The sequence below is a fragment of the Strix uralensis genome, chromosome 1 (assembly GCF_047716275.1).
Source record: "Strix uralensis isolate ZFMK-TIS-50842 chromosome 1, bStrUra1, whole genome shotgun sequence".
NCBI classification, from domain to species: Eukaryota; Metazoa; Chordata; class Aves; order Strigiformes; family Strigidae; genus Strix; species Strix uralensis.
The window spans coordinates 8082485-8152174 of NC_133972.1; positions in this window are offsets into that span (position 1 = coordinate 8082485).

Below are 69690 nucleotides of genomic sequence, written 5' to 3' on the forward strand. Positions count from 1 at the left end.
TCTGCACAAAAGCGATTCTGCGAAGCAATGTGAACACTTGTGCTTCCCAGGCACAGAGAAGGTGCTAGCAGGGAATTCTCTGCCTGCCTTTCCCCAGTGCTCTGCAAGCTCTCCAGGACAACAGCAAATCTGGGGCTCTGTGCTTTCTTTCGTTCTGAACAAGTGTTACTGTTTTCTGCACAAAAGCGATTCTGCGAAGCAATGTGAACACTTGTGCTTCCCAGGCACAGAGAAGGTGCTAGCAGGGAATTCTCTGCCTGCCTTTCCCCAGTGCTCTGCAAGCTCTCCAGAACAACATAAAATCTGGGGCTCTGTGCTTTCTTTCGTTCTGAACAAGTGTTACTGTTTTCTGCACAAAAGCGATTCTGCGAAGCAATGTGAACACTTGTGCTTCCCAGGCACTGCGAAGGTGCTAACAGGGAATTCTCTGCCTGCCTTTCCCCAGTGCTCTGCAAGCTCTCCAGGACAACATAAAATCTGGGGCTCTGTGCTTTCTTTCGTTCTGAACAAGTGTTACTGTTTTCTGCACAAAAGCGATTCTGCGAGGAAAAGTGAACAGGCACAGAGAAGGTGCTAGAAGGGAATTCTCTGCCTGCCTTTCCCCAGTGCTCTGCAAGCTCTCCAGGACAACATAAAATCTGGGGTTCTGTGCTTTCTTTCGTTCTGAACAAGTGTTACTGTTTTCTGCACAAAAGCGATTCTGCGAAGCAATGTGAACACTTGTGCTTCCCAGGCACAGAGAAGGTGCTAGCAGGGAATTCTCTGCCTGCCTTTCCCCAGTGCTCTGCAAGCTCTCCAGGACAACATAAAATCTGGGGCTCTGTGCTTTCTTTCGTTCTGAACAAGTGTTACTGTTTTCTGCACAAAAGCGATTCTGCGAAGCAATGTGAACACTTCTGCTTCCCAGGCACAGAGAAGGTGCTAGCAGGGAATTCTCTGCCTGCCTTTCCCCAGTGCTCTGCAAGCTCTCCAGGACAACATAAAATCTGGGGCTCTGTGCTTTCTTTCGTTCTGAACAAGTGTTACTGTTTTCTGCACAAAAGCGATTCTGCAAAGCAATGTGAACACTTCTGCTTCCCAGGCACAGAGAAGGTGCTAGCAGGGAATTCTCTGCCTGCCTTTCCCCAGTGCTCTGCAAGCTCTCCAGGACAACATAAAATCTGGGGCTCTGTGCTTTCTTTCGTTCTGAACAAGTGTTACTGTTTTCTGCACAAAAGCGATTCTGCAAAGCAATGTGAACAGGCACAGAGAAGGTGCTAGCAGGGAATTCTCTGCCTGCGTTTCCTCAGTGCTCTGCAATCTCTCCAGGACAACATAAAATCTGGGGTTCTGTGCTTTCTTTCATTCTGAACAAGTGTTACTGTTTTCTGCAGAAAAGCGATTCTGCGAAGCAATATGAACACTTGTGCTTCCCAGGCACAGAGAAGGTGCTAGCAGGGAATTCTCTGCCTGCCTTTCCCCAGTGCTCTGCAAGCTCTCCAGGACAACATAAAATCTGGGGCTCTGTGCTTTCTTTCGTTCTGAACAAGTGTTACTGTTTTCTGCACAAAAGCGATTCTGCGAAGCAATGTGAACACTTGTGCTTCCCAGGCACAGAGAAGGTGCTAGCAGGGAATTCTCTGCCTGCCTTTCCCCAGTGCTCTGCAAGCTCTCCAGGACAACAGCAAATCTGGGGCTCTGTGCTTTCTTTCGTTCTGAACAAGTGTTACTGTTTTCTGCACAAAAGCGATTCTGCGAAGCAATGTGAACACTTGTGCTTCCCAGGCACAGAGAAGGTGCTAGCAGGGAATTCTCTGCCTGCCTTTCCCCAGTGCTCTGCAAGCTCTCCAGGACAACAGCAAATCTGGGGCTCTGTGCTTTCTTTCGTTCTGAACAAGTGTTACTGTTTTCTGCACAAAAGCGATTCTGCGAAGCAATGTGAACACTTGTGCTTCCCAGGCACAGAGAAGGTGCTAGCAGGGAATTCTCTGCCTGCCTTTCCCCAGTGCTCTGCAAGCTCTCCAGAACAACATAAAATCTGGGGCTCTGTGCTTTCTTTCGTTCTGAACAAGTGTTACTGTTTTCTGCACAAAAGCGATTCTGCGAAGCAATGTGAACACTTGTGCTTCCCAGGCACTGCGAAGGTGCTAACAGGGAATTCTCTGCCTGCCTTTCCCCAGTGCTCTGCAAGCTCTCCAGGACAACATAAAATCTGGGGCTCTGTGCTTTCTTTCGTTCTGAACAAGTGTTACTGTTTTCTGCACAAAAGCGATTCTGCGAGGAAAAGTGAACAGGCACAGAGAAGGTGCTAGAAGGGAATTCTCTGCCTGCCTTTCCCCAGTGCTCTGCAAGCTCTCCAGGACAACATAAAATCTGGGGTTCTGTGCTTTCTTTCGTTCTGAACAAGTGTTACTGTTTTCTGCACAAAAGCGATTCTGCGAAGCAATGTGAACACTTGTGCTTCCCAGGCACAGAGAAGGTGCTAGCAGGGAATTCTCTGCCTGCCTTTCCCCAGTGCTCTGCAAGCTCTCCAGGACAACATAAAATCTGGGGCTCTGTGCTTTCTTTCGTTCTGAACAAGTGTTACTGTTTTCTGCACAAAAGCGATTCTGCGAAGCAATGTGAACAGGCACAGAGAAGGTGCTAGCAGGGAATTCTCTGCCTGCCTTTCCCCAGTGCTCTGCAAGCTCTCCAGGACAACATAAAATCTGGGGCTCTGTGCTTTCTTTCGTTCTGAACAAGTGTTACTGTTTTCTGCACAAAAGCGATTCTGCGAAGCAATGTGAACACTTGTGCTTCCCAGGCACAGAGAAGGTGCTAGCAGGGAATTCTCTGCCTGCGTTTCCTCAGTGCTCTGCAATCTCTCCAGGACAACATAAAATCTGGGGTTCTGTGCTTTCTTTCATTCTGAACAAGTGTTACTGTTTTCTGCAGAAAAGCGATTCTGCGAAGCAATATGAACACTTGTGCTTCCCAGGCACAGAGAAGGTGCTAGCAGGGAATTCTCTGCCTGCCTTTCCCCAGTGCTCTGCAAGCTCTCCAGGACAACATAAAATCTGGGGCTCTGTGCTTTCTTTCGTTCTGAACAAGTGTTACTGTTTTCTGCACAAAAGCGATTCTGCGAAGCAATGTGAACAGGCACAGAGAAGGTGCTATCAGGGAATTCTCTGCCTGCCTTTCCTTAGTGCTCTGCAAGCTCTCCAGGACAACATAAAATCTGGGGTTCTGTGCTTTCTTTCATTCTGAACAAGTGTTACTGTTTTCTGCACAAAAGCGATTCTGCGAAGCAATGTGAACACTTGTGCTTCCCAGGCACAGAGAAGGTGCTAGCAGGGAATTCTCTGCCTGCCTTTCCCCAGTGCTCTGCAAGCTCTCCAGGACAACAGCAAATCTGGGGCTCTGTGCTTTCTTTCGTTCTGAACAAGTGTTACTGTTTTCTGCACAAAAGCGATTCTGCAAAGCAATGTGAACAGGCACAGAGAAGGTGCTAGCAGGGAATTCTCTGCCTGCCTTTCCTCAGTGCTCTGCAAGCTCTCCAGGACAACATAAAATCTGGGGCTCTGTGCTTTCTTTCGTTCTGAACAAGTGTTACTGTTTTCTGCACAAAAGCGATTCTGCGAAGCAATGTGAACACTTCTGCTTCCCAGGCACAGAGAAGGTGCTAGCAGGGAATTCTCTGCCTGCCTTTCCCCAGTGCTCTGCAAGCTCTCCAGGACAACATAAAATCTGGGGCTCTGTGCTTTCTTTCGTTCTGAACAAGTGTTACTGTTTTCTGCACAAAAGCGATTCTGCGAAGCAATGTGAACACTTCTGCTTCCCAGGCACAGAGAAGGTGCTAGCAGGGAATTCTCTGCCTGCCTTTCCCCAGTGCTCTGCAAGCTCTCCAGGACAACATAAAATCTGGGGCTCTGTGCTTTCTTTCGTTCTGAACAAGTGTTACTGTTTTCTGCACAAAAGCGATTCTGCGAAGCAATGTGAACACTTCTGCTTCCCAGGCACAGAGAAGGTGCTAGCAGGGAATTCTCTGCCTGCCTTTCCCCAGTGCTCTGCAAGCTCTCCAGGACAACATAAAATCTGGGGCTCTGTGCTTTCTTTCGTTCTGAACAAGTGTTACTGTTTTCTGCACAAAAGCGATTCTGCAAAGCAATGTGAACACTTCTGCTTCCCAGGCACAGAGAAGGTGCTAGCAGGGAATTCTCTGCCTGCCTTTCCCCAGTGCTCTGCAAGCTCTCCAGGACAACATAAAATCTGGGGCTCTGTGCTTTCTTTCGTTCTGAACAAGTGTTACTGTTTTCTGCACAAAAGCGATTCTGCAAAGCAATGTGAACAGGCACAGAGAAGGTGCTAGCAGGGAATTCTCTGCCTGCGTTTCCTCAGTGCTCTGCAATCTCTCCAGGACAACATAAAATCTGGGGTTCTGTGCTTTCTTTCATTCTGAACAAGTGTTACTGTTTTCTGCAGAAAAGCGATTCTGCGAAGCAATATGAACACTTGTGCTTCCCAGGCACAGAGAAGGTGCTAGCAGGGAATTCTCTGCCTGCCTTTCCCCAGTGCTCTGCAAGCTCTCCAGGACAACATAAAATCTGGGGCTCTGTGCTTTCTTTCGTTCTGAACAAGTGTTACTGTTTTCTGCACAAAAGCGATTCTGCGAAGCAATGTGAACACTTGTGCTTCCCAGGCACAGAGAAGGTGCTAGCAGGGAATTCTCTGCCTGCCTTTCCCCAGTGCTCTGCAAGCTCTCCAGGACAACAGCAAATCTGGGGCTCTGTGCTTTCTTTCGTTCTGAACAAGTGTTACTGTTTTCTGCACAAAAGCGATTCTGCGAAGCAATGTGAACACTTGTGCTTCCCAGGCACAGAGAAGGTGCTAGCAGGGAATTCTCTGCCTGCCTTTCCCCAGTGCTCTGCAAGCTCTCCAGGACAACAGCAAATCTGGGGCTCTGTGCTTTCTTTCGTTCTGAACAAGTGTTACTGTTTTCTGCACAAAAGCGATTCTGCGAAGCAATGTGAACACTTGTGCTTCCCAGGCACAGAGAAGGTGCTAGCAGGGAATTCTCTGCCTGCCTTTCCCCAGTGCTCTGCAAGCTCTCCAGAACAACATAAAATCTGGGGCTCTGTGCTTTCTTTCGTTCTGAACAAGTGTTACTGTTTTCTGCACAAAAGCGATTCTGCGAAGCAATGTGAACACTTGTGCTTCCCAGGCACTGCGAAGGTGCTAACAGGGAATTCTCTGCCTGCCTTTCCCCAGTGCTCTGCAAGCTCTCCAGGACAACATAAAATCTGGGGCTCTGTGCTTTCTTTCGTTCTGAACAAGTGTTACTGTTTTCTGCACAAAAGCGATTCTGCGAGGAAAAGTGAACAGGCACAGAGAAGGTGCTAGAAGGGAATTCTCTGCCTGCCTTTCCCCAGTGCTCTGCAAGCTCTCCAGGACAACATAAAATCTGGGGTTCTGTGCTTTCTTTCGTTCTGAACAAGTGTTACTGTTTTCTGCACAAAAGCGATTCTGCGAAGCAATGTGAACACTTGTGCTTCCCAGGCACAGAGAAGGTGCTAGCAGGGAATTCTCTGCCTGCCTTTCCCCAGTGCTCTGCAAGCTCTCCAGGACAACATAAAATCTGGGGCTCTGTGCTTTCTTTCGTTCTGAACAAGTGTTACTGTTTTCTGCACAAAAGCGATTCTGCGAAGCAATGTGAACAGGCACAGAGAAGGTGCTAGCAGGGAATTCTCTGCCTGCCTTTCCCCAGTGCTCTGCAAGCTCTCCAGGACAACATAAAATCTGGGGCTCTGTGCTTTCTTTCGTTCTGAACAAGTGTTACTGTTTTCTGCACAAAAGCGATTCTGCGAAGCAATGTGAACACTTGTGCTTCCCAGGCACAGAGAAGGTGCTAGCAGGGAATTCTCTGCCTGCCTTTCCCCAGTGCTCTGCAAGCTCTCCAGGACAACAGCAAATCTGGGGCTCTGTGCTTTCTTTCGTTCTGAACAAGTGTTACTGTTTTCTGCACAAAAGCGATTCTGCAAAGCAATGTGAACAGGCACAGAGAAGGTGCTAGCAGGGAATTCTCTGCCTGCCTTTCCTCAGTGCTCTGCAAGCTCTCCAGGACAACATAAAATCTGGGGTTCTGTGCTTTCTTTCATTCTGAACAAGTGTTACTGTTTTCTGCACAAAAGCGATTCTGCGAAGCAATGTGAACACTTGTGCTTCCCAGGCACAGAGAAGGTGCTAGCAGGGAATTCTCTGCCTGCCTTTCCCCAGTGCTCTGCAAGCTCTCCAGGACAACATAAAATCTGGGGCTCTGTGCTTTCTTTCGTTCTGAACAAGTGTTACTGTTTTCTGCACAAAAGCGATTCTGCGAAGCAATGTGAACACTTGTGCTTCCCAGGCACAGAGAAGGTGCTAGCAGGGAATTCTCTGCCTGCCTTTCCCCAGTGCTCTGCAAGCTCTCCAGGACAACATAAAATCTGGGGCTCTGTGCTTTCTTTCATTCTGAACAAGTGTTACTGTTTTCTGCACAAAAGCGATTCTGCGAAGCAATGTGAACACTTCTGCTTCCCAGGCACAGAGAAGGTGCTAGCAGGGAATTCTCTGCCTGCCTTTCCCCAGTGCTCTGCAAGCTCTCCAGGACAACATAAAATCTGGGGCTCTGTGCTTTCTTTCGTTCTGAACAAGTGTTACTGTTTTCTGCACAAAAGCGATTCTGCGAAGCAATGTGAACACTTGTGCTTCCCAGGCACTGCGAAGGTGCTAGCAGGGAATTCTCTGCCTGCCTTTCCTCAGTGCTCTGCAATCTCTCCAGGACAACATAAAATCTGGGGTTCTGTGCTTTCTTTCATTCTGAACAAGTGTTACTGTTTTCTGCAGAAAAGCGATTCTGCGAAGCAATATGAACACTTGTGCTTCCCAGGCACAGAGAAGGTGCTAGCAGGGAATTCTCTGCCTGCCTTTCCCCAGTGCTCTGCAAGCTCTCCAGGACAACATAAAATCTGGGGCTCTGTGCTTTCTTTCGTTCTGAACAAGTGTTACTGTTTTCTGCTCAAAAGCGATTCTGCGAAGCAAGGTGAACACTTCTGCTTCCCAGGCACAGAGAAGGTGCTAGCAGGGAATTCTCTGCCTGCCTTTCCCCAGTGCTCTGCAAGCTCTCCAGGACAACATAAATCTGGGGCTCTGTGCTTTCTTTCGTTCTGAACAAGTGTTACTGTTTTCTGCACAAAAGCGATTCTGCGAAGCAATGTGAACACTTCTGCTTCCCAGGCACAGAGAAGGTGCTAGCAGGGAATTCTCTGCCTGCCTTTCCCCAGTGCTCTGCAAGCTCTCCAGGACAACATAAAATCTGGGGCTCTGTGCTTTCTTTCGTTCTGAACAAGTGTTACTGTTTTCTGCACAAAAGCGATTCTGCAAAGCAATGTGAACAGGCACAGAGAAGGTGCTAGCAGGGAATTCTCTGCCTGCCTTTCATCAGTGCTCTGCAAGCTCTCCAGGACAACATAAAATCTGGGGTTCTGTGCTTTCTTTCATTCTGAACAAGTGTTACTGTTTTCTGCACAAAAGCGATTCTGCGAAGCAATGTGAACACTTGTGCTTCCCAGGCACAGAGAAGGTGCTAGCAGGGAATTCTCTGCCTGCCTTTCCCCAGTGCTCTGCAAGCTCTCCAGGACAACATAAAATCTGGGGCTCTGTGCTTTCTTTCGTTCTGAACAAGTGTTACTGTTTTCTGCACAAAAGCGATTCTGCGAAGCAATGTGAACACTTCTGCTTCCCAGGCACAGAGAAGGTGCTAGCAGGGAATTCTCTGCCTGCCTTTCCCCAGTGCTCTGCAAGCTCTCCAGGACAACATAAAATCTGGGGCTCTGTGCTTTCTTTCGTTCTGAACAAGTGTTACTGTTTTCTGCACAAAAGCGATTCTGCAAAGCAATGTGAACACTTCTGCTTCCCAGGCACAGAGAAGGTGCTAGCAGGGAATTCTCTGCCTGCCTTTCCCCAGTGCTCTGCAAGCTCTCCAGGACAACAGCAAATCTGGGGCTCTGTGCTTTCTTTCGTTCTGAACAAGTGTTACTGTTTTCTGCACAAAAGCGATTCTGCGAAGCAATGTGAACACTTCTGCTTCCCAGGCACAGAGAAGGTGCTAGCAGGGAATTCTCTGCCTGCCTTTCCCCAGTGCTCTGCAAGCTCTCCAGGACAACATAAAATCTGGGGTTCTGTGCTTTCTTTCGTTCTGAACAAGTGTTACTGTTTTCTGCACAAAAGCGATTCTGCGAAGCAATGTGAACACTTGTGCTTCCCAGGCACAGAGAAGGTGCTAGCAGGGAATTCTCTGCCTGCCTTTCCCCAGTGCTCTGCAAGCTCTCCAGGACAACATAAAATCTGGGGCTCTGTGCTTTCTTTCGTTCTGAACAAGTGTTACTGTTTTCTGCACAAAAGCGATTCTGCGAAGCAATGTGAACACTTCTGCTTCCCAGGCACAGAGAAGGTGCTAGCAGGGAATTCTCTGCCTGCCTTTCCCCAGTGCTCTGCAAGCTCTCCAGGACAACAGCAAATCTGGGGCTCTGTGCTTTCTTTCGTTCTGAACAAGTGTTACTGTTTTCTGCACAAAAGCGATTCTGCAAAGCAATGTGAACACTTGTGCTTCCCAGGCACAGAGAAGGTGCTAGCAGGGAATTCTCTGCCTGCCTTTCCCCAGTGCTCTGCAAGCTCTCCAGGACAACATAAAATCTGGGGCTCTGTGCTTTCTTTCGTTCTGAACAAGTGTTACTGTTTTCTGCACAAAAGCGATTCTGCGAAGCAATGTGAACACTTGTGCTTCCCAGGCACAGAGAAGGTGCTAGCAGGGAATTCTCTGCCTGCCTTTCCCCAGTGCTCTGCAAGCTCTCCAGGACAACATAAAATCTGGGGCTCTGTGCTTTCTTTCGTTCTGAACAAGTGTTACTGTTTTCTGCACAAAAGCGATTCTGCGAAGCAATGTGAACACTTCTGCTTCCCAGGCACAGAGAAGGTGCTAGCAGGGAATTCTCTGCCTGCCTTTCCCCAGTGCTCTGCAAGCTCTCCAGGACAACATAAAATCTGGGGCTCTGTGCTTTCTTTCGTTCTGAACAAGTGTTACTGTTTTCTGCACAAAAGCGATTCTGCGAAGCAATGTGAACACTTCTGCTTCCCAGGCACAGAGAAGGTGCTAGCAGGGAATTCTCTGCCTGCCTTTCCCCAGTGCTCTGCAAGCTCTCCAGGACAACAGCAAATCTGGGGCTCTGTGCTTTCTTTCGTTCTGAACAAGTGTTACTGTTTTCTGCACAAAAGCGATTCTGCGAAGCAATGTGAACACTTGTGCTTCCCAGGCACAGAGAAGGTGCTAGCAGGGAATTCTCTGCCTGCCTTTCCCCAGTGCTCTGCAAGCTCTCCAGGACAACATAAAATCTGGGGCTCTGTGCTTTCTTTCGTTCTGAACAAGTGTTAATGTTTTCTGCACAAAAGCGATTCTGCAAAGCAATGTGAACACTTGTGCTTCCCAGGCACAGAGAAGGTGCTAGCAGGGAATTCTCTGCCTGCCTTTCCCCAGTGCTCTGCAAGCTCTCCAGGACAACATAAAATCTGGGGCTCTGTGCTTTCTTTCGTTCTGAACAAGTGTTACTGTTTTCTGCAGAAAAGCGATTCTGCGAAGCAATGTGAACACTTGTGCTTCCCAGGCACAGAGAAGGTGCTAGCAGGGAATTCTCTGCCTGCCTTTCCCCAGTGCTCTGCAAGCTCTCCAGGACAACAGCAAATCTGGGGCTCTGTGCTTTCTTTCGTTCTGAACAAGTGTTACTGTTTTCTGCACAAAAGCGATTCTGCGAAGCAGTGTGAACACTTCTGCTTCCCAGGCACAGAGAAGGTGCTAGCAGGGAATTCTCTGCCTGCCTTTCCCCAGTGCTCTGCAAGCTCTCCAGGACAACATAAAATCTGGGGCTCTGTGCTTTCTTTCGTTCTGAACAAGTGTTACTGTTTTCTGCACAAAAGCGATTCTGCAAAGCAATGTGAACACTTCTGCTTCCCAGGCACAGAGAAGGTGCTAGCAGGGAATTCTCTGCCTGCCTTTCCCCAGTGCTCTGCAAGCTCTCCAGGACAACATAAAATCTGGGGCTCTGTGCTTTCTTTCGTTCTGAACAAGTGTTACTGTTTTCTGCACAAAAGCGATTCTGCAAAGCAATGTGAACACTTCTGCTTCCCAGGCACAGAGAAGGTGCTAGCAGGGAATTCTCTGCCTGCCTTTCCCCAGTGCTCTGCAAGCTCTCCAGGACAACATAAAATCTGGGGCTCTGTGCTTTCTTTCGTTCTGAACAAGTGTTACTGTTTTCTGCACAAAAGCGATTCTGCAAAGCAATGTGAACAGGCACAGAGAAGGTGCTAGCAGGGAATTCTCTGCCTGCGTTTCCTCAGTGCTCTGCAATCTCTCCAGGACAACATAAAATCTGGGGCTCTGTGCTTTCTTTCGTTCTGAACAAGTGTTACTGTTTTCTGCACAAAAGCGATTCTGCGAAGCAATGTGAACAGGCACAGAGAAGGCGCTATCAGGGAATTCTCTGCCTGCCTTTCCTTAGTGCTCTGCAAGCTCTCCAGGACAACATAAAATCTGGGGTTCTGTGCTTTCTTTCATTCTGAACAAGTGTTACTGTTTTCTGCACAAAAGCGATTCTGCGAAGCAATGTGAACACTTCTGCTTCCCAGGCACAGAGAAGGTGCTAGCAGGGAATTCTCTGCCTGCCTTTCCCCAGTGCTCTGCAAGCTCTCCAGGACAACAGCAAATCTGGGGCTCTGTGCTTTCTTTCGTTCTGAACAAGTGTTACTGTTTTCTGCACAAAAGCGATTCTGCGAAGCAATATGAACACTTGTGCTTCCCAGGCACAGAGAAGGTGCTAGCAGGGAATTCTCTGCCTGCCTTTCCCCAGTGCTCTGCAAGCTCTCCAGGACAACATAAAATCTGGGGCTCTGTGCTTTCTTTCGTTCTGAACAAGTGTTACTGTTTTCTGCACAAAAGCGATTCTGCGAAGCAATGTGAACACTTCTGCTTCCCAGGCACAGAGAAGGTGCTAGCAGGGAATTCTCTGCCTGCCTTTCCCCAGTGCTCTGCAAGCTCTCCAGGACAACATAAAATCTGGGGCTCTGTGCTTTCTTTCGTTCTGAACAAGTGTTACTGTTTTCTGCACAAAAGCGATTCTGCAAAGCAATGTGAACACTTCTGCTTCCCAGGCACAGAGAAGGTGCTAGCAGGGAATTCTCTGCCTGCCTTTCCCCAGTGCTCTGCAAGCTCTCCAGGACAACAGCAAATCTGGGGCTCTGTGCTTTCTTTCGTTCTGAACAAGTGTTACTGTTTTCTGCACAAAAGCGATTCTGCAAAGCAATGTGAACACTTCTGCTTCCCAGGCACAGAGAAGGTGCTAGCAGGGAATTCTCTGCCTGCCTTTCCCCAGTGCTCTGCAAGCTCTCCAGGACAACATAAAATCTGGGGTTCTGTGCTTTCTTTCGTTCTGAACAAGTGTTACTGTTTTCTGCACAAAAGCGATTCTGCGAAGCAATGTGAACACTTGTGCTTCCCAGGCACAGAGAAGGTGCTAGCAGGGAATTCTCTGCCTGCCTTTCCCCAGTGCTCTGCAAGCTCTCCAGGACAACATAAAATCTGGGGCTCTGTGCTTTCTTTCGTTCTGAACAAGTGTTACTGTTTTCTGCACAAAAGCGATTCTGCGAAGCAATGTGAACACTTCTGCTTCCCAGGCACAGAGAAGGTGCTAGCAGGGAATTCTCTGCCTGCCTTTCCCCAGTGCTCTGCAAGCTCTCCAGGACAACAGCAAATCTGGGGCTCTGTGCTTTCTTTCGTTCTGAACAAGTGTTACTGTTTTCTGCACAAAAGCGATTCTGCGAAGCAATGTGAACACTTGTGCTTCCCAGGCACAGAGAAGGTGCTAGCAGGGAATTCTCTGCCTGCCTTTCCCCAGTGCTCTGCAAGCTCTCCAGGACAACATAAAATCTGGGGCTCTGTGCTTTCTTTCGTTCTGAACAAGTGTTACTGTTTTCTGCACAAAAGCGATTCTGCGAAGCAATGTGAACACTTGTGCTTCCCAGGCACAGAGAAGGTGCTAGCAGGGAATTCTCTGCCTGCCTTTCCCCAGTGCTCTGCAAGCTCTCCAGGACAACATAAAATCTGGGGCTCTGTGCTTTCTTTCGTTCTGAACAAGTGTTACTGTTTTCTGCACAAAAGCGATTCTGCGAAGCAATGTGAACACTTCTGCTTCCCAGGCACAGAGAAGGTGCTAGCAGGGAATTCTCTGCCTGCCTTTCCCCAGTGCTCTGCAAGCTCTCCAGGACAACATAAAATCTGGGGCTCTGTGCTTTCTTTCGTTCTGAACAAGTGTTACTGTTTTCTGCACAAAAGCGATTCTGCGAAGCAATATGAACACTTGTGCTTCCCAGGCACAGAGAAGGTGCTAGCAGGGAATTCTCTGCCTGCCTTTCCCCAGTGCTCTGCAAGCTCTCCAGGACAACATAAAATCTGGGGCTCTGTGCTTTCTTTCGTTCTGAACAAGTGTTACTGTTTTCTGCACAAAAGCGATTCTGCGAAGCAATGTGAACACTTCTGCTTCCCAGGCACAGAGAAGGTGCTAGCAGGGAATTCTCTGCCTGCCTTTCCCCAGTGCTCTGCAAGCTCTCCAGGACAACATAAAATCTGGGGCTCTGTGCTTTCTTTCGTTCTGAACAAGTGTTACTGTTTTCTGCACAAAAGCGATTCTGCGAAGCAATGTGAACACTTGTGCTTCCCAGGCACAGAGAAGGTGCTAGCAGGGAATTCTCTGCCTGCCTTTCCCCAGTGCTCTGCAAGCTCTCCAGGACAACATAAAATCTGGGGCTCTGTGCTTTCTTTCGTTCTGAACAAGTGTTAATGTTTTCTGCACAAAAGCGATTCTGCAAAGCAATGTGAACACTTGTGCTTCCCAGGCACAGAGAAGGTGCTAGCAGGGAATTCTCTGCCTGCCTTTCCCCAGTGCTCTGCAATCTCTCCAGGACAACATAAAATCTGGGGCTCTGTGCTTTCTTTCGTTCTGAACAAGTGTTACTGTTTTCTGCAGAAAAGCGATTCTGCGAAGCAATGTGAACACTTGTGCTTCCCAGGCACAGAGAAGGTGCTAGCAGGGAATTCTCTGCCTGCCTTTCCCCAGTGCTCTGCAAGCTCTCCAGGACAACATAAAATCTGGGGCTCTGTGCTTTCTTTCGTTCTGAACAAGTGTTACTGTTTTCTGCACAAAAGCGATTCTGCGAAGCAATGTGAACACTTGTGCTTCCCAGGCACAGAGAAGGTGCTAGCAGGGAATTCTCTGCCTGCCTTTCCCCAGTGCTCTGCAAGCTCTCCAGGACAACATAAAATCTGGGGCTCTGTGCTTTCTTTCGTTCTGAACAAGTGTTACTATTTTCTGCACAAAAGCGATTCTGCAAAGCAATGTGAACACTTCTGCTTCCCAGGCACAGAGAAGGTGCTAGCAGGGAATTCTCTGCCTGCCTTTCCCCAGTGCTCTGCAAGCTCTCCAGGACAACATAAAATCTGGGGCTCTGTGCTTTCTTTCGTTCTGAACAAGTGTTACTGTTTTCTGCACAAAAGCGATTCTGCAAAGCAATGTGAACAGGCACAGAGAAGGTGCTAGCAGGGAATTCTCTGCCTGCGTTTCCTCAGTGCTCTGCAATCTCTCCAGGACAACATAAAATCTGGGGTTCTGTGCTTTCTTTCATTCTGAACAAGTGTTACTGTTTTCTGCAGAAAAAGCGATTCTGCGAAGCAATATGAACACTTGTGCTTCCCAGGCACAGAGAAGGTGCTAGCAGGGAATTCTCTGCCTGCCTTTCCCCAGTGCTCTGCAAGCTCTCCAGGACAACATAAAATCTGGGGCTCTGTGCTTTCTTTCGTTCTGAACAAGTGTTACTGTTTTCTGCACAAAAGCGATTCTGCGAAGCAATGTGAACAGGCACAGAGAAGGTGCTATCAGGGAATTCTCTGCCTGCCTTTCCTTAGTGCTCTGCAAGCTCTCCAGGACAACATAAAATCTGGGGTTCTGTGCTTTCTTTCATTCTGAACAAGTGTTACTGTTTTCTGCACAAAAGCGATTCTGCGAAGCAATGTGAACACTTGTGCTTCCCAGGCACAGAGAAGGTGCTAGCAGGGAATTCTCTGCCTGCCTTTCCCCAGTGCTCTGCAAGCTCTCCAGGACAACATAAAATCTGGGGCTCTGTGCTTTCTTTCGTTCTGAACAAGTGTTACTGTTTTCTGCACAAAAGCGATTCTGCGAAGCAATATGAACACTTGTGCTTCCCAGGCACAGAGAAGGTGCTAGCAGGGAATTCTCTGCCTGCCTTTCCCCAGTGCTCTGCAAGCTCTCCAGGACAACATAAAATCTGGGGCTCTGTGCTTTCTTTCGTTCTGAACAAGTGTTACTGTTTTCTGCACAAAAGCGATTCTGCGAAGCAATATGAACACTTGTGCTTCCCAGGCACAGAGAAGGTGCTAGCAGGGAATTCTCTGCCTGCCTTTCCCCAGTGCTCTGCAAGCTCTCCAGGACAACATAAAATCTGGGGCTCTGTGCTTTCTTTCGTTCTGAACAAGTGTTACTGTTTTCTGCACAAAAGCGATTCTGCGAAGCAATGTGAACACTTCTGCTTCCCAGGCACAGAGAAGGTGCTAGCAGGGAATTCTCTGCCTGCCTTTCCCCAGTGCTCTGCAAGCTCTCCAGGACAACATAAAATCTGGGGCTCTGTGCTTTCTTTCGTTCTGAACAAGTGTTAATGTTTTCTGCACAAAAGCGATTCTGCAAAGCAATGTGAACACTTGTGCTTCCCAGGCACAGAGAAGGTGCTAGCAGGGAATTCTCTGCCTGCCTTTCCCCAGTGCTCTGCAATCTCTCCAGGACAACATAAAATCTGGGGCTCTGTGCTTTCTTTCGTTCTGAACAAGTGTTACTGTTTTCTGCAGAAAAGCGATTCTGCGAAGCAATGTGAACACTTGTGCTTCCCAGGCACAGAGAAGGTGCTAGCAGGGAATTCTCTGCCTGCCTTTCCCCAGTGCTCTGCAAGCTCTCCAGGACAACATAAAATCTGGGGCTCTGTGCTTTCTTTCGTTCTGAACAAGTGTTACTGTTTTCTGCACAAAAGCGATTCTGCGAAGCAATGTGAACACTTGTGCTTCCCAGGCACAGAGAAGGTGCTAGCAGGGAATTCTCTGCCTGCCTTTCCCCAGTGCTCTGCAAGCTCTCCAGGACAACATAAAATCTGGGGCTCTGTGCTTTCTTTCGTTCTGAACAAGTGTTACTATTTTCTGCACAAAAGCGATTCTGCAAAGCAATGTGAACACTTGTGCTTCCCAGGCACAGAGAAGGTGCTAGCAGGGAATTCTCTGCCTGCCTTTCCCCAGTGCTCTGCAAGCTCTCCAGGACAACATAAAATCTGGGGCTCTGTGCTTTCTTTCGTTCTGAACAAGTGTTACTGTTTTCTGCACAAAAGCGATTCTGCAAAGCAATGTGAACAGGCACAGAGAAGGTGCTATCAGGGAATTCTCTGCCTGCCTTTCCTCAGTGCTCTGCAATCTCTCCAGGACAACATAAAATCTGGGGTTCTGTGCTTTCTTTCATTCTGAACAAGTGTTACTGTTTTCTGCAGAAAAAGCGATTCTGCGAAGCAATATGAACACTTGTGCTTCCCAGGCACAGAGAAGGTGCTAGCAGGGAATTCTCTGCCTGCCTTTCCCCAGTGCTCTGCAAGCTCTCCAGGACAACATAAAATCTGGGGCTCTGTGCTTTCTTTCGTTCTGAACAAGTGTTACTGTTTTCTGCACAAAAGCGATTCTGCGAAGCAATGTGAACAGGCACAGAGAAGGTGCTATCAGGGAATTCTCTGCCTGCCTTTCCTTAGTGCTCTGCAAGCTCTCCAGGACAACATAAAATCTGGGGTTCTGTGCTTTCTTTCATTCTGAACAAGTGTTACTGTTTTCTGCACAAAAGCGATTCTGCGAAGCAATGTGAACACTTGTGCTTCCCAGGCACAGAGAAGGTGCTAGCAGGGAATTCTCTGCCTGCCTTTCCCCAGTGCTCTGCAAGCTCTCCAGGACAACATAAAATCTGGGGCTCTGTGCTTTCTTTCGTTCTGAACAAGTGTTACTGTTTTCTGCACAAAAGCGATTCTGCGAAGCAATATGAACACTTGTGCTTCCCAGGCACAGAGAAGGTGCTAGCAGGGAATTCTCTGCCTGCCTTTCCCCAGTGCTCTGCAAGCTCTCCAGGACAACATAAAATCTGGGGCTCTGTGCTTTCTTTCGTTCTGAACAAGTGTTACTGTTTTCTGCACAAAAGCGATTCTGCGAAGCAATATGAACACTTGTGCTTCCCAGGCACAGAGAAGGTGCTAGCAGGGAATTCTCTGCCTGCCTTTCCCCAGTGCTCTGCAAGCTCTCCAGGACAACATAAAATCTGGGGCTCTGTGCTTTCTTTCGTTCTGAACAAGTGTTACTGTTTTCTGCACAAAAGCGATTCTGCGAAGCAATGTGAACACTTCTGCTTCCCAGGCACAGAGAAGGTGCTAGCAGGGAATTCTCTGCCTGCCTTTCCCCAGTGCTCTGCAAGCTCTCCAGGACAACATAAAATCTGGGGCTCTGTGCTTTCTTTCATTCTGAACAAGTGTTACTGTTTTCTGCACAAAAGCGATTCTGCAAAGCAATGTGAACACTTCTGCTTCCCAGGCACAGAGAAGGTGCTAGCAGGGAATTCTCTGCCTGCCTTTCCCCAGTGCTCTGCAAGCTCTCCAGGACAACAGCAAATCTGGGGCTCTGTGCTTTCTTTCGTTCTGAACAAGTGTTACTGTTTTCTGCAGAAAAGCGATTCTGCGAAGCAATGTGAACACTTCTGCTTCCCAGGCACAGAGAAGGTGCTAGCAGGGAATTCTCTGCCTGCCTTTCCCCAGTGCTGTGCAAGCTCTCCAGGACAACATAAAATCTGGGGCTCTGTGCTTTCTTTCGTTCTGAACAAGTGTTACTGTTTTCTGCACAAAAGCGATTCTGCGAAGCAATGTGAACAGGCACAGAGAAGGTGCTAGCAGGGAATTCTCTGCCTGCCTTCCTCAGTGCTCTGCAAGCTCTCCAAGACAACATAAAATCTGGGGTTCTGTGCTTTCTTTCGTTCTGAACAAGTGTTACTGTTTTCTGCACAAAAGCGATTCTGCGAAGCAATGTGAACACTTGTGCTTCCCAGGCACAGAGAAGGTGCTAGCAGGGAATTCTCTGCCTGCCTTTCCCCAGTGCTCTGCAAGCTCTCCAGGACAACATAAAATCTGGGGCTCTGTGCTTTCTTTCGTTCTGAACAAGTGTTACTGTTTTCTGCAGAAAAGCGATTCTGCGAAGCAATGTGAACACTTGTGCTTCCCAGGCACAGAGAAGGTGCTAGCAGGGAATTCTCTGCCTGCCTTTCCCCAGTGCTCTGCAAGCTCTCCAGGACAACAGCAAATCTGGGGCTCTGTGCTTTCTTTCGTTCTGAACAAGTGTTACTGTTTTCTGCACAAAAGCGATTCTGCGAAGCAATGTGAACACTTCTGCTTCCCAGGCACAGAGAAGGTGCTAGCAGGGAATTCTCTGCCTGCCTTTCCCCAGTGCTCTGCAAGCTCTCCAGGACAACATAAAATCTGGGGCTCTGTGCTTTCTTTCGTTCTGAACAAGTGTTACTGTTTTCTGCACAAAAGCGATTCTGCGAAGCAATGTGAACACTTGTGCTTCCCAGGCACTGCGAAGGTGCTAGCAGGGAATTCTCTGCCTGCCTTTCCCCAGTGCTCTGCAAGCTCTCCAGGACAACATAAAATCTGGGGCTCTGTGCTTTCTTTCGTTCTGAACAAGTGTTACTGTTTTCTGCAGAAAAGCGATTCTGCGAAGCAATGTGAACACTTCTGTTTCCCAGGCACAGAGAAGGTGCTAGCAGGGAATTCTCTGCCTGCCTTTCCCCAGTGCTCTGCAAGCTCTCCAGGACAACATAAAATCTGGGGCTCTGTGCTTTCTTTCGTTCTGAACAAGTGTTACTGTTTTCTGCACAAAAGCGATTCTGCAAAGCAATGTGAACAGGCACAGAGAAGGTGCTAGCAGGGAATTCTCTGCCTGCCTTTCCTCAGTGCTCTGCAAGCTCTCCAGGACAACATAAAATCTGGGGTTCTGTGCTTTCTTTCATTCTGAACAAGTGTTACTGTTTTCTGCACAAAAGCGATTCTGCGAAGCAATGTGAACACTTGTGCTTCCCAGGCACAGAGAAGGTGCTAGCAGGGAATTCTCTGCCTGCCTTTCCCCAGTGCTCTGCAAGCTCTCCAGGACAACATAAAATCTGGGGCTCTGTGCTTTCTTTCGTTCTGAACAAGTGTTACTGTTTTCTGCACAAAAGCGATTCTGCGAAGCAATGTGAACACTTCTGCTTCCCAGGCACAGAGAAGGTGCTAGCAGGGAATTCTCTGCCTGCCTTTCCCCAGTGCTCTGCAAGCTCTCCAGGACAACAGCAAATCTGGGGCTCTGTGCTTTCTTTCGTTCTGAACAAGTGTTAATGTTTTCTGCACAAAAGCGATTCTGCAAAGCAATGTGAACACTTGTGTTTCCCAGGCACAGAGAAGGTGCTAGCAGGGAATTCTCTGCCTGCCTTTCCCCAGTGCTCTGCAAGCTCTCCAGGACAACATAAAATCTGGGGCTCTGTGCTTTCTTTCGTTCTGAACAAGTGTTACTGTTTTCTGCACAAAAGCGATTCTGCGAAGCAATGTGAACACTTCTGCTTCCCAGGCACAGAGAAGGTGCTAGCAGGGAATTCTCTGCCTGCCTTTCCCCAGTGCTCTGCAAGCTCTCCAGGACAACATAAAATCTGGGGCTCTGTGCTTTCTTTCGTTCTGAACAAGTGTTACTGTTTTCTGCACAAAAGCGATTCTGCGAAGCAATGTGAACACTTGTGCTTCCCAGGCACAGAGAAGGTGCTAGCAGGGAATTCTCTGCCTGCCTTTCCCCAGTGCTCTGCAAGCTCTCCAGGACAACATAAAATCTGGGGCTCTGTGCTTTCTTTCATTCTGAACAAGTGTTACTGTTTTCTGCACAAAAGCGATTCTGCGAAGCAATGTGAACAGGCACAGAGAAGGTGCTAGCAGGGAATTCTCTGCCTGCCTTTCCCCAGTGCTCTGCAAGCTCTCCAGGACAACATAAATCTGGGGCTCTGTGCTTTCTTTCGTTCTGAACAAGTGTTACTGTTTTCTGCAGAAAAGCGATTCTGCGAAGCAATGTGAACACTTCTGCTTCCCAGGCACAGAGAAGGTGCTAGCAGGGAATTCTCTGCCTGCCTTTCCCCAGTGCTCTGCAAGCTCTCCAGGACAACAGCAAATCTGGGGCTCTGTGCTTTCTTTCGTTCTGAACAAGTGTTACTGTTTTCTGCAGAAAAGCGATTCTGCGAAGCACTGTGAACACTTCTGCTTCCCAGGCACAGAGAAGGTGCTAGCAGGGAATTCTCTGCCTGCCTTTCCCCAGTGCTCTGCAAGCTCTCCAGGACAACATAAAATCTGGGGCTCTGTGCTTTCTTTCGTTCTGAACAAGTGTTACTGTTTTCTGCACAAAAGCGATTCTGCAAAGCAATGTGAACAGGCACAGAGAAGGTGCTAGCAGGGAATTCTCTGCCTGCCTTTCCTCAGTGCTCTGCAAGCTCTCCAGGACAACATAAAATCTGGGGCTCTGTGCTTTCTTTCGTTCTGAACAAGTGTTACTGTTTTCTGCACAAAAGCGATTCTGCGAAGCAATGTGAACACTTCTGCTTCCCAGGCACAGAGAAGGTGCTAGCAGGGAATTCTCTGCCTGCCTTTCCCCAGTGCTCTGCAAGCTCTCCAGGACAACATAAAATCTGGGGCTCTGTGCTTTCTTTCGTTCTGAACAAGTGTTACTGTTTTCTGCACAAAAGCGATTCTGCGAAGCAATGTGAACACTTCTGCTTCCCAGGCACAGAGAAGGTGCTAGCAGGGAATTCTCTGCCTGCCTTTCCCCAGTGCTCTGCAAGCTCTCCAGGACAACATAAAATCTGGGGCTCTGTGCTTTCTTTCGTTCTGAACAAGTGTTACTGTTTTCTGCACAAAAGCGATTCTGCGAAGCAATGTGAACACTTGTGCTTCCCAGGCACAGAGAAGGTGCTAGCAGGGAATTCTCTGCCTGCCTTTCCCCAGTGCTCTGCAAGCTCTCCAGGACAACAGCAAATCTGGGGCTCTGTGCTTTCTTTCGTTCTGAACAAGTGTTACTGTTTTCTGCAGAAAAGCGATTCTGCGAAGCAATGTGAACACTTGTGCTTCCCAGGCACAGAGAAGGTGCTAGCAGGGAATTCTCTGCCTGCCTTTCCCCAGTGCTCTGCAAGCTCTCCAGGACAACATAAAATCTGGGGCTCTGTGCTTTCTTTCGTTCTGAACAAGTGTTACTGTTTTCTGCACAAAAGCGATTCTGCGAAGCAATGTGAACACTTGTGCTTCCCAGGCACAGAGAAGGTGCTAGCAGGGAATTCTCTGCCTGCCTTTCCCCAGTGCTCTGCAAGCTCTCCAGGACAACATAAAATCTGGGGCTCTGTGCTTTCTTTCGTTCTGAACAAGTGTTACTGTTTTCTGCACAAAAGCGATTCTGCGAAGCAATGTGAACACTTCTGCTTCCCAGGCACAGAGAAGGTGCTAGCAGGGAATTCTCTGCCTGCCTTTCCCCAGTGCTCTGCAAGCTCTCCAGGACAACATAAAATCTGGGGCTCTGTGCTTTCTTTCGTTCTGAACAAGTGTTACTGTTTTCTGCACAAAAGCGATTCTGCAAAGCAATGTGAACAGGCACAGAGAAGGTGCTAGCAGGGAATTCTCTGCCTGCGTTTCCTCAGTGCTCTGCAATCTCTCCAGGACAACATAAAATCTGGGGTTCTGTGCTTTCTTTCATTCTGAACAAGTGTTACTGTTTTCTGCAGAAAAAGCGATTCTGCGAAGCAATATGAACACTTGTGCTTCCCAGGCACAGAGAAGGTGCTAGCAGGGAATTCTCTGCCTGCCTTTCCCCAGTGCTCTGCAAGCTCTCCAGGACAACATAAAATCTGGGGCTCTGTGCTTTCTTTCGTTCTGAACAAGTGTTACTGTTTTCTGCACAAAAGCGATTCTGCGAAGCAATGTGAACAGGCACAGAGAAGGTGCTATCAGGGAATTCTCTGCCTGCCTTTCCTTAGTGCTCTGCAAGCTCTCCAGGACAACATAAAATCTGGGGTTCTGTGCTTTCTTTCATTCTGAACAAGTGTTACTGTTTTCTGCACAAAAGCGATTCTGCGAAGCAATGTGAACACTTGTGCTTCCCAGGCACAGAGAAGGTGCTAGCAGGGAATTCTCTGCCTGCCTTTCCCCAGTGCTCTGCAAGCTCTCCAGGACAACAGCAAATCTGGGGCTCTGTGCTTTCTTTCGTTCTGAACAAGTGTTACTGTTTTCTGCACAAAAGCGATTCTGCAAAGCAATGTGAACAGGCACAGAGAAGGTGCTAGCAGGGAATTCTCTGCCTGCCTTTCCCCAGTGCTCTGCAAGCTCTCCAGGACAACATAAAATCTGGGGCTCTGTGCTTTCTTTCGTTCTGAACAAGTGTTACTGTTTTCTGCACAAAAGCGATTCTGCGAAGCAATATGAACACTTGTGCTTCCCAGGCACAGAGAAGGTGCTAGCAGGGAATTCTCTGCCTGCCTTTCCCCAGTGCTCTGCAAGCTCTCCAGGACAACATAAAATCTGGGGCTCTGTGCTTTCTTTCGTTCTGAACAAGTGTTACTGTTTTCTGCACAAAAGCGATTCTGCGAAGCAATATGAACACTTCTGCTTCCCAGGCACAGAGAAGGTGCTAGCAGGGAATTCTCTGCCTGCCTTTCCCCAGTGCTCTGCAAGCTCTCCAGGACAACATAAAATCTGGGGCTCTGTGCTTTCTTTCATTCTGAACAAGTGTTACTGTTTTCTGCACAAAAGCGATTCTGCAAAGCAATGTGAACACTTCTGCTTCCCAGGCACAGAGAAGGTGCTAGCAGGGAATTCTCTGCCTGCCTTTCCCCAGTGCTCTGCAAGCTCTCCAGGACAACAGCAAATCTGGGGCTCTGTGCTTTCTTTCGTTCTGAACAAGTGTTACTGTTTTCTGCAGAAAAGCGATTCTGCGAAGCAATGTGAACACTTGTGCTTCCCAGGCACAGAGAAGGTGCTAGCAGGGAATTCTCTGCCTGCCTTTCCCCAGTGCTGTGCAAGCTCTCCAGGACAACATAAAATCTGGGGCTCTGTGCTTTCTTTCGTTCTGAACAAGTGTTACTGTTTTCTGCACAAAAGCGATTCTGCGAAGCAATGTGAACAGGCACAGAGAAGGTGCTAGCAGGGAATTCTCTGCCTGCCTTCCTCAGTGCTCTGCAAGCTCTCCAAGACAACATAAAATCTGGGGTTCTGTGCTTTCTTTCGTTCTGAACAAGTGTTACTGTTTTCTGCACAAAAGCGATTCTGCGAAGCAATGTGAACACTTGTGCTTCCCAGGCACAGAGAAGGTGCTAGCAGGGAATTCTCTGCCTGCCTTTCCCCAGTGCTCTGCAAGCTCTCCAGGACAACATAAAATCTGGGGCTCTGTGCTTTCTTTCGTTCTGAACAAGTGTTACTGTTTTCTGCACAAAAGCGATTCTGCGAAGCAATGTGAACAGGCACAGAGAAGGTGCTAGCAGGGAATTCTCTGCCTGCCTTTCCCCAGTGCTCTGCAAGCTCTCCAGGACAACATAAATCTGGGGCTCTGTGCTTTCTTTCGTTCTGAACAAGTGTTACTGTTTTCTGCACAAAAGCGATTCTGCGAAGCAATGTGAACACTTCTGCTTCCCAGGCACAGAGAAGGTGCTAGCAGGGAATTCTCTGCCTGCCTTTCCCCAGTGCTCTGCAAGCTCTCCAGGACAACATAAAATCTGGGGCTCTGTGCTTTCTTTCGTTCTGAACAAGTGTTACTGTTTTCTGCAGAAAAGCGATTCTGCGAAGCACTGTGAACACTTCTGCTTCCCAGGCACAGAGAAGGTGCTAGCAGGGAATTCTCTGCCTGCCTTTCCCCAGTGCTCTGCAAGCTCTCAAGGACAACATAAAATCTGGGGCTCTGTGCTTTCTTTCGTTCTGAACAAGTGTTACTGTTTTCTGCACAAAAGCGATTCTGCAAAGCAATGTGAACAGGCACAGAGAAGGTGCTAGCAGGGAATTCTCTGCCTGCCTTTCCCCAGTGCTCTGCAAGCTCTCCAGGACAACATAAAATCTGGGGCTCTGTGCTTTCTTTCGTTCTGAACAAGTGTTACTGTTTTCTGCACAAAAGCGATTCTGCGAAGCAATGTGAACACTTCTGCTTCCCAGGCACAGAGAAGGTGCTAGCAGGGAATTCTCTGCCTGCCTTTCCCCAGTGCTCTGCAAGCTCTCCAGGACAACATAAAATCTGGGGCTCTGTGCTTTCTTTCGTTCTGAACAAGTGTTACTGTTTTCTGCACAAAAGCGATTCTGCGAAGCAATGTGAACACTTCTGCTTCCCAGGCACAGAGAAGGTGCTAGCAGGGAATTCTCTGCCTGCCTTTCCCCAGTGCTCTGCAAGCTCTCCAGGACAACATAAAATCTGGGGCTCTGTGCTTTCTTTCGTTCTGAACAAGTGTTACTGTTTTCTGCACAAAAGCGATTCTGCGAAGCAATGTGAACACTTGTGCTTCCCAGGCACAGAGAAGGTGCTAGCAGGGAATTCTCTGCCTGCCTTTCCCCAGTGCTCTGCAAGCTCTCCAGGACAACAGCAAATCTGGGGCTCTGTGCTTTCTTTCGTTCTGAACAAGTGTTACTGTTTTCTGCACAAAAGCGATTCTGCGAAGCAATGTGAACACTTCTGCTTCCCAGGCACAGAGAAGGTGCTAGCAGGGAATTCTCTGCCTGCCTTTCCCCAGTGCTCTGCAAGCTCTCCAGGACAACATAAAATCTGGGGCTCTGTGCTTTCTTTCGTTCTGAACAAGTGTTAATGTTTTCTGCACAAAAGCGATTCTGCAAAGCAATGTGAACACTTGTGTTTCCCAGGCACAGAGAAGGTGCTAGCAGGGAATTCTCTGCCTGCCTTTCCCCAGTGCTCTGCAAGCTCTCCAGGACAACATAAAATCTGGGGCTCTGTGCTTTCTTTCGTTCTGAACAAGTGTTACTGTTTTCTGCACAAAAGCGATTCTGCGAAGCAATGTGAACACTTCTGCTTCCCAGGCACAGAGAAGGTGCTAGCAGGGAATTCTCTGCCTGCCTTTCCCCAGTGCTGTGCAAGCTCTCCAGGACAACATAAAATCTGGGGCTCTGTGCTTTCTTTCGTTCTGAACAAGTGTTACTGTTTTCTGCACAAAAGCGATTCTGCGAAGCAATGTGAACAGGCACAGAGAAGGTGCTAGCAGGGAATTCTCTGCCTGCCTTCCTCAGTGCTCTGCAAGCTCTCCAAGACAACATAAAATCTGGGGTTCTGTGCTTTCTTTCGTTCTGAACAAGTGTTACTGTTTTCTGCACAAAAGCGATTCTGCGAAGCAATGTGAACACTTGTGCTTCCCAGGCACAGAGAAGGTGCTAGCAGGGAATTCTCTGCCTGCCTTTCCCCAGTGCTCTGCAAGCTCTCCAGGACAACATAAAATCTGGGGCTCTGTGCTTTCTTTCGTTCTGAACAAGTGTTACTGTTTTCTGCACAAAAGCGATTCTGCGAAGCAATGTGAACACTTCTGCTTCCCAGGCACAGAGAAGGTGCTAGCAGGGAATTCTCTGCCTGCCTTTCCCCAGTGCTCTGCAAGCTCTCCAGGACAACATAAAATCTGGGGCTCTGTGCTTTCTTTCGTTCTGAACAAGTGTTACTGTTTTCTGCACAAAAGCGATTCTGCGAAGCAATGTGAACACTTGTGCTTCCCAGGCACAGAGAAGGTGCTAGCAGGGAATTCTCTGCCTGCCTTTCCCCAGTGCTCTGCAAGCTCTCCAGGACAACAGCAAATCTGGGGCTCTGTGCTTTCTTTCGTTCTGAACAAGTGTTACTGTTTTCTGCACAAAAGCGATTCTGCGAAGCAATGTGAACACTTCTGCTTCCCAGGCACAGAGAAGGTGCTAGCAGGGAATTCTCTGCCTGCCTTTCCCCAGTGCTCTGCAAGCTCTCCAGGACAACATAAAATCTGGGGCTCTGTGCTTTCTTTCGTTCTGAACAAGTGTTAATGTTTTCTGCACAAAAGCGATTCTGCAAAGCAATGTGAACACTTGTGTTTCCCAGGCACAGAGAAGGTGCTAGCAGGGAATTCTCTGCCTGCCTTTCCCCAGTGCTCTGCAAGCTCTCCAGGACAACATAAAATCTGGGGCTCTGTGCTTTCTTTCGTTCTGAACAAGTGTTACTGTTTTCTGCACAAAAGCGATTCTGCGAAGCAATGTGAACACTTCTGCTTCCCAGGCACAGAGAAGGTGCTAGCAGGGAATTCTCTGCCTGCCTTTCCCCAGTGCTCTGCAAGCTCTCCAGGACAACATAAAATCTGGGGCTCTGTGCTTTCTTTCGTTCTGAACAAGTGTTACTGTTTTCTGCACAAAAGCGATTCTGCGAAGCAATGTGAACACTTGTGCTTCCCAGGCACAGAGAAGGTGCTAGCAGGGAATTCTCTGCCTGCCTTTCCCCAGTGCTCTGCAAGCTCTCCAGGACAACATAAAATCTGGGGCTCTGTGCTTTCTTTCATTCTGAACAAGTGTTACTGTTTTCTGCACAAAAGCGATTCTGCGAAGCAATGTGAACAGGCACAGAGAAGGTGCTAGCAGGGAATTCTCTGCCTGCCTTTCCCCAGTGCTCTGCAAGCTCTCCAGGACAACATAAATCTGGGGCTCTGTGCTTTCTTTCGTTCTGAACAAGTGTTACTGTTTTCTGCAGAAAAGCGATTCTGCGAAGCAATGTGAACACTTGTGCTTCCCAGGCACAGAGAAGGTGCTAGCAGGGAATTCTCTGCCTGCCTTTCCCCAGTGCTCTGCAAGCTCTCCAGGACAACAGCAAATCTGGGGCTCTGTGCTTTCTTTCGTTCTGAACAAGTGTTACTGTTTTCTGCAGAAAAGCGATTCTGCGAAGCACTGTGAACACTTCTGCTTCCCAGGCACAGAGAAGGTGCTAGCAGGGAATTCTCTGCCTGCCTTTCCCCAGTGCTCTGCAAGCTCTCCAGGACAACATAAAATCTGGGGCTCTGTGCTTTCTTTCGTTCTGAACAAGTGTTACTGTTTTCTGCACAAAAGCGATTCTGCAAAGCAATGTGAACAGGCACAGAGAAGGTGCTAGCAGGGAATTCTCTGCCTGCCTTTCCTCAGTGCTCTGCAAGCTCTCCAGGACAACATAAAATCTGGGGCTCTGTGCTTTCTTTCGTTCTGAACAAGTGTTACTGTTTTCTGCACAAAAGCGATTCTGCGAAGCAATGTGAACACTTCTGCTTCCCAGGCACAGAGAAGGTGCTAGCAGGGAATTCTCTGCCTGCCTTTCCCCAGTGCTCTGCAAGCTCTCCAGGACAACATAAAATCTGGGGCTCTGTGCTTTCTTTCGTTCTGAACAAGTGTTACTGTTTTCTGCACAAAAGCGATTCTGCGAAGCAATGTGAACACTTCTGCTTCCCAGGCACAGAGAAGGTGCTAGCAGGGAATTCTCTGCCTGCCTTTCCCCAGTGCTCTGCAAGCTCTCCAGGACAACATAAAATCTGGGGCTCTGTGCTTTCTTTCGTTCTGAACAAGTGTTACTGTTTTCTGCACAAAAGCGATTCTGCGAAGCAATGTGAACACTTGTGCTTCCCAGGCACAGAGAAGGTGCTAGCAGGGAATTCTCTGCCTGCCTTTCCCCAGTGCTCTGCAAGCTCTCCAGGACAACAGCAAATCTGGGGCTCTGTGCTTTCTTTCGTTCTGAACAAGTGTTACTGTTTTCTGCAGAAAAGCGATTCTGCGAAGCAATGTGAACACTTGTGCTTCCCAGGCACAGAGAAGGTGCTAGCAGGGAATTCTCTGCCTGCCTTTCCCCAGTGCTCTGCAAGCTCTCCAGGACAACATAAAATCTGGGGCTCTGTGCTTTCTTTCGTTCTGAACAAGTGTTACTGTTTTCTGCACAAAAGCGATTCTGCGAAGCAATGTGAACACTTGTGCTTCCCAGGCACAGAGAAGGTGCTAGCAGGGAATTCTCTGCCTGCCTTTCCCCAGTGCTCTGCAAGCTCTCCAGGACAACATAAAATCTGGGGCTCTGTGCTTTCTTTCGTTCTGAACAAGTGTTACTGTTTTCTGCACAAAAGCGATTCTGCGAAGCAATGTGAACACTTCTGCTTCCCAGGCACAGAGAAGGTGCTAGCAGGGAATTCTCTGCCTGCCTTTCCCCAGTGCTCTGCAAGCTCTCCAGGACAACATAAAATCTGGGGCTCTGTGCTTTCTTTCGTTCTGAACAAGTGTTACTGTTTTCTGCACAAAAGCGATTCTGCAAAGCAATGTGAACAGGCACAGAGAAGGTGCTAGCAGGGAATTCTCTGCCTGCGTTTCCTCAGTGCTCTGCAATCTCTCCAGGACAACATAAAATCTGGGGTTCTGTGCTTTCTTTCATTCTGAACAAGTGTTACTGTTTTCTGCAGAAAAAGCGATTCTGCGAAGCAATATGAACACTTGTGCTTCCCAGGCACAGAGAAGGTGCTAGCAGGGAATTCTCTGCCTGCCTTTCCCCAGTGCTCTGCAAGCTCTCCAGGACAACATAAAATCTGGGGCTCTGTGCTTTCTTTCGTTCTGAACAAGTGTTACTGTTTTCTGCACAAAAGCGATTCTGCGAAGCAATGTGAACAGGCACAGAGAAGGTGCTATCAGGGAATTCTCTGCCTGCCTTTCCTTAGTGCTCTGCAAGCTCTCCAGGACAACATAAAATCTGGGGTTCTGTGCTTTCTTTCATTCTGAACAAGTGTTACTGTTTTCTGCACAAAAGCGATTCTGCGAAGCAATGTGAACACTTGTGCTTCCCAGGCACAGAGAAGGTGCTAGCAGGGAATTCTCTGCCTGCCTTTCCCCAGTGCTCTGCAAGCTCTCCAGGACAACAGCAAATCTGGGGCTCTGTGCTTTCTTTCGTTCTGAACAAGTGTTACTGTTTTCTGCACAAAAGCGATTCTGCAAAGCAATGTGAACAGGCACAGAGAAGGTGCTAGCAGGGAATTCTCTGCCTGCCTTTCCCCAGTGCTCTGCAAGCTCTCCAGGACAACATAAAATCTGGGGCTCTGTGCTTTCTTTCGTTCTGAACAAGTGTTACTGTTTTCTGCACAAAAGCGATTCTGCGAAGCAATATGAACACTTGTGCTTCCCAGGCACAGAGAAGGTGCTAGCAGGGAATTCTCTGCCTGCCTTTCCCCAGTGCTCTGCAAGCTCTCCAGGACAACATAAAATCTGGGGCTCTGTGCTTTCTTTCGTTCTGAACAAGTGTTACTGTTTTCTGCACAAAAGCGATTCTGCGAAGCAATATGAACACTTGTGCTTCCCAGGCACAGAGAAGGTGCTAGCAGGGAATTCTCTGCCTGCCTTTCCCCAGTGCTCTGCAAGCTCTCCAGGACAACATAAAATCTGGGGCTCTGTGCTTTCTTTCGTTCTGAACAAGTGTTACTGTTTTCTGCACAAAAGCGATTCTGCGAAGCAATGTGAACACTTCTGCTTCCCAGGCACAGAGAAGGTGCTAGCAGGGAATTCTCTGCCTGCCTTTCCCCAGTGCTCTGCAAGCTCTCCAGGACAACATAAAATCTGGGGCTCTGTGCTTTCTTTCATTCTGAACAAGTGTTACTGTTTTCTGCACAAAAGCGATTCTGCAAAGCAATGTGAACACTTCTGCTTCCCAGGCACAGAGAAGGTGCTAGCAGGGAATTCTCTGCCTGCCTTTCCCCAGTGCTCTGCAAGCTCTCCAGGACAACAGCAAATCTGGGGCTCTGTGCTTTCTTTCGTTCTGAACAAGTGTTACTGTTTTCTGCAGAAAAGCGATTCTGCGAAGCAATGTGAACACTTGTGCTTCCCAGGCACAGAGAAGGTGCTAGCAGGGAATTCTCTGCCTGCCTTTCCCCAGTGCTGTGCAAGCTCTCCAGGACAACATAAAATCTGGGGCTCTGTGCTTTCTTTCGTTCTGAACAAGTGTTACTGTTTTCTGCACAAAAGCGATTCTGCGAAGCAATGTGAACAGGCACAGAGAAGGTGCTAGCAGGGAATTCTCTGCCTGCCTTCCTCAGTGCTCTGCAAGCTCTCCAAGACAACATAAAATCTGGGGTTCTGTGCTTTCTTTCGTTCTGAACAAGTGTTACTGTTTTCTGCACAAAAGCGATTCTGCGAAGCAATGTGAACACTTGTGCTTCCCAGGCACAGAGAAGGTGCTAGCAGGGAATTCTCTGCCTGCCTTTCCCCAGTGCTCTGCAAGCTCTCCAGGACAACATAAAATCTGGGGCTCTGTGCTTTCTTTCGTTCTGAACAAGTGTTACTGTTTTCTGCACAAAAGCGATTCTGCGAAGCAATGTGAACAGGCACAGAGAAGGTGCTAGCAGGGAATTCTCTGCCTGCCTTTCCCCAGTGCTCTGCAAGCTCTCCAGGACAACATAAATCTGGGGCTCTGTGCTTTCTTTCGTTCTGAACAAGTGTTACTGTTTTCTGCAGAAAAGCGATTCTGCGAAGCAATGTGAACACTTCTGCTTCCCAGGCACAGAGAAGGTGCTAGCAGGGAATTCTCTGCCTGCCTTTCCCCAGTGCTCTGCAAGCTCTCCAGGACAACATAAAATCTGGGGCTCTGTGCTTTCTTTCGTTCTGAACAAGTGTTACTGTTTTCTGCAGAAAAGCGATTCTGCGAAGCACTGTGAACACTTCTGCTTCCCAGGCACAGAGAAGGTGCTAGCAGGGAATTCTCTGCCTGCCTTTCCCCAGTGCTCTGCAAGCTCTCCAGGACAACATAAAATCTGGGGCTCTGTGCTTTCTTTCGTTCTGAACAAGTGTTACTGTTTTCTGCACAAAAGCGATTCTGCAAAGCAATGTGAACAGGCACAGAGAAGGTGCTAGCAGGGAATTCTCTGCCTGCCTTTCCTCAGTGCTCTGCAAGCTCTCCAGGACAACATAAAATCTGGGGCTCTGTGCTTTCTTTCGTTCTGAACAAGTGTTACTGTTTTCTGCACAAAAGCGATTCTGCGAAGCAATGTGAACACTTCTGCTTCCCAGGCACAGAGAAGGTGCTAGCAGGGAATTCTCTGCCTGCCTTTCCCCAGTGCTCTGCAAGCTCTCCAGGACAACATAAAATCTGGGGCTCTGTGCTTTCTTTCGTTCTGAACAAGTGTTACTGTTTTCTGCACAAAAGCGATTCTGCGAAGCAATGTGAACACTTCTGCTTCCCAGGCACAGAGAAGGTGCTAGCAGGGAATTCTCTGCCTGCCTTTCCCCAGTGCTCTGCAAGCTCTCCAGGACAACATAAAATCTGGGGCTCTGTGCTTTCTTTCGTTCTGAACAAGTGTTACTGTTTTCTGCACAAAAGCGATTCTGCGAAGCAATGTGAACACTTGTGCTTCCCAGGCACAGAGAAGGTGCTAGCAGGGAATTCTCTGCCTGCCTTTCCCCAGTGCTCTGCAAGCTCTCCAGGACAACAGCAAATCTGGGGCTCTGTGCTTTCTTTCGTTCTGAACAAGTGTTACTGTTTTCTGCACAAAAGCGATTCTGCGAAGCAATGTGAACACTTGTGCTTCCCAGGCACAGAGAAGGTGCTAGCAGGGAATTCTCTGCCTGCCTTTCCCCAGTGCTCTGCAAGCTCTCCAGGACAACATAAAATCTGGGGCTCTGTGCTTTCTTTCGTTCTGAACAAGTGTTACTGTTTTCTGCACAAAAGCGATTCTGCGAAGCAATGTGAACACTTGTGCTTCCCAGGCACAGAGAAGGTGCTAGCAGGGAAATCTCTGCCTGCCTTTCCCCAGTGCTCTGCAAGCTCTCCAGGACAACATAAAATCTGGGGCTCTGTGCTTTCTTTCGTTCTGAACAAGTGTTACTATTTTCTGCACAAAAGCGATTCTGCGAAGCAATGTGAACACTTCTGCTTCCCAGGCACAGAGAAGGTGCTAGCAGGGAATTCTCTGCCTGCCTTTCCCCAGTGCTCTGCAAGCTCTCCAGGACAACATAAAATCTGGGGCTCTGTGCTTTCTTTCGTTCTGAACAAGTGTTACTGTTTTCTGCACAAAAGCGATTCTGCAAAGCAATGTGAACAGGCACAGAGAAGGTGCTATCAGGGAATTCTCTGCCTGCGTTTCCTCAGTGCTCTGCAATCTCTCCAGGACAACATAAAATCTGGGGTTCTGTGCTTTCTTTCATTCTGAACAAGTGTTACTGTTTTCTGCAGAAAAAGCGATTCTGCGAAGCAATATGAACACTTGTGCTTCCCAGGCACAGAGAAGGTGCTAGCAGGGAATTCTCTGCCTGCCTTTCCCCAGTGCTCTGCAAGCTCTCCAGGACAACATAAAATCTGGGGCTCTGTGCTTTCTTTCGTTCTGAACAAGTGTTACTGTTTTCTGCACAAAAGCGATTCTGCGAAGCAATGTGAACAGGCACAGAGAAGGTGCTATCAGGGAATTCTCTGCCTGCCTTTCCTTAGTGCTCTGCAAGCTCTCCAGGACAACATAAAATCTGGGGTTCTGTGCTTTCTTTCATTCTGAACAAGTGTTACTGTTTTCTGCACAAAAGCGATTCTGCGAAGCAATGTGAACACTTGTGCTTCCCAGGCACAGAGAAGGTGCTAGCAGGGAATTCTCTGCCTGCCTTTCCCCAGTGCTCTGCAAGCTCTCCAGGACAACAGCAAATCTGGGGCTCTGTGCTTTCTTTCGTTCTGAACAAGTGTTACTGTTTTCTGCACAAAAGCGATTCTGCAAAGCAATGTGAACAGGCACAGAGAAGGTGCTAGCAGGGAATTCTCTGCCTGCCTTTCCCCAGTGCTCTGCAAGCTCTCCAGGACAACATAAAATCTGGGGCTCTGTGCTTTCTTTCGTTCTGAACAAGTGTTACTGTTTTCTGCACAAAAGCGATTCTGCGAAGCAATATGAACACTTGTGCTTCCCAGGCACAGAGAAGGTGCTAGCAGGGAATTCTCTGCCTGCCTTTCCCCAGTGCTCTGCAAGCTCTCCAGGACAACATAAAATCTGGGGCTCTGTGCTTTCTTTCGTTCTGAACAAGTGTTACTGTTTTCTGCACAAAAGCGATTCTGCGAAGCAATATGAACACTTGTGCTTCCCAGGCACAGAGAAGGTGCTAGCAGGGAATTCTCTGCCTGCCTTTCCCCAGTGCTCTGCAAGCTCTCCAGGACAACATAAAATCTGGGGCTCTGTGCTTTCTTTCGTTCTGAACAAGTGTTACTGTTTTCTGCACAAAAGCGATTCTGCGAAGCAATGTGAACACTTCTGCTTCCCAGGCACAGAGAAGGTGCTAGCAGGGAATTCTCTGCCTGCCTTTCCCCAGTGCTCTGCAAGCTCTCCAGGACAACATAAAATCTGGGGCTCTGTGCTTTCTTTCATTCTGAACAAGTGTTACTGTTTTCTGCACAAAAGCGATTCTGCAAAGCAATGTGAACACTTCTGCTTCCCAGGCACAGAGAAGGTGCTAGCAGGGAATTCTCTGCCTGCCTTTCCCCAGTGCTCTGCAAGCTCTCCAGGACAACAGCAAATCTGGGGCTCTGTGCTTTCTTTCGTTCTGAACAAGTGTTACTGTTTTCTGCAGAAAAGCGATTCTGCGAAGCAATGTGAACACTTGTGCTTCCCAGGCACAGAGAAGGTGCTAGCAGGGAATTCTCTGCCTGCCTTTCCCCAGTGCTGTGCAAGCTCTCCAGGACAACATAAAATCTGGGGCTCTGTGCTTTCTTTCGTTCTGAACAAGTGTTACTGTTTTCTGCACAAAAGCGATTCTGCGAAGCAATGTGAACAGGCACAGAGAAGGTGCTAGCAGGGAATTCTCTGCCTGCCTTCCTCAGTGCTCTGCAAGCTCTCCAAGACAACATAAAATCTGGGGTTCTGTGCTTTCTTTCGTTCTGAACAAGTGTTACTGTTTTCTGCACAAAAGCGATTCTGCGAAGCAATGTGAACACTTGTGCTTCCCAGGCACAGAGAAGGTGCTAGCAGGGAATTCTCTGCCTGCCTTTCCCCAGTGCTCTGCAAGCTCTCCAGGACAACATAAAATCTGGGGCTCTGTGCTTTCTTTCGTTCTGAACAAGTGTTACTGTTTTCTGCACAAAAGCGATTCTGCGAAGCAATGTGAACACTTGTGCTTCCCAGGCACAGAGAAGGTGCTAGCAGGGAATTCTCTGCCTGCCTTTCCCCAGTGCTCTGCAAGCTCTCCAGGACAACATAAAATCTGGGGCTCTGTGCTTTCTTTCGTTCTGAACAAGTGTTACTGTTTTCTGCAGAAAAGCGATTCTGCGAAGCAATGTGAACACTTCTGCTTCCCAGGCACAGAGAAGGTGCTAGCAGGGAATTCTCTGCCTGCCTTTCCCCAGTGCTCTGCAAGCTCTCCAGGACAACATAAAATCTGGGGCTCTGTGCTTTCTTTCGTTCTGAACAAGTGTTACTGTTTTCTGCACAAAAGCGATTCTGCAAAGCAATGTGAACAGGCACAGAGAAGGTGCTAGCAGGGAATTCTCTGCCTGCCTTTCCTCAGTGCTCTGCAAGCTCTCCAGGACAACATAAAATCTGGGGTTCTGTGCTTTCTTTCATTCTGAACAAGTGTTACTGTTTTCTGCACAAAAGCGATTCTGCGAAGCAATGTGAACACTTGTGCTTCCCAGGCACAGAGAAGGTGCTAGCAGGGAATTCTCTGCCTGCCTTTCCCCAGTGCTCTGCAAGCTCTCCAGGACAACATAAAATCTGGGGCTCTGTGCTTTCTTTCGTTCTGAACAAGTGTTACTGTTTTCTGCACAAAAGCGATTCTGCGAAGCAATGTGAACACTTCTGCTTCCCAGGCACAGAGAAGGTGCTAGCAGGGAATTCTCTGCCTGCCTTTCCCCAGTGCTCTGCAAGCTCTCCAGGACAACAGCAAATCTGGGGCTCTGTGCTTTCTTTCGTTCTGAACAAGTGTTACTGTTTTCTGCACAAAAGCGATTCTGCGAAGCAATGTGAACACTTCTGCTTCCCAGGCACAGAGAAGGTGCTAGCAGGGAATTCTCTGCCTGCCTTTCCCCAGTGCTCTGCAAGCTCTCCAGGACAACATAAAATCTGGGGCTCTGTGCTTTCTTTCGTTCTGAACAAGTGTTAATGTTTTCTGCACAAAAGCGATTCTGCAAAGCAATGTGAACACTTGTGTTTCCCAGGCACAGAGAAGGTGCTAGCAGGGAATTCTCTGCCTGCCTTTCCCCAGTGCTCTGCAAGCTCTCCAGGACAACATAAAATCTGGGGCTCTGTGCTTTCTTTCGTTCTGAACAAGTGTTACTGTTTTCTGCACAAAAGCGATTCTGCGAAGCAATGTGAACACTTCTGCTTCCCAGGCACAGAGAAGGTGCTAGCAGGGAATTCTCTGCCTGCCTTTCCCCAGTGCTCTGCAAGCTCTCCAGGACAACATAAAATCTGGGGCTCTGTGCTTTCTTTCGTTCTGAACAAGTGTTACTGTTTTCTGCACAAAAGCGATTCTGCGAAGCAATGTGAACACTTGTGCTTCCCAGGCACAGAGAAGGTGCTAGCAGGGAATTCTCTGCCTGCCTTTCCCCAGTGCTCTGCAAGCTCTCCAGGACAACATAAAATCTGGGGTTCTGTGCTTTCTTTCATTCTGAACAAGTGTTACTGTTTTCTGCAGAAAAGCGATTCTGCGAAGCAATATGAACACTTCTGCTTCCCAGGCACAGAGAAGGTGCTAGCAGGGAATTCTCTGCCTGCCTTTCCCCAGTGCTCTGCAAGCTCTCCAGGACAACATAAAATCTGGGGCTCTGTGCTTTCTTTCGTTCTGAACAAGTGTTACTGTTTTCTGCACAAAAGCGATTCTGCAAAGCAATGTGAACAATTGTGCTTCCCAGGCACAGAGAAGGTGCTAGCAGGGAATTCTCTGCCTGCCTTTCCCCAGTGCTCTGCAAGCTCTCCAGGACAACATAAAATCTGGGGCTCTGTGCTTTCTTTCGTTCTGAACAAGTGTTACTGTTTTCTGCACAAAAGCGATTCTGCGAAGCAATGTGAACACTTGTGCTTCCCAGGCACAGAGAAGGTGCTAGCAGGGAATTCTCTGCCTGCCTTTCCCCAGTGCTCTGCAAGCTCTCCAGGACAACATAAAATCTGGGGCTCTGTGCTTTCTTTCGTTCTGAACAAGTGTTACTGTTTTCTGCACAAAAGCGATTCTGCGAAGCAATGTGAACACTTCTGCTTCCCAGGCACAGAGAAGGTGCTAGCAGGGAATTCTCTGCCTGCCTTTCCCCAGTGCTCTGCAAGCTCTCCAGGACAACATAAAATCTGGGGTTCTGTGCTTTCTTTCGTTCTGAACAAGTGTTACTGTTTTCTGCACAAAAGCGATTCTGCGAAGCAATGTGAACACTTGTGCTTCCCAGGCACAGAGAAGGTGCTAGCAGGGAATTCTCTGCCTGCCTTTCCCCAGTGCTCTGCAAGCTCTCCAGGACAACATAAAATCTGGGGCTCTGTGCTTTCTTTCGTTCTGAACAAGTGTTACTGTTTTCTGCACAAAAGCGATTCTGCAAAGCAATGTGAACACTTGTGCTTCCCAGGCACAGAGAAGGTGCTAGCAGGGAATTCTCTGCCTGCCTTTCCCCAGTGCTCTGCAAGCTCTCCAGGACAACATAAAATCTGGGGCTCTGTGCTTTCTTTCGTTCTGAACAAGTGTTACTGTTTTCTGCAGAAAAGCGATTCTGCGAAGCAATGTGAACACTTCTGCTTCCCAGGCACAGAGAAGGTGCTAGCAGGGAATTCTCTGCCTGCCTTTCCCCAGTGCTCTGCAAGCTCTCCAGGACAACATAAAATCTGGGGCTCTGTGCTTTCTTTCGTTCTGAACAAGTGTTACTGTTTTCTGCACAAAAGCGATTCTGCAAAGCAATGTGAACACTTCTGCTTCCCAGGCACAGAGAAGGTGCTAGCAGGGAATTCTCTGCCTGCCTTTCCCCAGTGCTCTGCAAGCTCTCCAGGACAACATAAAATCTGGGGCTCTGTGCTTTCTTTCGTTCTGAACAAGTGTTACTGTTTTCTGCACAAAAGCGATTCTGCAAAGCAATGTGAACAGGCACAGAGAAGGTGCTAGCAGGGAATTCTCTGCCTGCGTTTCCTCGGTGCTCTGCAATCTCTCCAGGACAACATAAAATCTGGGGTTCTGTGCTTTCTTTCATTCTGAACAAGTGTTACTGTTTTCTGCAGAAAAGCGATTCTGCGAAGCAATATGAACACTTGTGCTTCCCAGGCACAGAGAAGGTGCTAGCAGGGAATTCTCTGCCTGCCTTTCCCCAGTGCTCTGCAATCTCTCCAGGACAACATAAAATCTGGGGCTCTGTGCTTTCTTTCGTTCTGAACAAGTGTTACTGTTTTCTGCACAAAAGCGATTCTGCGAAGCAATGTGAACAGGCACAGAGAAGGTGCTATCAGGGAATTCTCTGCCTGCCTTTCCTTAGTGCTCTGCAAGCTCTCCAGGACAACATAAAATCTGGGGTTCTGTGCTTTCTTTCATTCTGAACAAGTGTTACTGTTTTCTGCACAAAAGCGATTCTGCGAAGCAATGTGAACACTTCTGCTTCCCAGGCACAGAGAAGGTGCTAGCAGGGAATTCTCTGCCTGCCTTTCCCCAGTGCTCTGCAAGCTCTCCAGGACAACAGCAAATCTGGGGCTCTGTGCTTTCTTTCGTTCTGAACAAGTGTTACTGTTTTCTGCACAAAAGCGATTCTGCGAAGCAATGTGAACACTTCTGCTTCCCAGGCACAGAGAAGGTGCTAGCAGGGAATTCTCTGCCTGCCTTTCCCCAGTGCTCTGCAAGCTCTCCAGGACAACAGCAAATCTGGGGCTCTGTGCTTTCTTTCGTTCTGAACAAGTGTTACTGTTTTCTGCACAAAAGCGATTCTGCGAAGCAATGTGAACACTTGTGCTTCCCAGGCACAGAGAAGGTGCTAGCAGGGAATTCTCTGCCTGCCTTTCCCCAGTGCTCTGCAAGCTCTCCAGGACAACATAAAATCTGGGGTTCTGTGCTTTCTTTCATTCTGAACAAGTGTTACTGTTTTCTGCAGAAAAGCGATTCTGCGAAGCAATATGAACACTTGTGCTTCCCAGGCACAGAGAAGGTGCTAGCAGGGAATTCTCTGCCTGCCTTTCCCCAGTGCTCTGCAAGCTCTCCAGGACAACATAAAATCTGGGGCTCTGTGCTTTCTTTCGTTCTGAACAAGTGTTACTGTTTTCTGCACAAAAGCGATTCTGCGAAGCAATGTGAACACTTGTGCTTCCCAGGCACAGAGAAGGTGCTAGCAGGGAATTCTCTGCCTGCCTTTCCCCAGTGCTCTGCAAGCTCTCCAGGACAACATAAAATCTGGGGCTCTGTGCTTTCTTTCGTTCTTGAACAAGTGTTACTGTTTTCTGCACAAAAGCGATTCTGCGAAGCAATGTGAACACTTGTGCTTCCCAGGCACAGAGAAGGTGCTAGCAGGGAATTCTCTGCCTGCCTTTCCCCAGTGCTCTGCAAGCTCTCCAGGACAACATAAAATCTGGGGCTCTGTGCTTTCTTTCGTTCTGAACAAGTGTTACTGTTTTCTGCACAAAAGCGATTCTGCAAAGCAATGTGAACACTTCTGCTTCCCAGGCACAGAGAAGGTGCTAGCAGGGAATTCTCTGCCTGCCTTTCCCCAGTGCTCTGCAAGCTCTCCAGGACAACATAAAATCTGGGGCTCTGTGCTTTCTTTCGTTCTGAACAAGTGTTACTGTTTTCTGCACAAAAGCGATTCTGCAAAGCAATGTGAACAGGCACAGAGAAGGTGCTAGCAGGGAATTCTCTGCCTGCGTTTCCTCAGTGCTCTGCAATCTCTCCAGGACAACATAAAATCTGGGGTTCTGTGCTTTCTTTCATTCTGAACAAGTGTTACTGTTTTCTGCAGAAAAGCGATTCTGCGAAGCAATATGAACACTTGTGCTTCCCAGGCACAGAGAAGGTGCTAGCAGGGAATTCTCTGCCTGCCTTTCCCCAGTGCTCTGCAAGCTCTCCAGGACAACATAAAATCTGGGGCTCTGTGCTTTCTTTCGTTCTGAACAAGTGTTACTGTTTTCTGCACAAAAGCGATTCTGCGAAGCAATGTAAACAGGCACAGAGAAGGTGCTATCAGGGAATTCTCTGCCTGCCTTTCCTTAGTGCTCTGCAAGCTCTCCAGGACAACATAAAATCTGGGGTTCTGTGCTTTCTTTCATTCTGAACAAGTGTTACTGTTTTCTGCACAAAAGCGATTCTGCGAAGCAATGTGAACACTTGTGCTTCCCAGGCACTGCGAAGGTGCTAGCAGGGAATTCTCTGCCTGCCTTTCCCCAGTGCTCTGCAAGCTCTCCAGGACAACAGCAAATCTGGGGCTCTGTGCTTTCTTTCGTTCTGAACAAGTGTTACTGTTTTCTGCACAAAAGCGATTCTGCAAAGCAATGTGAACAGGCACAGAGAAGGTGCTAGCAGGGAATTCTCTGCCTGCCTTTCCCCAGTGCTCTGCAAGCTCTCCAGGACAACATAAAATCTGGGGCTCTGTGCTTTCTTTCGTTCTGAACAAGTGTTACTGTTTTCTGCACAAAAGCGATTCTGCGAAGCAATGTGAACACTTCTGCTTCCCAGGCACAGAGAAGGTGCTAGCAGGGAATTCTCTGCCTGCCTTTCCCCAGTGCTCTGCAAGCTCTCCAGGACAACATAAAATCTGGGGCTCTGTGCTTTCTTTCGTTCTGAACAAGTGTTACTGTTTTCTGCACAAAAGCGATTCTGCGAAGCAATATGAACACTTGTGCTTCCCAGGCACAGAGAAGGTGCTAGCAGGGAATTCTCTGCCTGCCTTTCCCCAGTGCTCTGCAAGCTCTCCAGGACAACATAAAATCTGGGGCTCTGTGCTTTCTTTCGTTCTGAACAAGTGTTACTGTGTTCTGCACAAAAGCGATTCTGCGAAGCAATGTGAACACTTCTGCTTCCCAGGCACAGAGAAGGTGCTAGCAGGGAATTCTCTGCCTGCCTTTCCCCAGTGCTCTGCAAGCTCTCCAGGACAACATAAAATCTGGGGCTCTGTGCTTTCTTTCATTCTGAACAAGTGTTACTGTTTTCTGCACAAAAGCGATTCTGCAAAGCAATGTGAACACTTCTGCTTCCCAGGCACAGAGAAGGTGCTAGCAGGGAATTCTCTGCCTGCCTTTCCCCAGTGCTCTGCAAGCTCTCCAGGACAACATAAAATCTGGGGCTCTGTGCTTTCTTTCGTTCTGAACAAGTGTTACTGTTTTCTGCACAAAAGCGATTCTGCAAAGCAATGTGAACACTTGTGCTTCCCAGGCACAGAGAAGGTGCTAGCAGGGAATTCTCTGCCTGCCTTTCCCCAGTGCTCTGCAATCTCTCCAGGACAACATAAAATCTGGGGCTCTGTGCTTTCTTTCGTTCTGAACAAGTGTTACTGTTTTCTGCACAAAAGCGATTCTGCGAAGCAATGTGAACACTTCTGCTTCCCAGGCACAGAGAAGGTGCTAGCAGGGAATTCTCTGCCTGCCTTTCCCCAGTGCTCTGCAAGCTCTCCAGGACAACATAAAATCTGGGGCTCTGTGCTTTCTTTCGTTCTGAACAAGTGTTACTGTTTTCTGCACAAAAGCGATTCTGCAAAGCAATGTGAACACTTCTGCTTCCCAGGCACAGAGAAGGTGCTAGCAGGGAATTCTCTGCCTGCCTTTCCCCAGTGCTCTGCAAGCTCTCCAGGACAACATAAAATCTGGGGCTCTGTGCTTTCTTTCGTTCTGAACAAGTGTTACTGTTTTCTGCACAAAAGCGATTCTGCAAAGCAATGTGAACAGGCACAGAGAAGGTGCTAGCAGGGAATTCTCTGCCTGCGTTTCCTCGGTGCTCTGCAATATCTCCAGGACAACATAAAATCTGGGGTTCTGTGCTTTCTTTCATTCTGAACAAGTGTTACTGTTTTCTGCAGAAAAGCGATTCTGCGAAGCAATATGAACACTTGTGCTTCCCAGGCACAGAGAAGGTGCTAGCAGGGAATTCTCTGCCTGCCTTTCCCCAGTGCTCTGCAAGCTCTCCAGGACAACATAAAATCTGGGGCTCTGTGCTTTCTTTCGTTCTGAACAAGTGTTACTGTTTTCTGCACAAAAGCGATTCTGCGAAGCAATGTGAACAGGCACAGAGAAGGTGCTATCAGGGAATTCTCTGCCTGCCTTTCCTTAGTGCTCTGCAAGCTCTCCAGGACAACATAAAATCTGGGGCTCTGTGCTTTCTTTCATTCTGAACAAGTGTTACTGTTTTCTGCACAAAAGCGATTCTGCGAAGCAATGTGAACACTTGTGCTTCCCAGGCACAGAGAAGGTGCTAGCAGGGAATTCTCTGCCTGCCTTTCCCCAGTGCTCTGCAAGCTCTCCAGGACAACATAAAATCTGGGGCTCTGTGCTTTCTTTCGTTCTGAACAAGTGTTACTGTTTTCTGCACAAAAGCGATTCTGCGAAGCAATGTGAACACTTGTGCTTCCCAGGCACAGAGAAGGTGCTAGCAGGGAATTCTCTGCCTGCCTTTCCCCAGTGCTCTGCAAGCTCTCCAGGACAACAGCAAATCTGGGGCTCTGTGCTTTCTTTCGTTCTGAACAAGTGTTACTGTTTTCTGCACAAAAGCGATTCTGCGAAGCAATGTGAACACTTGTGCTTCCCAGGCACAGAGAAGGTGCTAGCAGGGAATTCTCTGCCTGCCTTTCCCCAGTGCTCTGCAAGCTCTCCAGGACAACATAAAATCTGGGGCTCTGTGCTTTCTTTCGTTCTGAACAAGTGTTACTGTTTTCTGCACAAAAGCGATTCTGCGAAGCAATGTGAACACTTGTGCTTCCCAGGCACAGAGAAGGTGCTAGCAGGGAATTCTCTGCCTGCCTTTCCCCAGTGCTCTGCAAGCTCTCCAGGACAACATAAAATCTGGGGCTCTGTGCTTTCTTTCGTTCTGAACAAGTGTTACTGTTTTCTGCAGAAAAGCGATTCTGCGAAGCAATGTGAACACTTGTGCTTCCCAGGCACTGCGAAGGTGCTAACAGGGAATTCTCTGCCTGCTTTTCCCCAGTGCTCTGCAAGCTCTCCAGGACAACATAAAATCTGGGGCTCTGTGCTTTCTTTCGTTCTGAACAAGTGTTACTGTTTTCTGCACAAAAGCGATTCTGCGAGGAAAAGTGAACAGGCACAGAGAAGGTGCTAGCAGGGAATTCTCTGCCTGCCTTCCTCAGTGCTCTGCAAGCTCTCCAGGACAACATAAAATCTGGGGTTCTGTGCTTTCTTTCGTTCTGAACAAGTGTTACTGTTTTCTGCACAAAAGCGATTCTGCGAAGCAATGTGAACACTTCTGCTTCCCAGGCACAGAGAAGGTGCTAGCAGGGAATTCTCTGCCTGCCTTTCCCCAGTGCTCTGCAAGCTCTCCAGGACAACATAAAATCTGGGGCTCTGTGCTTTCTTTCGTTCTGAATAAGTGTTACTGTTTTCTGCACAAAAGCGATTCTGCGAAGCAATGTGAACACTTGTGCTTCCCAGGCACAGAGAAGGTGCTAGCAGGGAATTCTCTGCCTGCCTTTCCCCAGTGCTCTGCAAGCTCTCCAGGACAACATAAAATCTGGGGCTCTGTGCTTTCTTTCGTTCTGAACAAGTGTTACTGTTTTCTGCACAAAAGCGATTCTGCAAAGCAATGTGAACACTTGTGCTTCCCAGGCACAGAGAAGGTGCTAGCAGGGAATTCTCTGCCTGCCTTTCCCCAGTGCTCTGCAAGCTCTCCAGGACAACATAAAATCTGGGGCTCTGTGCTTTCTTTCGTTCTGAACAAGTGTTACTGTTTTCTGCACAAAAGCGATTCTGCGAAGCAATGTGAACACTTGTGCTTCCCAGGCACAGAGAAGGTGCTAGCAGGGAATTCTCTGCCTGCCTTTCCCCAGTGCTCTGCAATCTCTCCAGGACAACATAAAATCTGGGGTTCTGTGCTTTCTTTCGTTCTGAACAAGTGTTACTGTTTTCTGCACAAAAGCGATTCTGCGAAGCCATATGAACACTTGTGCTTCCCAGGCACAGAGAAGGTGCTAGCAGGGAATTCTCTGCCTGCCTTTCCCCAGTGCTCTGCAAGCTCTCCAGGACAACATAAAATCTGGGGTTCTGTGCTTTCTTTCGTTCTGAACAAGTGTTACTGTTTTCTGCACAAAAGCGATTCTGCGAAGCAATGTGAACACTTGTGCTTCCCAGGCACAGAGAAGGTGCTAGCAGGGAATTCTCTGCCTGCCTTTCCCCAGTGCTCTGCAAGCTCTCCAGGACAACATAAAATCTGGGGCTCTGTGCTTTCTTTCGTTCTGAACAAGTGTTACAGTTTTCTGCACAAAAGCGATTCTGCGAAGCAATGTGAACACTTGTGCTTCCCAGGCACAGAGAAGGTGCTAGCAGGGAATTCTCTGCCTGCCTTTCCCCAGTGCTCTGCAAGCTCTCCAGGACAACATAAATTCTGGGGCTCTGTGCTTTCTTTCGTTCTGAACAAGTGTTACTGTTTTCTGCACAAAAGCGATTCTGCGAAGCAATGTGAACACTTCTGCTTCCCAGGCACAGAGAAGGTGCTAGCAGGGAATTCTCTGCCTGCCTTTCCCCAGTGCTCTGCAAGCTCTCCAGGACAACATAAAATCTGGGGCTCTGTGCTTTCTTTCGTTCTGAACAAGTGTTACTGTTTTCTGCACAAAAGCGATTCTGCGAAGCAATGTGAACACTTGTGCTTCCCAGGCACAGAGAAGGTGCTAGCAGGGAATTCTCTGCCTGCCTTTCCCCAGTGCTCTGCAAGCTCTCCAGGACAACAGCAAATCTGGGGCTCTGTGCTTTCTTTCGTTCTGAACAAGTGTTACTGTTTTCTGCACAAAAGCGATTCTGCGAAGCAATATGAACACTTGTGCTTCCCAGGCACAGAGAAGGTGCTAGCAGGGAATTCTCTGCCTGCCTTTCCCCAGTGCTCTGCAAGCTCTCCAGGACAACATAAATCTGGGGCTCTGTGCTTTCTTTCGTTCTGAACAAGTGTTACTGTTTTCTGCAGAAAAGCGATTCTGCGAAGCAATGTGAACACTTCTGCTTCCCAGGCACAGAGAAGGTGCTAGCAGGGAATTCTCTGCCTGCCTTTCCCCAGTGCTCTGCAAGCTCTCCAGGACAACATAAAATCTGGGGCTCTGTGCTTTCTTTCGTTCTGAACAAGTGTTACTGTTTTCTGCACAAAAGCGATTCTGCGAAGCAATGTGAACACTTCTGCTTCCCAGGCACAGAGAAGGTGCTAGCAGGGAATTCTCTGCCTGCCTTTCCCCAGTGCTCTGCAAGCTCTCCAGGACAACAGCAAATCTGGGGCTCTGTGCTTTCTTTCGTTCTGAACAAGTGTTACTGTTTTCTGCACAAAAGCGATTCTGCAAAGCAATGTGAACAGGCACAGAGAAGGTGCTAGCAGGGAATTCTCTGCCTGCCTTTCCTCAGTGCTCTGCAAGCTCTCCAGGACAACATAAAATCTGGGGTTCTGTGCTTTCTTTCATTCTGAACAAGTGTTACTGTTTTCTGCACAAAAGCGATTCTGCGAAGCAATGTGAACACTTGTGCTTCCCAGGCACAGAGAAGGTGCTAGCAGGGAATTCTCTGCCTGCCTTTCCCCAGTGCTCTGCAAGCTCTCCAGGACAACATAAAATCTGGGGCTCTGTGCTTTCTTTCGTTCTGAACAAGTGTTACTGTTTTCTGCACAAAAGCGATTCTGCGAAGCAATGTGAACACTTCTGCTTCCCAGGCACAGAGAAGGTGCTAGCAGGGAATTCTCTGCCTGCCTTTCCCCAGTGCTCTGCAAGCTCTCCAGGACAACATAAAATCTGGGGCTCTGTGCTTTCTTTCGTTCTGAACAAGTGTTACTGTTTTCTGCACAAAAGCGATTCTGCGAAGCAATGTGAACACTTGTGCTTCCCAGGCACAGAGAAGGTGCTAGCAGGGAATTCTCTGCCTGCCTTTCCCCAGTGCTCTGCAAGCTCTCCAGGACAACATAAAATCTGGGGCTCTGTGCTTTCTTTCGTTCTGAACAAGTGTTACTGTTTTCTGCACAAAAGCGATTCTGCGAAGCAATGTGAACAGGCACAGAGAAGGTGCTATCAGGGAATTCTCTGCCTGCCTTTCCTTAGTGCTCTGCAAGCTCTCCAGGACAACATAAAATCTGGGGCTCTGTGCTTTCTTTCATTCTGAACAAGTGTTACTGTTTTCTGCACAAAAGCGATTCTGCGAAGCAATGTGAACACTTGTGCTTCCCAGGCACAGAGAAGGTGCTAGCAGGGAATTCTCTGCCTGCCTTTCCCCAGTGCTCTGCAAGCTCTCCAGGACAACATAAAATCTGGGGCTCTGTGCTTTCTTTCGTTCTGAACAAGTGTTACTGTTTTCTGCACAAAAGCGATTCTGCGAAGCAATGTGAACACTTGTGCTTCCCAGGCACAGAGAAGGTGCTAGCAGGGAATTCTCTGCCTGCCTTTCCCCAGTGCTCTGCAAGCTCTCCAGGACAACATAAAATCTGGGGCTCTGTGCTTTCTTTCGTTCTGAACAAGTGTTACTGTTTTCTGCACAAAAGCGATTCTGCGAAGCAATGTGAACACTTGTGCTTCCCAGGCACAGAGAAGGTGCTAGCAGGGAATTCTCTGCCTGCCTTTCCCCAGTGCTCTGCAAGCTCTCCAGGACAACATAAAATCTGGGGCTCTGTGCTTTCTTTCGTTCTGAACAAGTGTTACTGTTTTCTGCACAAAAGCGATTCTGCAAAGCAATGTGAACACTTCTGCTTCCCAGGCACTGCGAAGGTGCTAGCAGGGAATTCTCTGCCTGCCTTTCCCCAGTGCTCTGCAAGCTCTCCAGGACAACATAAAATCTGGGGCTCTGTGCTTTCTTTCGTTCTGAACAAGTGTTACTGTTTTCTGCACAAAAGCGATTCTGCGAAGCAATGTGAACACTTGTGCTTCCCAGGCACTGCGAAGGTGCTAGCAGGGAATTCTCTGCCTGCCTTTCCCCAGTGCTCTGCAAGCTCTCCAGGACAACATAAAATCTGGGGCTCTGTGCTTTCTTTCGTTCTGAACAAGTGTTACTGTTTTCTGCACAAAAGCGATTCTGCGAAGCAATGTGAACACTTGTGCTTCCCAGGCACAGAGAAGGTGCTAGCAGGGAATTCTCTGCCTGCCTTTCCCCAGTGCTCTGCAAGCTCTCCAGGACAACATAAAATCTGGGGCTCTGTGCTTTCTTTCGTTCTGAACAAGTGTTACTGTTTTCTGCACAAAAGCGATTCTGCGAAGCAATGTGAACACTTGTGCTTCCCAGGCACTGCGAAGGTGCTAGCAGGGAATTCTCTGCCTGCCTTTCCCCAGTGCTCTGCAAGCTCTCCAGGACAACATAAAATCTGGGGCTCTGTGCTTTCTTTCGTTCTGAACAAGTGTTACTGTTTTCTGCACAAAAGCGATTCTGCGAAGCAATGTGAACACTTGTGCTTCCCAGGCACAGAGAAGGTGCTAGCAGGGAATTCTCTGCCTGCCTTTCCTTAGTGCTCTGCAAGCTCTCCAGGACAACATAAAATCTGGGGCTCTGTGCTTTCTTTCGTTCTGAACAAGTGTTACTGTTTTCTGCACAAAAGCGATTCTGCAAAGCAATGTGAACAGGCACAGAGAAGTTGGTAGCAGGGAATTCTCTGCCTGCGTTTCCTCAGTGCTCTGCAAGCTCTCCAGGACAACATAAAATCTGGGGCTCTGTGCTTTCTTTCATTCTGAACAAGTGTTACTGTTTTCTGCAGAAAAGCGATTCTGCGAAGCAATATGAACACTTGTGCTTCCCAGGCACAGAGAAGGTGCTAGCAGGGAATTCTCTGCCTGCCTTTCCCCAGTGCTCTGCAAGCTCTCCAGGACAACATAAAATCTGGGGCTCTGTGCTTTCTTTCGTTCTGAACAAGTGTTACTGTTTTCTGCACAAAAGCGATTCTGCGAAGCAATGTGAACAGGCACAGAGAAGGTGCTATCAGGGAATTCTCTGCCTGCCTTTCCCCAGTGCTCTGCAAGCTCTCCAGGACAACATAAAATCTGGGGCTCTGTGCTTTCTTTCATTCTGAACAAGTGTTACTGTTTTCTGCACAAAAGCGATTCTGCGAAGCAATGTGAACACTTGTGCTTCCCAGGCACAGAGAAGGTGCTAGCAGGGAATTCTCTGCCTGCCTTTCCCCAGTGCTCTGCAAGCTCTCCAGGACAACATAAAATCTGGGGCTCTGTGCTTTCTTTCGTTCTGAACAAGTGTTACTGTTTTCTGCAGAAAAGCGATTCTGCGAAGCAATGTGAACACTTGTGCTTCCCAGGCACAGAGAAGGTGGTAGCAGGGAATTCTCTGCCTGCCTTTCCCCAGTGCTCTGCAAGCTCTCCAGGACAACATAAAATCTGGGGCTCTGTGCTTTCTTTCGTTCTGAACAAGTGTTACTGTTTTCTGCACAAAAGCGATTCTGCGAAGCAATGTGAACACTTGTGCTTCCCAGGCACAGAGAAGGTGCTAGCAGGGAATTCTCTGCCTGCCTTTCCCCAGTGCTCTGCAAGCTCTCCAGGACAACATAAAATCTGGGGCTCTGTGCTTTCTTTCGTTCTGAACAAGTGTTACTGTTTTCTGCACAAAAGCGATTCTGCGAAGCAATGTGAACACTTGTGCTTCCCAGGCACAGAGAAGGTGCTAGCAGGGAATTCTCTGCCTGCCTTTCCCCAGTGCTCTGCAAGCTCTCCAGGACAACATAAAATCTGGGGCTCTGTGCTTTCTTTCGTTCTGAACAAGTGTTACTGTTTTCTGCACAAAAGCGATTCTGCAAAGCAATGTGAACACTTGTGCTTCCCAGGCACAGAGAAGGTGCTAGCAGGGAATTCTCTGCCTGCCTTTCCCCAGTGCTCTGCAAGCTCTCCAGGACAACATAAAATCTGGGGCTCTGTGCTTTCTTTCGTTCTGAACAAGTGTTACTGTTTTCTGCACAAAAGCGATTCTGCGAAGCAATGTGAACACTTCTGCTTCCCAGGCACAGAGAAGGTGCTAGCAGGGAATTCTCTGCCTGCCTTTCCCCAGTGCTCTGCAAGCTCTCCAGGACAACATAAAATCTGGGGCTCTGTGCTTTCTTTCGTTCTGAACAAGTGTTACTGTTTTCTGCACAAAAGCGATTCTGCGAAGCAATGTGAACACTTCTGCTTCCCAGGCACAGAGAAGGTGCTAGCAGGGAATTCTCTGCCTGCCTTTCCCCAGTGCTCTGCAAGCTCTCCAGGACAACATAAAATCTGGGGCTCTGTGCTTTCTTTCGTTCTGAACAAGTGTTACTGTTTTCTGCACAAAAGCGATTCTGCGAAGCAATGTGAACAGGCTCAGAGAAGGTGCTAGCAGGGAATTCTCTGCCTGCCTTTCCCCAGTGCTCTGCAAGCTCTCCAGGACAACATAAAATCTGGGGCTCTGTGCTTTCTTTCGTTCTGAACAAGTGTTACTGTTTTCTGCACAAAAGCGATTCTGCGAAGCAATGTGAACACTTGTGCTTCCCAGGCACAGAGAAGGTGCTAGCAGGGAATTCTCTGCCTGCCTTTCCCCAGTGCTCTGCAAGCTCTCCAGGACAACATAAAATCTGGGGCTCTGTGCTTTCTTTCGTTCTGAACAAGTGTTACTGTTTTCTGCACAAAAGCGATTCTGCGAAGCAATGTGAACAGGCACAGAGAAGGTGCTATCAGGGAATTCTCTGCCTGCCTTTCCTTAGTGCTCTGCAAGCTCTCCAGGACAACATAAAATCTGGGGCTCTGTGCTTTCTTTCATTCTGAACAAGTGTTACTGTTTTCTGCACAAAAGCGATTCTGCGAAGCAATGTGAACACTTGTGCTTCCCAGGCACAGAGAAGGTGCTAGCAGGGAATTCTCTGCCTGCCTTTCCCCAGTGCTCTGCAAGCTCTCCAGGACAACATAAAATCTGGGGCTCTGTGCTTTCTTTCGTTCTGAACAAGTGTTACTGTTTTCTGCACAAAAGCGATTCTGCGAAGCAATGTGAACACTTCTGCTTCCCAGGCACAGAGAAGGTGCTAGCAGGGAATTCTCTGCCTGCCTTTCCCCAGTGCTCTGCAAGCTCTCCAGGACAACATAAAATCTGGGGCTCTGTGCTTTCTTTCGTTCTGAACAAGTGTTACTGTTTTCTGCACAAAAGCGATTCTGCAAAGCAATGTGAACACTTCTGCTTCCCAGGCACAGAGAAGGTGCTAGCAGGGAATTCTCTGCCTGCCTTTCCCCAGTGCTCTGCAAGCTCTCCAGGACAACATAAAATCTGGGGCTCTGTGCTTTCTTTCGTTCTGAACAAGTGTTACTGTTTTCTGCACAAAAGCGATTCTGCGAAGCAATGTGAACACTTGTGCTTCCCAGGCACAGAGAAGGTGCTAGCAGGGAATTCTCTGCCTGCCTTTCCCCAGTGCTCTGCAAGCTCTCCAGGACAACATAAAATCTGGGGCTCTGTGCTTTCTTTCGTTCTGAACAAGTGTTACTGTTTTCTGCACAAAAGCGATTCTGCGAAGCAATGTGAACACTTGTGCTTCCCAGGCACAGAAAAGGTGCTAGCAGGGAATTCTCTGCCTGCCTTTCCCCAGTGCTCTGCAAGCTCTCCAGGACAACATAAAATCTGGGGCTCTGTGCTTTCTTTCGTTCTGAACAAGTGTTACTGTTTTCTGCACAAAAGCGATTCTGCAAAGCAATGTGAACAGGCACAGAGAAGGTGCTAGCAGGGAATTCTCTGCCTGCGTTTCCTCAGTGCTCTGCAAGCTCTCCAGGACAACATAAAATCTGGGGTTCTGTGCTTTCTTTCATTCTGAACAAGTGTTACTGTTTTCTGCAGAAAAGCGATTCTGCGAAGCAATATGAACACTTGTGCTTCCCAGGCACAGAGAAGGTGCTAGCAGGGAATTCTCTGCCTGCCTTTCCCCAGTGCTCTGCAAGCTCTCCAGGACAACATAAAATCTGGGGCTCTGTGCTTTCTTTCGTTCTGAACAAGTGTTACTGTTTTCTGCACAAAAGCGATTCTGCGAAGCAATGTGAACAGGCACAGAGAAGGTGCTATCAGGGAATTCTCTGCCTGCCTTTCCCCAGTGCTCTGCAAGCTCTCCAGGACAACATAAAATCTGGGGCTCTGTGCTTTCTTTCGTTCTGAACAAGTGTTACTGTTTTCTGCACAAAAGCGATTCTGCGAAGCAATGTGAACACTTGTGCTTCCCAGGCACAGAGAAGGTGCTAGCAGGGAATTCTCTGCCTGCCTTTCCCCAGTGCTCTGCAAGCTCTCCAGGACAACATAAAATCTGGGGCTCTGTGCTTTCTTTCGTTCTGAACAAGTGTTACTGTTTTCTGCACAAAAGCGATTCTGCGAAGCAATGTGAACACTTGTGCTTCCCAGGCACAGAGAAGGTGCTAGCAGGGAATTCTCTGCCTGCCTTTCCCCAGTGCTCTGCAAGCTCTCCAGGACAACATAAAATCTGGGGCTCTGTGCTTTCTTTCGTTCTGAACAAGTGTTACTGTTTTCTGCACAAAAGCGATTCTGCGAAGCAATGTGAACACTTCTGCTTCCCAGGCACAGAGAAGGTGCTAGCAGGGAATTCTCTGCCTGCCTTTCCCCAGTGCTCTGCAAGCTCTCCAGGACAACATAAAATCTGGGGCTCTGTGCTTTCTTTCGTTCTGAACAAGTGTTACTGTTTTCTGCACAAAAGCGATTCTGCGAAGCAATGTGAACACTTCTGCTTCCCAGGCACAGAGAAGGTGCTAGCAGGGAATTCTCTGCCTGCCTTTCCCCAGTGCTCTGCAAGCTCTCCAGGACAACATAAAATCTGGGGCTCTGTGCTTTCTTTCGTTCTGAACAAGTGTTACTGTTTTCTGCACAAAAGCGATTCTGCGAAGCAATGTGAACACTTGTGCTTCCCAGGCACTGCGAAGGTGCTAGCAGGGAATTCTCTGCCTGCCTTTCCCCAGTGCTCTGCAAGCTCTCCAGGACAACATAAAATCTGGGTCTCTGTGCTTTCTTTCGTTCTGAACAAGTGTTACTGTTTTCTGCACAAAAGCGATTCTGCGAGGAAAAGTGAACAGGCACAGAGAAGGTGCTAGCAGGGAATTCTCTGCCTGCCTTCCTCAGTGCTCTGCAAGCTCTCCAGGACAACATAAAATCTGGGGTTCTGTGCTTTCTTTCGTTCTGAACAAGTGTTACTGTTTTCTGCACAAAAGCGATTCTGCGAAGCAATGTGAACACTTGTGCTTCCCAGGCACAGAGAAGGTGCTAGCAGGGAATTCTCTGCCTGCCTTTCCCCAGTGCTCTGCAAGCTCTCCAGGACAACATAAAATCTGGGGCTCTGTGCTTTCTTTCGTTCTGAACAAGTGTTACTGTTTTCTGCACAAAAGCGATTCTGCAAAGCAATGTGAACACTTCTGCTTCCCAGGCACTGCGAAGGTGCTAGCAGGGAATTCTCTGCCTGCCTTTCCCCAGTGCTCTGCAAGCTCTCCAGGACAACATAAAATCTGGGGCTCTGTGCTTTCTTTCGTTCTGAACAAGTGTTACTGTTTTCTGCACAAAAGCGATTCTGCAAAGCAATGTGAACACTTGTGCTTCCCAGGCACAGAGAAGGTGCTAGCAGGGAATTCTCTGCCTGCCTTTCCCCAGTGCTCTGCAAGCTCTCCAGGACAACATAAAATCTGGGGCTCTGTGCTTTCTTTCGTTCTGAACAAGTGTTACTGTTTTCTGCACAAAAGCAATTCTGCGAAGCAATGTGAACACTTCTGCTTCCCAGGCACAGAGAAGGTGCTAGCAGGGAATTCTCTGCCTGCCTTTCCCCAGTGCTCTGCAAGCTCTCCAGGACAACATAAAATCTGGGGCTCTGTGCTTTCTTTCGTTCTGAACAAGTGTTACTGTTTTCTGCACAAAAGCGATTCTGCGAAGCAATGTGAACACTTCTGCTTCCCAGGCACAGAGAAGGTGCTAGCAGGGAATTCTCTGCCTGCCTTTCCCCAGTGCTCTGCAAGCTCTCCAGGACAACATAAAATCTGGGGCTCTGTGCTTTCTTTCGTTCTGAACAAGTGTTACTGTTTTCTGCACAAAAGCGATTCTGCGAAGCAATGTGAACACTTGTGCTTCCCAGGCACTGCGAAGGTGCTAGCAGGGAATTCTCTGCCTGCCTTTCCCCAGTGCTCTGCAAGCTCTCCAGGACAACATAAAATCTGGGGCTCTGTGCTTTCTTTCGTTCTGAACAAGTGTTACTGTTTTCTGCACAAAAGCGATTCTGCGAGGAAAAGTGAACAGGCACAGAGAAGGTGCTAGCAGGGAATTCTCTGCCTGCCTTCCTCAGTGCTCTGCAAGCTCTCCAGGACAACATAAAATCTGGGGTTCTGTACTTTCTTTCGTTCTGAACAAGTGTTACTGTTTTCTGCACAAAAGCGATTCTGCGAAGCAATGTGAACACTTGTGCTTCCCAGGCACAGAGAAGGTGCTAGCAGGGAATTCTCTGCCTGCCTTTCCCCAGTGCTCTGCAAGCTCTCCAGGACAACAGCAAATCTGGGGCTCTGTGCTTTCTTTCGTTCTGAACAAGTGTTACTGTTTTCTGCACAAAAGCGATTCTGCAAAGCAATGTGAACGCTTGTGCTTCCCAGGCACAGAGAAGGTGCTAGCAGGGAATTCTCTGCCTGCCTTTCCCCAGTGCTCTGCAAGCTCTCCAGGACAACAGCAAATCTGGGGCTCTGTGCTTTCTTTCGTTCTGAACAAGTGTTACTGTTTTCTGCACAAAAGCGATTCTGCGAAGCAATATGAACACTTGTGCTTCCCAGGCACAGAGAAGGTGCTAGCAGGGAATTCTCTGCCTGCCTTTCCCCAGTGCTCTGCAAGCTCTCCAGGACAACATAAATCTGGGGCTCTGTGCTTTCTTTCGTTCTGAACAAGTGTTACTGTTTTCTGCACAAAAGCGATTCTGCGAAGCAATGTGAACACTTCTGCTTCCCAGGCACAGAGAAGGTGCTAGCAGGGAATTCTCTGCCTGCCTTTCCCCAGTGCTCTGCAAGCTCTCCAGGACAACATAAAATCTGGGGCTCTGTGCTTTCTTTCGTTCTGAACAAGTGTTACTGTTTTCTGCACAAAAGCGATTCTGCGAAGCAATGTGAACACTTCTGCTTCCCAGGCACAGAGAAGGTGCTAGCAGGGAATTCTCTGCCTGCCTTTCCCCAGTGCTCTGCAAGCTCTCCAGGACAACAGCAAATCTGGGGCTCTGTGCTTTCTTTCGTTCTGAACAAGTGTTACTGTTTTCTGCACAAAAGCGATTCTGCAAAGCAATGTGAACAGGCACAGAGAAGGTGCTAGCAGGGAATTCTCTGCCTGCCTTTCCTCAGTGCTCTGCAAGCTCTCCAGGACAACATAAAATCTGGGGTTCTGTGCTTTCTTTCATTCTGAACAAGTGTTACTGTTTTCTGCACAAAAGCGATTCTGCGAAGCAATGTGAACACTTGTGCTTCCCAGGCACAGAGAAGGTGCTAGCAGGGAATTCTCTGCCTGCCTTTCCCCAGTGCTCTGCAAGCTCTCCAGGACAACATAAAATCTGGGGCTCTGTGCTTTCTTTCGTTCTGAACAAGTGTTACTGTTTTCTGCACAAAAGCGATTCTGCGAAGCAATGTGAACACTTCTGCTTCCCAGGCACAGAGAAGGTGCTAGCAGGGAATTCTCTGCCTGCCTTTCCCCAGTGCTCTGCAAGCTCTCCAGGACAACATAAAATCTGGGGCTCTGTGCTTTCTTTCGTTCTGAACAAGTGTTACTGTTTTCTGCACAAAAGCGATTCTGCGAAGCAATGTGAACACTTGTGCTTCCCAGGCACAGAGAAGGTGCTAGCAGGGAATTCTCTGCCTGCCTTTCCCCAGTGCTCTGCAAGCTCTCCAGGACAACATAAAATCTGGGGCTCTGTGCTTTCTTTCGTTCTGAACAAGTGTTACTGTTTTCTGCACAAAAGCGATTCTGCGAAGCAATGTGAACAGGCACAGAGAAGGTGCTATCAGGGAATTCTCTGCCTGCCTTTCCTTAGTGCTCTGCAAGCTCTCCAGGACAACATAAAATCTGGGGCTCTGTGCTTTCTTTCATTCTGAACAAGTGTTACTGTTTTCTGCACAAAAGCGATTCTGCGAAGCAATGTGAACACTTGTGCTTCCCAGGCACAGAGAAGGTGCTAGCAGGGAATTCTCTGCCTGCCTTTCCCCAGTGCTCTGCAAGCTCTCCAGGACAACATAAAATCTGGGGCTCTGTGCTTTCTTTCGTTCTGAACAAGTGTTACTGTTTTCTGCACAAAAGCGATTCTGCGAAGCAATGTGAACACTTGTGCTTCCCAGGCACAGAGAAGGTGCTAGCAGGGAATTCTCTGCCTGCCTTTCCCCAGTGCTCTGCAAGCTCTCCAGGACAACATAAAATCTGGGGCTCTGTGCTTTCTTTCGTTCTGAACAAGTGTTACTGTTTTCTGCACAAAAGCGATTCTGCGAAGCAATGTGAACACTTGTGCTTCCCAGGCACAGAGAAGGTGCTAGCAGGGAATTCTCTGCCTGCCTTTCCCCAGTGCTCTGCAAGCTCTCCAGGACAACATAAAATCTGGGGCTCTGTGCTTTCTTTCGTTCTGAACAAGTGTTACTGTTTTCTGCACAAAAGCGATTCTGCAAAGCAATGTGAACACTTCTGCTTCCCAGGCACTGCGAAGGTGCTAGCAGGGAATTCTCTGCCTGCCTTTCCCCAGTGCTCTGCAAGCTCTCCAGGACAACATAAAATCTGGGGCTCTGTGCTTTCTTTCGTTCTGAACAAGTGTTACTGTTTTCTGCACAAAAGCGATTCTGCGAAGCAATGTGAACACTTGTGCTTCCCAGGCACTGCGAAGGTGCTAGCAGGGAATTCTCTGCCTGCCTTTCCCCAGTGCTCTGCAAGCTCTCCAGGACAACATAAAATCTGGGGCTCTGTGCTTTCTTTCGTTCTGAACAAGTGTTACTGTTTTCTGCACAAAAGCGATTCTGCGAAGCAATGTGAACACTTGTGCTTCCCAGGCACAGAGAAGGTGCTAGCAGGGAATTCTCTGCCTGCCTTTCCCCAGTGCTCTGCAAGCTCTCCAGGACAACATAAAATCTGGGGCTCTGTGCTTTCTTTCGTTCTGAACAAGTGTTACTGTTTTCTGCACAAAAGCGATTCTGCGAAGCAATGTGAACACTTGTGCTTCCCAGGCACTGCGAAGGTGCTAGCAGGGAATTCTCTGCCTGCCTTTCCCCAGTGCTCTGCAAGCTCTCCAGGACAACATAAAATCTGGGGCTCTGTGCTTTCTTTCGTTCTGAACAAGTGTTACTGTTTTCTGCACAAAAGCGATTCTGCGAAGCAATGTGAACACTTGTGCTTCCCAGGCACAGAGAAGGTGCTAGCAGGGAATTCTCTGCCTGCCTTTCCTTAGTGCTCTGCAAGCTCTCCAGGACAACATAAAATCTGGGGCTCTGTGCTTTCTTTCGTTCTGAACAAGTGTTACTGTTTTCTGCACAAAAGCGATTCTGCAAAGCAATGTGAACAGGCACAGAGAAGTTGGTAGCAGGGAATTCTCTGCCTGCGTTTCCTCAGTGCTCTGCAAGCTCTCCAGGACAACATAAAATCTGGGGCTCTGTGCTTTCTTTCATTCTGAACAAGTGTTACTGTTTTCTGCAGAAAAGCGATTCTGCGAAGCAATATGAACACTTGTGCTTCCCAGGCACAGAGAAGGTGCTAGCAGGGAATTCTCTGCCTGCCTTTCCCCAGTGCTCTGCAAGCTCTCCAGGACAACATAAAATCTGGGGCTCTGTGCTTTCTTTCGTTCTGAACAAGTGTTACTGTTTTCTGCACAAAAGCGATTCTGCGAAGCAATGTGAACAGGCACAGAGAAGGTGCTATCAGGGAATTCTCTGCCTGCCTTTCCCCAGTGCTCTGCAAGCTCTCCAGGACAACATAAAATCTGGGGCTCTGTGCTTTCTTTCATTCTGAACAAGTGTTACTGTTTTCTGCACAAAAGCGATTCTGCGAAGCAATGTGAACACTTGTGCTTCCCAGGCACAGAGAAGGTGCTAGCAGGGAATTCTCTGCCTGCCTTTCCCCAGTGCTCTGCAAGCTCTCCAGGACAACATAAAATCTGGGGCTCTGTGCTTTCTTTCGTTCTGAACAAGTGTTACTGTTTTCTGCAGAAAAGCGATTCTGCGAAGCAATGTGAACACTTGTGCTTCCCAGGCACAGAGAAGGTGGTAGCAGGGAATTCTCTGCCTGCCTTTCCCCAGTGCTCTGCAAGCTCTCCAGGACAACATAAAATCTGGGGCTCTGTGCTTTCTTTCGTTCTGAACAAGTGTTACTGTTTTCTGCACAAAAGCGATTCTGCGAAGCAATGTGAACACTTGTGCTTCCCAGGCACAGAGAAGGTGCTAGCAGGGAATTCTCTGCCTGCCTTTCCCCAGTGCTCTGCAAGCTCTCCAGGACAACATAAAATCTGGGGCTCTGTGCTTTCTTTCGTTCTGAACAAGTGTTACTGTTTTCTGCACAAAAGCGATTCTGCGAAGCAATGTGAACACTTGTGCTTCCCAGGCACAGAGAAGGTGCTAGCAGGGAATTCTCTGCCTGCCTTTCCCCAGTGCTCTGCAAGCTCTCCAGGACAACATAAAATCTGGGGCTCTGTGCTTTCTTTCGTTCTGAACAAGTGTTACTGTTTTCTGCACAAAAGCGATTCTGCAAAGCAATGTGAACACTTGTGCTTCCCAGGCACAGAGAAGGTGCTAGCAGGGAATTCTCTGCCTGCCTTTCCCCAGTGCTCTGCAAGCTCTCCAGGACAACATAAAATCTGGGGCTCTGTGCTTTCTTTCGTTCTGAACAAGTGTTACTGTTTTCTGCACAAAAGCGATTCTGCGAAGCAATGTGAACACTTCTGCTTCCCAGGCACAGAGAAGGTGCTAGCAGGGAATTCTCTGCCTGCCTTTCCCCAGTGCTCTGCAAGCTCTCCAGGACAACATAAAATCTGGGGCTCTGTGCTTTCTTTCGTTCTGAACAAGTGTTACTGTTTTCTGCACAAAAGCGATTCTGCGAAGCAATGTGAACACTTCTGCTTCCCAGGCACAGAGAAGGTGCTAGCAGGGAATTCTCTGCCTGCCTTTCCCCAGTGCTCTGCAAGCTCTCCAGGACAACATAAAATCTGGGGCTCTGTGCTTTCTTTCGTTCTGAACAAGTGTTACTGTTTTCTGCACAAAAGCGATTCTGCGAAGCAATGTGAACAGGCTCAGAGAAGGTGCTAGCAGGGAATTCTCTGCCTGCCTTTCCCCAGTGCTCTGCAAGCTCTCCAGGACAACATAAAATCTGGGGCTCTGTGCTTTCTTTCGTTCTGAACAAGTGTTACTGTTTTCTGCACAAAAGCGATTCTGCGAAGCAATGTGAACACTTGTGCTTCCCAGGCACAGAGAAGGTGCTAGCAGGGAATTCTCTGCCTGCCTTTCCCCAGTGCTCTGCAAGCTCTCCAGGACAACATAAAATCTGGGGCTCTGTGCTTTCTTTCGTTCTGAACAAGTGTTACTGTTTTCTGCACAAAAGCGATTCTGCGAAGCAATGTGAACAGGCACAGAGAAGGTGCTATCAGGGAATTCTCTGCCTGCCTTTCCTTAGTGCTCTGCAAGCTCTCCAGGACAACATAAAATCTGGGGCTCTGTGCTTTCTTTCATTCTGAACAAGTGTTACTGTTTTCTGCACAAAAGCGATTCTGCGAAGCAATGTGAACACTTGTGCTTCCCAGGCACAGAGAAGGTGCTAGCAGGGAATTCTCTGCCTGCCTTTCCCCAGTGCTCTGCAAGCTCTCCAGGACAACATAAAATCTGGGGCTCTGTGCTTTCTTTCGTTCTGAACAAGTGTTACTGTTTTCTGCACAAAAGCGATTCTGCGAAGCAATGTGAACACTTCTGCTTCCCAGGCACAGAGAAGGTGCTAGCAGGGAATTCTCTGCCTGCCTTTCCCCAGTGCTCTGCAAGCTCTCCAGGACAACATAAAATCTGGGGCTCTGTGCTTTCTTTCGTTCTGAACAAGTGTTACTGTTTTCTGCACAAAAGCGATTCTGCAAAGCAATGTGAACACTTCTGCTTCCCAGGCACTGCGAAGGTGCTAGCAGGGAATTCTCTGCCTGCCTTTCCCCAGTGCTCTGCAAGCTCTCCAGGACAACATAAAATCTGGGGCTCTGTGCTTTCTTTCGTTCTGAACAAGTGTTACTGTTTTCTGCACAAAAGCGATTCTGCGAAGCAATGTGAACACTTGTGCTTCCCAGGCACAGAGAAGGTGCTAGCAGGGAATTCTCTGCCTGCCTTTCCCCAGTGCTCTGCAAGCTCTCCAGGACAACATAAAATCTGGGGCTCTGTGCTTTCTTTCGTTCTGAACAAGTGTTACTGTTTTCTGCACAAAAGCGATTCTGCGAAGCAATGTGAACACTTGTGCTTCCCAGGCACAGAGAAGGTGCTAGCAGGGAATTCTCTGCCTGCCTTTCCCCAGTGCTCTGCAAGCTCTCCAGGACAACATAAAATCTGGGGCTCTGTGCTTTCTTTCGTTCTGAACAAGTGTTACTGTTTTCTGCACAAAAGCGATTCTGCGAAGCAATGTGAACACTTGTGCTTCCCAGGCACAGAAAAGGTGCTAGCAGGGAATTCTCTGCCTGCCTTTCCCCAGTGCTCTGCAAGCTCTCCAGGACAACATAAAATCTGGGGCTCTGTGCTTTCTTTCGTTCTGAACAAGTGTTACTGTTTTCTGCACAAAAGCGATTCTGCAAAGCAATGTGAACAGGCACAGAGAAGGTGCTAGCAGGGAATTCTCTGCCTGCGTTTCCTCAGTGCTCTGCAAGCTCTCCAGGACAACATAAAATCTGGGGTTCTGTGCTTTCTTTCATTCTGAACAAGTGTTACTGTTTTCTGCAGAAAAGCGATTCTGCGAAGCAATATGAACACTTGTGCTTCCCAGGCACAGAGAAGGTGCTAGCAGGGAATTCTCTGCCTGCCTTTCCCCAGTGCTCTGCAAGCTCTCCAGGACAACATAAAATCTGGGGCTCTGTGCTTTCTTTCGTTCTGAACAAGTGTTACTGTTTTCTGCACAAAAGCGATTCTGCGAAGCAATGTGAACAGGCACAGAGAAGGTGCTATCAGGGAATTCTCTGCCTGCCTTTCCCCAGTGCTCTGCAAGCTCTCCAGGACAACATAAAATCTGGGGCTCTGTGCTTTCTTTCGTTCTGAACAAGTGTTACTGTTTTCTGCACAAAAGCGATTCTGCGAAGCAATGTGAACACTTGTGCTTCCCAGGCACAGAGAAGGTGCTAGCAGGGAATTCTCTGCCTGCCTTTCCCCAGTGCTCTGCAAGCTCTCCAGGACAACATAAAATCTGGGGCTCTGTGCTTTCTTTCGTTCTGAACAAGTGTTACTGTTTTCTGCACAAAAGCGATTCTGCGAAGCAATGTGAACACTTGTGCTTCCCAGGCACAGAGAAGGTGCTAGCAGGGAATTCTCTGCCTGCCTTTCCCCAGTGCTCTGCAAGCTCTCCAGGACAACATAAAATCTGGGGCTCTGTGCTTTCTTTCGTTCTGAACAAGTGTTACTGTTTTCTGCACAAAAGCGATTCTGCGAAGCAATGTGAACACTTCTGCTTCCCAGGCACAGAGAAGGTGCTAGCAGGGAATTCTCTGCCTGCCTTTCCCCAGTGCTCTGCAAGCTCTCCAGGACAACATAAAATCTGGGGCTCTGTGCTTTCTTTCGTTCTGAACAAGTGTTACTGTTTTCTGCACAAAAGCGATTCTGCGAAGCAATGTGAACACTTCTGCTTCCCAGGCACAGAGAAGGTGCTAGCAGGGAATTCTCTGCCTGCCTTTCCCCAGTGCTCTGCAAGCTCTCCAGGACAACATAAAATCTGGGGCTCTGTGCTTTCTTTCGTTCTGAACAAGTGTTACTGTTTTCTGCACAAAAGCGATTCTGCGAAGCAATGTGAACACTTGTGCTTCCCAGGCACTGCGAAGGTGCTAGCAGGGAATTCTCTGCCTGCCTTTCCCCAGTGCTCTGCAAGCTCTCCAGGACAACATAAAATCTGGGGCTCTGTGCTTTCTTTCGTTCTGAACAAGTGTTACTGTTTTCTGCACAAAAGCGATTCTGCGAGGAAAAGTGAACAGGCACAGAGAAGGTGCTAGCAGGGAATTCTCTGCCTGCCTTCCTCAGTGCTCTGCAAGCTCTCCAGGACAACATAAAATCTGGGGTTCTGTGCTTTCTTTCGTTCTGAACAAGTGTTACTGTTTTCTGCACAAAAGCGATTCTGCGAAGCAATGTGAACACTTCTGCTTCCCAGGCACAGAGAAGGTGCTAGCAGGGAATTCTCTGCCTGCCTTTCCCCAGTGCTCTGCAAGCTCTCCAGGACAACATAAAATCTGGGGCTCTGTGCTTTCTTTCGTTCTGAACAAGTGTTACTGTTTTCTGCACAAAAGCGATTCTGCAAAGCAATGTGAACACTTCTGCTTCCCAGGCACTGCGAAGGTGCTAGCAGGGAATTCTCTGCCTGCCTTTCCCCAGTGCTCTGCAAGCTCTCCAGGACAACATAAAATCTGGGGCTCTGTGCTTTCTTTCGTTCTGAACAAGTGTTACTGTTTTCTGCACAAAAGCGATTCTGCAAAGCAATGTGAACACTTGTGCTTCCCAGGCACAGAGAAGGTGCTAGCAGGGAATTCTCTGCCTGCCTTTCCCCAGTGCTCTGCAAGCTCTCCAGGACAACATAAAATCTGGGGCTCTGTGCTTTCTTTCGTTCTGAACAAGTGTTACTGTTTTCTGCACAAAAGCGATTCTGCGAAGCAATGTGAACACTTGTGCTTCCCAGGCACAGAGAAGGTGCTAGCAGGGAATTCTCTGCCTGCCTTTCCCCAGTGCTCTGCAAGCTCTCCAGGACAACATAAAATCTGGGGCTCTGTGCTTTCTTTCGTTCTGAACAAGTGTTACTGTTTTCTGCACAAAAGCGATTCTGCGAAGCAATGTGAACACTTCTGCTTCCCAGGCACAGAGAAGGTGCTAGCAGGGAATTCTCTGCCTGCCTTTCCCCAGTGCTCTGCAAGCTCTCCAGGACAACATAAAATCTGGGGCTCTGTGCTTTCTTTCGTTCTGAACAAGTGTTACTGTTTTCTGCACAAAAGCGATTCTGCGAAGCAATGTGAACACTTGTGCTTCCCAGGCACTGCGAAGGTGCTAGCAGGGAATTCTCTGCCTGCCTTTCCCCAGTGCTCTGCAAGCTCTCCAGGACAACATAAAATCTGGGGCTCTGTGCTTTCTTTCGTTCTGAACAAGTGTTACTGTTTTCTGCACAAAAGCGATTCTGCGAGGAAAAGTGAACAGGCACAGAGAAGGTGCTAGCAGGGAATTCTCTGCCTGCCTTCCTCAGTGCTCTGCAAGCTCTCCAGGACAACATAAAATCTGGGGTTCTGTACTTTCTTTCGTTCTGAACAAGTGTTACTGTTTTCTGCACAAAAGCGATTCTGCGAAGCAATGTGAACACTTGTGCTTCCCAGGCACAGAGAAGGTGCTAGCAGGGAATTCTCTGCCTGCCTTTCCCCAGTGCTCTGCAAGCTCTCCAGGACAACAGCAAATCTGGGGCTCTGTGCTTTCTTTCGTTCTGAACAAGTGTTACTGTTTTCTGCACAAAAGCGATTCTGCAAAGCAATGTGAACGCTTGTGCTTCCCAGGCACAGAGAAGGTGCTAGCAGGGAATTCTCTGCCTGCCTTTCCCCAGTGCTCTGCAAGCTCTCCAGGACAACATAAAATCTGGGGCTCTGTGCTTTCTTTCGTTCTGAACAAGTGTTACTGTTTTCTGCACAAAAGCGATTCTGCGAAGCAATGTGAACACTTGTGCTTCCCAGGCACTGCGAAGGTGCTAACAGGGAATTCTCTGCCTGCCTTTCCCCAGTGCTCTGCAAGCTCTCCAGGACAACATAAAATCTGGGGCTCTGTGCTTTCTTTCGTTCTGAACAAGTGTTACTGTTTTCTGCACAAAAGCGATTCTGCGAGGAAAAGTGAACAGGCACAGAGAAGGTGCTAGCAGGGAATTCTCTGCCTGCCTTCCTCAGTGCTCTGCAAGCTCTCCAGGACAACATAAAATCTGGGGTTCTGTGCTTTCTTTCGTTCTGAACAAGTGTTACTGTTTTCTGCACAAAAGCGATTCTGCGAAGCAATGTGAACACTTCTGCTTCCCAGGCACAGAGAAGGTGCTAGCAGGGAATTCTCTGCCTGCCTTTCCCCAGTGCTCTGCAAGCTCTCCAGGACAACATAAAATCTGGGGCTCTGTGCTTTCTTTCGTTCTGAACAAGTGTTACTGTTTTCTGCACAAAAGCGATTCTGCGAAGCAATGTGAACACTTGTGCTTCCCAGGCACAGAGAAGGTGCTAGCAGGGAATTCTCTGCCTGCCTTTCCCCAGTGCTCTGCAAGCTCTCCAGGACAACATAAAATCTGGGGCTCTGTGCTTTCTTTCGTTCTGAACAAGTGTTACTGTTTTCTGCACAAAAGCGATTCTGCAAAGCAATGTGAACACTTGTGCTTCCCAGGCACAGAGAAGGTGCTAGCAGGGAATTCTCTGCCTGCCTTTCCCCAGTGCTCTGCAATCTCTCCAGGACAACATAAAATCTGGGGTTCTGTGCTTTCTTTCATTCTGAACAAGTGTTACTGTTTTCTGCACAAAAGCGATTCTGCGAAGCCATATGAACACTTCTGCTTCCCAGGCACAGAGAAGGTGCTAGCAGGGAATTCTCTGCCTGCCTTTCCCCAGTGCTCTGCAAGCTCTCCAGGACAACATAAAATCTGGGGTTCTGTGCTTTCTTTCGTTCTGAACAAGTGTTACTGTTTTCTGCACAAAAGCGATTCTGCGAAGCAATGTGAACACTTCTGCTTCCCAGGCACAGAGAAGGTGCTAGCAGGGAATTCTCTGCCTGCCTTTCCCCAGTGCTCTGCAAGCTCTCCAGGACAACATAAAATCTGGGGCTCTGTGCTTTCTTTCGTTCTGAACAAGTGTTACAGTTTTCTGCACAAAAGCGATTCTGCGAAGCAATGTGAACACTTGTGCTTCCCAGGCACAGAGAAGGTGCTAGCAGGGAATTCTCTGCCTGCCTTTCCCCAGTGCTCTGCAAGCTCTCCAGGACAACATAAAATCTGGGGCTCTGTGCTTTCTTTCATTCTGAACAAGTGTTACTGTTTTCTGCACAAAAGCGATTCTGCAAAGCAATGTGAACACTTGTGCTTCCCAGGCACAGAGAAGGTGCTAGCAGGGAATTCTCTGCCTGCCTTTCCCCAGTGCTCTGCAAGCTCTCCAGGACAACATAAAATCTGGGGCTCTGTGCTTTCTTTCGTTCTGAACAAGTGTTACTGTTTTCTGCACAAAAGCGATTCTGCGAAGCAATGTGAACACTTCTGCTTCCCAGGCACAGAGAAGGTGCTAGCAGGGAATTCTCTGCCTGCCTTTCCCCAGTGCTCTGCAAGCTCTCCAGGACAACATAAAATCTGGGGCTCTGTGCTTTCTTTCGTTCTGAACAAGTGTTACTGTTTTCTGCACAAAAGCGATTCTGCGAAGCAATGTGAACACTTGTGCTTCCCAGGCACTGCGAAGGTGCTAGCAGGGAATTCTCTGCCTGCCTTTCCCCAGTGCTCTGCAAGCTCTCCAGGACAACATAAAATCTGGGGCTCTGTGCTTTCTTTCGTTCTGAACAAGTGTTACTGTTTTCTGCACAAAAGCGATTCTGCGAGGAAAAGTGAACAGGCACAGAGAAGGTGCTAGCAGGGAATTCTCTGCCTGCCTTCCTCAGTGCTCTGCAAGCTCTCCAGGACAACATAAAATCTGGGGTTCTGTACTTTCTTTCGTTCTGAACAAGTGTTACTGTTTTCTGCACAAAAGCGATTCTGCGAAGCAATGTGAACACTTGTGCTTCCCAGGCACAGAGAAGGTGCTAGCAGGGAATTCTCTGCCTGCCTTTCCCCAGTGCTCTGCAAGCTCTCCAGGACAACATAAAATCTGGGGCTCTGTGCTTTCTTTCGTTCTGAACAAGTGTTACTGTTTTCTGCACAAAAGCGATTCTGCGAAGCAATGTGAACACTTGTGCTTCCCAGGCACAGAGAAGGTGCTAGCAGGGAATTCTCTGCCTGCCTTTCCCCAGTGCTCTGCAAGCTCTCCAGGACAACATAAAATCTGGGGCTCTGTGCTTTCTTTCGTTCTGAACAAGTGTTACTGTTTTCTGCACAAAAGCGATTCTGCGAAGCAATGTGAACACTTGTGCTTCCCAGGCACTGCGAAGGTGCTAACAGGGAATTCTCTGCCTGCCTTTCCCCAGTGCTCTGCAAGCTCTGCAGGACAACATAAAATCTGGGGCTCTGTGCTTTCTTTCGTTCTGAACAAGTGTTACTGTTTTCTGCACAAAAGCGATTCTGCGAGGAAAAGTGAACAGGCACAGAGAAGGTGCTAGCAGGGAATTCTCTGCCTGCCTTCCTCAGTGCTCTGCAAGCTCTCCAGGACAACATAAAATCTGGGGCTCTGTGCTTTCTTTCGTTCTGAACAAGTGTTACTGTTTTCTGCACAAAAGCGATTCTGCGAAGCAATGTGAACACTTGTGCTTCCCAGGCACAGAGAAGGTGCTAGCAGGGAATTCTCTGCCTGCCTTTCCCCAGTGCTCTGCAAGCTCTCCAGGACAACATAAAATCTGGGGCTCTGTGCTTTCTTTCGTTCTGAACAAGTGTTACTGTTTTCTGCACAAAAGCGATTCTGCGAAGCAATGTGAACACTTGTGCTTCCCAGGCACAGAGAAGGTGCTAGCAGGGAATTCTCTGCCTGCCTTTCCCCAGTGCTCTGCAAGCTCTCCAGGACAACAGCAAATCTGGGGCTCTGTGCTTTCTTTCGTTCTGAACAAGTGTTACTGTTTTCTGCACAAAAGCGATTCTGCAAAGCAATGTGAACGCTTGTGCTTCCCAGGCACAGAGAAGGTGCTAGCAGGGAATTCTCTGCCTGCCTTTCCCCAGTGCTCTGCAAGCTCTCCAGGACAACATAAAATCTGGGGCTCTGTGCTTTCTTTCGTTCTGAACAAGTGTTACTGTTTTCTGCACAAAAGCGATTCTGCGAAGCAATGTGAACACTTGTGCTTCCCAGGCACTGCGAAGGTGCTAACAGGGAATTCTCTGCCTGCCTTTCCCCAGTGCTCTGCAAGCTCTCCAGGACAACATAAAATCTGGGGCTCTGTGCTTTCTTTCGTTCTGAACAAGTGTTACTGTTTTCTGCACAAAAGCGATTCTGCGAGGAAAAGTGAACAGGCACAGAGAAGGTGCTAGCAGGGAATTCTCTGCCTGCCTTCCTCAGTGCTCTGCAAGCTCTCCAGGACAACATAAAATCTGGGGCTCTGTGCTTTCTTTCGTTCTGAACAAGTGTTACAGTTTTCTGCACAAAAGCGATTCTGCGAAGCAATGTGAACACTTGTGCTTCCCAGGCACAGAGAAGGTGCTAGCAGGGAATTCTCTGCCTGCCTTTCCCCAGTGCTCTGCAAGCTCTCCAGGACAACATAAAATCTGGGGCTCTGTGCTTTCTTTCATTCTGAACAAGTGTTACTGTTTTCTGCACAAAAGCGATTCTGCAAAGCAATGTGAACACTTGTGCTTCCCAGGCACAGAGAAGGTGCTAGCAGGGAATTCTCTGCCTGCCTTTCCCCAGTGCTCTGCAAGCTCTCCAGGACAACATAAAATCTGGGGCTCTGTGCTTTCTTTCGTTCTGAACAAGTGTTACTGTTTTCTGCACAAAAGCGATTCTGCGAAGCAATGTGAACACTTCTGCTTCCCAGGCACAGAGAAGGTGCTAGCAGGGAATTCTCTGCCTGCCTTTCCCCAGTGCTCTGCAAGCTCTCCAGGACAACATAAAATCTGGGGCTCTGTGCTTTCTTTCGTTCTGAACAAGTGTTACTGTTTTCTGCACAAAAGCGATTCTGCGAAGCAATGTGAACACTTGTGCTTCCCAGGCACTGCGAAGGTGCTAGCAGGGAATTCTCTGCCTGCCTTTCCCCAGTGCTCTGCAAGCTCTCCAGGACAACATAAAATCTGGGGCTCTGTGCTTTCTTTCGTTCTGAACAAGTGTTACTGTTTTCTGCACAAAAGCGATTCTGCGAGGAAAAGTGAACAGGCACAGAGAAGGTGCTAGCAGGGAATTCTCTGCCTGCCTTCCTCAGTGCTCTGCAAGCTCTCCAGGACAACATAAAATCTGGGGTTCTGTACTTTCTTTCGTTCTGAACAAGTGTTACTGTTTTCTGCACAAAAGCGATTCTGCGAAGCAATGTGAACACTTGTGCTTCCCAGGCACAGAGAAGGTGCTAGCAGGGAATTCTCTGCCTGCCTTTCCCCAGTGCTCTGCAAGCTCTCCAGGACAACATAAAATCTGGGGCTCTGTGCTTTCTTTCGTTCTGAACAAGTGTTACTGTTTTCTGCACAAAAGCGATTCTGCGAAGCAATGTGAACACTTGTGCTTCCCAGGCACAGAGAAGGTGCTAGCAGGGAATTCTCTGCCTGCCTTTCCCCAGTGCTCTGCAAGCTCTCCAGGACAACATAAAATCTGGGGCTCTGTGCTTTCTTTCGTTCTGAACAAGTGTTACTGTTTTCTGCACAAAAGCGATTCTGCGAAGCAATGTGAACACTTGTGCTTCCCAGGCACTGCGAAGGTGCTAACAGGGAATTCTCTGCCTGCCTTTCCCCAGTGCTCTGCAAGCTCTGCAGGACAACATAAAATCTGGGGCTCTGTGCTTTCTTTCGTTCTGAACAAGTGTTACTGTTTTCTGCACAAAAGCGATTCTGCGAGGAAAAGTGAACAGGCACAGAGAAGGTGCTAGCAGGGAATTCTCTGCCTGCCTTCCTCAGTGCTCTGCAAGCTCTCCAGGACAACATAAAATCTGGGGTTCTGTGCTTTCTTTCGTTCTGAACAAGTGTTACTGTTTTCTGCACAAAAGCGATTCTGCGAAGCAATGTGAACACTTGTGCTTCCCAGGCACTGCGAAGGTGCTAGCAGGGAATTCTCTGCCTGCCTTTCCCCAGTGCTCTGCAAGCTCTCCAGGACAACATAAAATCTGGGGTTCTGTGCTTTCTTTCATTCTGAACAAGTGTTACTGTTTTCTGCACAAAAGCGATTCTGCGAAGCCATATGAACACTTCTGCTTCCCAGGCACAGAGAAGGTGCTAGCAGGGAATTCTCTGCCTGCCTTTCCCCAGTGCTCTGCAAGCTCTCCAGGACAACAGCAAATCTGGGGCTCTGTGCTTTCTTTCGTTCTGAACAAGTGTTACTGTTTTCTGCACAAAAGCGATTCTGCAAAGCAATGTGAACGCTTGTGCTTCCCAGGCACAGAGAAGGTGCTAGCAGGGAATTCTCTGCCTGCCTTTCCCCAGTGCTCTGCAAGCTCTCCAGGACAACATAAAATCTGGGGCTCTGTGCTTTCTTTCGTTCTGAACAAGTGTTACTGTTTTCTGCACAAAAGCGATTCTGCGAAGCAATGTGAACACTTGTGCTTCCCAGGCACTGCGAAGGTGCTAACAGGGAATTCTCTGCCTGCCTTTCCCCAGTGCTCTGCAAGCTCTCCAGGACAACATAAAATCTGGGGCTCTGTGCTTTCTTTCGTTCTGAACAAGTGTTACTGTTTTCTGCACAAAAGCGATTCTGCGAGGAAAAGTGAACAGGCACAGAGAAGGTGCTAGCAGGGAATTCTCTGCCTGCCTTCCTCAGTGCTCTGCAAGCTCTCCAGGACAACATAAAATCTGGGGTTCTGTGCTTTCTTTCGTTCTGAACAAGTGTTACTGTTTTCTGCACAAAAGCGATTCTGCGAAGCAATGTGAACACTTCTGCTTCCCAGGCACAGAGAAGGTGCTAGCAGGGAATTCTCTGCCTGCCTTTCCCCAGTGCTCTGCAAGCTCTCCAGGACAACATAAAATCTGGGGCTCTGTGCTTTCTTTTGTTCTGAACAAGTGTTACTGTTTTCTGCACAAAAGCGATTCTGCGAAGCAATGTGAACACTTGTGCTTCCCAGGCACAGAGAAGGTGCTAGCAGGGAATTCTCTGCCTGCCTTTCCCCAGTGCTCTGCAAGCTCTCCAGGACAACATAAAATCTGGGGCTCTGTGCTTTCTTTCGTTCTGAACAAGTGTTACTGTTTTCTGCACAAAAGCGATTCTGCAAAGCAATGTGAACACTTGTGCTTCCCAGGCACAGAGAAGGTGCTAGCAGGGAATTCTCTGCCTGCCTTTCCCCAGTGCTCTGCAAGCTCTCCAGGACAACATAAAATCTGGGGCTCTGTGCTTTCTTTCGTTCTGAACAAGTGTTACTGTTTTCTGCACAAAAGCGATTCTGCGAAGCAATGTGAACACTTGTGCTTCCCAGGCACAGAGAAGGTGCTAGCAGGGAATTCTCTGCCTGCCTTTCCCCAGTGCTCTGCAATCTCTCCAGGACAACATAAAATCTGGGGTTCTGTGCTTTCTTTCATTCTGAACAAGTGTTACTGTTTTCTGCACAAAAGCGATTCTGCGAAGCCATATGAACACTTCTGCTTCCCAGGCACAGAGAAGGTGCTAGCAGGGAATTCTCTGCCTGCCTTTCCCCAGTGCTCTGCAAGCTCTCCAGGACAACATAAAATCTGGGGCTCTGTGCTTTCTTTCGTTCTGAACAAGTGTTACTGTTTTCTGCACAAAAGCGATTCTGCGAAGCAATGTGAACACTTCTGCTTCCCAGGCACAGAGAAGGTGCTAGCAGGGAATTCTCTGCCTGCCTTTCCCCAGTGCTCTGCAAGCTCTCCAGGACAACATAAAATCTGGGGCTCTGTGCTTTCTTTCGTTCTGAACAAGTGTTACAGTTTTCTGCACAAAAGCGATTCTGCGAAGCAATGTGAACACTTGTGCTTCCCAGGCACAGAGAAGGTGCTAGCAGGGAATTCTCTGCCTGCCTTTCCCCAGTGCTCTGCAAGCTCTCCAGGACAACATAAAATCTGGGGCTCTGTGCTTTCTTTCATTCTGAACAAGTGTTACTGTTTTCTGCACAAAAGCGATTCTGCAAAGCAATGTGAACACTTGTGCTTCCCAGGCACAGAGAAGGTGCTAGCAGGGAATTCTCTGCCTGCCTTTCCCCAGTGCTCTGCAAGCTCTCCAGGACAACATAAAATCTGGGGCTCTGTGCTTTCTTTCGTTCTGAACAAGTGTTACTGTTTTCTGCACAAAAGCGATTCTGCGAAGCAATGTGAACACTTCTGCTTCCCAGGCACAGAGAAGGTGCTAGCAGGGAATTCTCTGCCTGCCTTTCCCCAGTGCTCTGCAAGCTCTCCAGGACAACATAAAATCTGGGGCTCTGTGCTTTCTTTCGTTCTGAACAAGTGTTACTGTTTTCTGCACAAAAGCGATTCTGCGAAGCAATGTGAACACTTGTGCTTCCCAGGCACTGCGAAGGTGCTAGCAGGGAATTCTCTGCCTGCCTTTCCCCAGTGCTCTGCAAGCTCTCCAGGACAACATAAAATCTGGGGCTCTGTGCTTTCTTTCGTTCTGAACAAGTGTTACTGTTTTCTGCACAAAAGCGATTCTGCGAGGAAAAGTGAACAGGCACAGAGAAGGTGCTAGCAGGGAATTCTCTGCCTGCCTTTCCCCAGTGCTCTGCAAGCTCTCCAGGACAACATAAAATCTGGGGTTCTGTACTTTCTTTCGTTCTGAACAAGTGTTACTGTTTTCTGCACAAAAGCGATTCTGCGAAGCAATGTGAACACTTGTGCTTCCCAGGCACAGAGAAGGTGCTAGCAGGGAATTCTCTGCCTGCCTTTCCCCAGTGCTCTGCAAGCTCTCCAGGACAACATAAAATCTGGGGCTCTGTGCTTTCTTTCGTTCTGAACAAGTGTTACTGTTTTCTGCACAAAAGCGATTCTGCGAAGCAATGTGAACACTTGTGCTTCCCAGGCACAGAGAAGGTGCTAGCAGGGAATTCTCTGCCTGCCTTTCCCCAGTGCTCTGCAAGCTCTCCAGGACAACATAAAATCTGGGGCTCTGTGCTTTCTTTCGTTCTGAACAAGTGTTACTGTTTTCTGCACAAAAGCGATTCTGCGAAGCAATGTGAACACTTGTGCTTCCCAGGCACTGCGAAGGTGCTAACAGGGAATTCTCTGCCTGCCTTTCCCCAGTGCTCTGCAAGCTCTGCAGGACAACATAAAATCTGGGGCTCTGTGCTTTCTTTCGTTCTGAACAAGTGTTACTGTTTTCTGCACAAAAGCGATTCTGCGAGGAAAAGTGAACAGGCACAGAGAAGGTGCTAGCAGGGAATTCTCTGCCTGCCTTCCTCAGTGCTCTGCAAGCTCTCCAGGACAACATAAAATCTGGGGTTCTGTGCTTTCTTTCGTTCTGAACAAGTGTTACTGTTTTCTGCACAAAAGCGATTCTGCGAAGCAATGTGAACACTTGTGCTTCCCAGGCACTGCGAAGGTGCTAGCAGGGAATTCT